The following is a 72,089-nucleotide window of genomic DNA, read 5'->3' as shown; positions in this document are numbered from 1 at the left end:
CACATCTCATAAAGTGATGGGACCCTTTCTCCACTAAATCAACATCATCTCCAATTTTGTTAAATTCTGTGCTCAGCCAAAGTCAGGGGCGGAGCCAGGGGGGCTAGGGGGGGCTAGAGCCCCCCACCCCAAATTTTGATTTTTTTTTTTTTTTTTTTTTTTTTTTTTATTTTTATTATATGTCTAAAAATGTTGTTATTATTGTTATTATATTTGTATTTTAGTAAAAAAATGTCTAAAATGTCTAAAATGTCTAAAAAAAATTTAGTAAATGTTGAACTATATTATCTATGAAAATGTTATTATTATTATTATATTTGTATTTTAGTAAAAAAATGCCTAAATGTATTGAATGCCCCCAAAAAAAATTTTAGTAAATGTTTTGAACTATATTATCTATGAAAATGTTGTTGTTATTATTATTATTATTATTATTATTATTATTATTATTATTATTATTATTATTATTATTATTATTATTATTATTATTATTATTATTATTATTATTATATTTGTATTTTAGTAAAAAATGTCTAAAATGTATTGAATGCCCCCAAAAAAAATTTTAGTAAATGTTTTGAACTATATTATCTATGAAAATGTTGTTGTTATTATTATTATTATATTTGTATTTTAGTAAAAAAATGTCTAAAATGTATTGAATGCCCCCAAAAAAAAATTTAGTAAATGTTTTGAACTATATTATCTATGAAAATGTTGTTATTATTATTATTATATTTGAATTTTAGTAAAAAAATGTCTAAAATGTATTGAATGCCCCCAAAAAAAATTTTAGTAAATGTTTTGAACTATATTATCTATGAAAATGTTGTTATTATTATTATTATATTTGTATTTTAGTAAAAAATGTCTAAAATGTATTGAATGCTCAAAAAAAAAAATTCCCGGGGGCTACCGCCCCCGAACCCCCGTAACAGTTCAGCCCCCCCCCAAAAAAAATCCTGGCTCCGCCACTGGCCAAAGTGGAATACTTTTAGCGGACAGAGGGAGTAATATTTTGCTTAATTATTTTGAAGATTCGTTATCTGTGATAGTGTAAAACACTTACAGCATCAGCAATGGGGGGCTCGTAAAAGAAAAAATCTAGTCATTGAATTTGACTCATGATGACAATTGATATGCGAATAGGAGTTGAAGCTTTCGAAGCCATGCTACGTATCTATTATAACACCTGAGATCTAATATGTCATATTTGGTGTTCCATTTTGTGTATTGTTTTTTTTTATTAAATTTTAATTTTATATGCGAATAGGAGTTGAAGCTTTCGAAGCCATGCTACGTATCTAGTATAACACTTGAGATCTAATATGTCATATTTGGTGTTCCATTTTGTGTATTGTTTTTTTTTATTAAATTTTAATTTTATATGCTTTAGTTTAATTTTATAATTATTATCTAATTTTTTTTTTCATCCAATTAGCTAGAGTATATAATTAATTCTTATAATTAATTTCACTTTGATTAGTGAATACTCCCTCCGTCCGCAATATCGTTTCCACATTTGCCATTTCGGTCCGTCCGCGATATCGTTTCCACTTCCATTTATAGAAGTAGGGTCCACAATCTTCCACTCACAACAATTGTGGGATCCAAACTCCACTCACTACATTTCCACTACTATCCACCACTTTTCTTAAAACCCGTGCCGTCCACAATGTGGAAATGATATTGCGGACGGAGGGAGTATTTATTATTAGGGTTGGCAAAAATTCAAAGTTAGGGAATATAATTTTTTTTTTCAATTTTTTGAAATAAAAGTTTAGTATAATCCATAATATTACAATCAATTATATATATATTTTTAAAATAAACAAAAGAATAATTAAACTTACGAGTTCTCAAAGAAAGATTTTGGAATTCCATATCACAAAAAAATTAAACAAAAGAATAATTAATAGAGCTTAATTAAGAATCCTATTGAGTTATATTTTGCCTTATTATTTATTCTCTCTTTAATTATGTGATAGTAAGCAGGGAATTAACTTTCAAAGACTTTGTCACTGCTGCTGTAATGCGATTTTACGTTTTACCATAAGTCGCTCAATTTCCCCAACCCGCTTTCCCCTTCGTTCCAATTTGTGTAGCCTTCAGCCTACTACACTTGTCCATTTCCGACTCAATTCTCTCTGTATCTACTTCAGAGGTCTCCACGGCAATGAGCAGAAAACTTCTTCTAATTTATTACTGCGAATGGAGTTTATACTACACTTTTCCAAACAAAGATTGAGTCATTAATGGCGACGAATAATCCAAAAAGGGATTGAATTCTTTCACCACGCTTGAACATGTTTCATCACTCTCTGTTCCATGAACTGAGTCGTGCTTTCCGAATCCAGCTGCTATATAAGGTGGAGAGAGAGGTTTATGAAATTTGGCCTCATGCATTAACCACTCCATCTATCACAAGACCAATACATGTTTGTAACAACAAAGAGAAAATTATAGAGCATTTTATTGTACAGACAGAAATCAAGAACAACTCATATTTGTACAATGACTAGTAGATAGTACATTTGTCACAACGGAACAACTTGTCGTTTTAACAAACAAATTTACAAATTGCAAGATCTCTATGTTCAAAACTGCCCCCAATTACAAAATTATATTGTGTGTAAGTGCTAATGTTTTTATCTCAAAATTTATACAAACTTGTAATCGGCTGACTGCTCCTAATTGCAGCATTGGGAAGAAAGTCCAGTTTTTATGAGGCTTAAGTCCTTACTAGCAACTTCCTTCTTCGTATTGTTGAAATTGAAATCTTTGTTCCAAACCATAAATAAACCCACTGACTTTTCCGTTCTTTCTAAATTATGAGGCCCTTTCTCCACTCACTAAATACACAAATAATTTTTTTTTTAAATTGTATCCAAAAATTGAGGAAGATGTTTCATAGAGGAAGGAAAGGGTGCAACATATAAAAACTAGTAACATTACTAAATTACCTTTCGATGCCCGAATAACACAAAGGCGCAAAAAAGATGCGTTTGTGATTTCGATTAATAGTTAAGTGAACATATATTGTTCATGTAATTGTTAAATCGTCGCGAACGGCAGTCCCAGTCATTTTTAAATAATTTTTATTAAGGGGACGTTTACTTTGCATGATTGATAAGATACATAATTGAGTATTTTTATATTTAAGGATAGGATTTCTCCAATCACACTCTTTCAATGTGATAAAAATTAACAAAAATAGCTTAAATGATAAAAATAATCAAGAACTTTGGGATATCCCAAAGTTTCAATCTATCAAAGTAAACAAGAGACTAGCCTTATTCTTTTTATGTATCAAGGTTAATCCTTCAAAGTAAACGCCCTCGAAAGATTTTTTTTTAATAATTAAAAAAACGTCCCCTAAAGGTTATCTATATATAAATTTACAGAAAAAAGTAGTTATAATTTGTATCTAACCGTAAATGTGTATATAGATTAAAATATTCCGGACGTTTACACTAAAAATAAAACATGTCTCTAATATTCACATTTGTTACATGGAGGAACATATTTGCCCCAATTTGTGAAAGTTAGAGATCTATTTGCTTCAATTTATAAACATTAAGGATATCTAATTGCACAAAACATAACATTATAAACCTATTTATTTTTCGCTATAAATATTAGGAATGTAATTACTACTTAACTCTCAATATAATATAATGACTACTTTTCATAATTGAAGATGACTTATCAATTTTGTATCCATATATATTTGCTATTCTTTCTTAATAAAGATATAAATTTGACAAAAATAACTGAGGGCCAGTAAAAAGAAATTAAAATCACACTGATATTTTTATCCTTATACATAATCTCCTAACATCTAGTACTATAAAACAGAGCCTTCAAGAAATATTGGATCCTAAATTATATATTTTCCTTGATCTCCATGTCTAATACATCAAAACACTTGATGTCAACACTTGTCATTGTGTGGCTGCTCACAATAATCTCTCGAGATTCTGCAGGTTCTTCTTTTCTTTTCTGTTCTTTTTTGTTAACGAAAATTGGCAAGCGCTATTCTGATATGTATGCAATATTCATAAATTAATGCAGTAGCTCAAGTGGGAGTCTGCTACGGACAGAATGGAAACAATTTGCCTCCTCCATCAAAAGTGGTATCTCTATACAAGGAAAACAACATCAAACGCATGCGGCTCTACGCCCCCGACCCGCCCACTCTGGACGCCCTCTGCGGCTCCGGCATCGAGCTCATGCTGGGCGTGCCCAACCAGGATCTCCCCCACCTCGCAAGCCGCCCAAGCAACGCCAAAGCTTGGGTCCAGGGCAACATAACGCGCTACCCCAACGTCCAATTCCGATACATCACAGCCGGGAACGAGATCGAGCCCAACTCCACGTTAGCGCAATACGTCTACGGCGCGATGCGGAATCTCCAAGCCGCCGTCTGCGAAGCCGGCCTCGGAGACCGGATAAGCATCTCCACGTCAATCAACTTCAATCTCATCGAAAACTCGTACCCGCCAGAAAACGGCACGTTCAAGGCAGCCGAGGTGCGGTACATAAAGCCGATCCTGGAATTCCTGGCGGAGACGCGGTCGCCGCTGCTCGCCAGCGTGTATCCTTACTTCGCCTACAGGGGCGACCCGGTGCATGTACCCCTGCAGTACGCGCTCCTGCAGCCCAACAGCGGAATTTGCATCGGCGATGTTTACTACGATAATCTCTTCTATGCGCAGGTGGACGCCGTGTACGCGGCCATCGACAAGCTCATGAAGAATGATATAGGTCTCTTTGTTTTTTGCTTTAGTTTAAGGCACTTGACCTCTTTAGTTATTCTATATATATATATATGAGATTTCTTTATGTGTCTTCTTTTTTGGTTTTATGTTAATCTTAATCAACGGATTAGGTGCTTCCCTGCATCAAAAGCTCAGAGGCATTCCGTCAAAGGAGGCGGAGCGGAACGTGCGCGTGGCGGTGTCGGAGACTGGCTTTTCGTCAAAGGAGGGAGGCAAGAAAATGAGCGTCGGCGACGACGGGAGTGGTCCGAGCACCGTGGAGAATGCGAGAATCTACAACAACAATTTGATGCGAATTGTGAAGAAGGGAACGCCGATGCGGCCGGGGCAGCCGATAGAGACCTACATATTTGCTATGTTTGATGAGAATGAGAAGCCGGGCGACGAGAGCGAGAAGCATTTCGGAATTTTTCTGCCCAGCGGGAAACCTAAATACAAACTCTGTTTTTACTAGCTATGGTGGTTTTGAATTTTGGGTGATTGTAAATCATGTGTGGTTTGGAATAAGGAGTGTTGGCTCAATGGTCGCCCTTTAATTGTTTGATCAAAGTTCTTGTCGGAAATTAATGCAGTTCGTACTAAATTTACTTGTTTGTGAGAAAATATCTTGTTTTGATAATATAGAGTTATGGAGTTTGTAGTGTAATTGTGTTGGCTGTAGCTAATTAGTTAAGTCCAAATATTTTAAATTTCTGTCCACCATTAAATCTCTAAAGTTTTTGTCTATCAAATAAAAGACTTGTTTTGATAATATATATGGAGTTTATAATTATTAACGTTACTAATTAAGATATATATAAACTAGCAACTTTACTAATATAAAAATAGAAAATAGATCTGAAAAAAATAATCACTTTGTATCAAAGATACTTATTTGCCATTCTTTTAGTGAACTAGTAGATAGAACGTAAGTTGTACGTGTTATTTGTTATTGGCCTAATTAAAATACATTATTTTTCTAGCAAAGAATGTGTGCCTTGCATACAATCCATAAATTTCATATTAATAAATTATTAGAGTTGAATAATTATATTAAATTTCACAATATATAGTAATTTTTATTAATATAAAAAATGAAATAAAATCAAAGATATATTTTAATGAATTACTAATATATTGTTATAATATTTTTGGGATTAAGTGAAGCCAAACCACAAATAGTACTCCCTCCGTCCACGAAAAAGTGCCCCATTTGGATGCCGGCACGAGTACTAAGAAAGTTGATAAAGTTGTTTTGAATGGGGTAAAAATTACAATAGGGGTAGTTCTAATGATATTGATTAGTTTGTTAATATTTTCTTGTCTTTTAGTTGTTGAGAGTTTAAACAATCCTACTCTTTATTGAATTCGATTTTAATGTTAAAGACTAGTATTTAATTTTTATGCCTATTTTAATTCTTGTGTTTTTTTTAACATATTCATTCTTGTTTTTTTTATGCCTATTTTAATGTTAAAGACTATTTAATTTAGTTATAATTAGTGAATTCACGTTTCTTATTGAATGGTTATAAATATATTTGATTTTAATAATGAAAAATTAAAATAATGATCGCATGAGATCAAGTTATAAGTGTAATATTTAATGAATTAATATATTCTTATAAATATATAATGTACTCCATCCGTCCACAATATTGTTTCCACATTATAGACAGCACGAGTTTTAAGAAAATGATGGATAATACTAGTTGATAATAGTGGGTATTGGTGTGAGTGGAGTTTGGGTCCCACTATAAATGTATGGAGGAAATTAAAATAAAGTGTTATGTGGACCATACTAAATGAAAGTAAAAATGATATTATGAACGGATCAAAATGATAAAAATGGAAACGATATCGTGGATGGAGGGAGTATAAATTACAAAGTTATCCTTGAAATAAAATATTGTGATAAGGATATAATAGACAATCTATATTTTGTGTCCAAGACATTTTTTATATTAATATAAATATAGATTCGTAAATGACATGTCGAATTTTTATTTTTTATTTTAATCTTTATGGCTATCTGTCATTTCAAAATATGAAAAATGCTACTCCCTCCGTCCGCCAAAAGTATTCCACTTTGGCTGGGCACGGAGTTTAATAAAATTGGAGATGATGTTGATGTAGTGGAGAAAGGGTCCCACCACTTTATGAGATGTGTGGTTGAAATTGAATTTTGGGTGGCTTTTTTTGTAAATAAAGAGTGTTTGTAAAGATAAAATATAAAGGTGGATGGTGGGACCATGACTTAAAAAGGAAAGTGGAATACTTTTTGCGGACGCCAAATATAGTAATTGTGGAATACTTTTGGCGGAGGGAGAGAGTATTTTATTCTCACAATCTCACTTCGCCGACAAATTTAAGATTTTTGTCGAAAAAACAGATCAATAATTATCTTGTAGCATGAATACATCACTTTTATAAGGGAAGTATTTTCTAGGCCATTTAACAGAGTTGGAAATTTTTGACATGATACCATAACCCAATACAAATACTCACGAAATTAATTAATAGGTTATTATCAAATTTTATCGGATTTGTATCCTTATTAGATTGACCCGATAAAGATACAAAATCGTGACAGACTCGTATTGGATACATGTCACCTGTTTACGTATAAACACACACATAATTATGGTATGCGAATGTATACAATCATATAGCTAAGACATAGTACAACATTAAACTGGGAAACTCGGATTAATCATGCATCGATCATCACTTATCCAGATATGCTATGTTTCTTCTTGGTTGTAACTTTGAACTTGTGCAGAGCAGCCACGACTTCCATCATGTTGATCCTTTCCTCGGGCAAAAAGGCTAAACATTTCATCGCCAAATCAAAAATAGATAATACGCATTGCTCCTTTGCATAGAAATGCGGATCTTCTGTTGATAGCAAGCCAGGCGCCACAACTTCACTTATCCTATCTTCTTGTAATGCCTTACCCACCCATTCCTTTATGCTCATTTCCGCGCCAAACATATCATTTGTTGGTCTCTTACTCGTAAATATCTCCAACAACAGTATTCCGTAGCTGTATACGTCCCCACTCGTCGATATCTTTCCTTCTGATGCTAACTCTACACATAATTGTTTCATTTCCATCAAATTAATATAATACTGCAATTAAAAAAAAATAAAAATCTGACGGAAGTTCAAATATACAGAACCTGGTGCTGCATACAGGGGCGGAGCCAGGGGGGCTAGGGGGGGCTAGAGCCCCACCCAAATTTTGAAAAAAAAAAAAAAATTTATTATATGTCTAAAAATGTTGTTATTATTGTTATTATATTTGTATTTTAGTAAAAAAATGTCTAAAATGTATTGAATGCCCCAAAAAAAAATTTAGTAAATGTTGAACTATATTATCTATGAAAATGTTATTATTATTATTATTATATTTGTATTTTAGTAAAAAATGCCTAAATGTATTGAATGCCCCCAAAAAAAATTTTAGTAAATGTTTTGAACTATATTATCTATGAAAATGTTGTTGTTGTTATTATTATTATTATTATTATTATTATTATTATTATTATTATTATTATTATTATTTTAGTAAAAAATGTCTAAAATGTATTGAATGCCCCCAAAAAAAATTTAGTAAATGTTTTGAACTATATTATCTATGAAAATGTTGTTATTAATATTATTATATTTGTATTTTAGTAAAAAAATGTCTAAAATGTATTGAATGCCCCAAAAAAAAATTTAGTAAATGTTTTGAACTATATTATCTATGAAAATGTTGTTATTAATATTATTATATTTGTATTTTAGTAAAAAAATGTCTAAAATGTATTGAATGCCCCAAAAAAAAATTTAGTAAATGTTTTGAACTATATTATCTATGAAAATGTTGTTATTATTATTATTATATTTGTATTTTAGTAAAAAAATGTCTAAAATGTATTGAATGCCCCCAAAAAAAATTTTAGTAAATGTTTTGAACTATATTATCTATGAAAATGTTGTTATTATTATTATTATTATATTTGTAATTTAGTAAAAAATGTCTAAAATGTATTGAATGCCCCCAAAAAATATTTTAGTAAATGTTTTGAACTATATTATCTATGAAAATGTTGTTATTATTATTATTATATTTGTAATTTAGTAAAAAATGTCTAAAATGTATTGAATGCCCCAAAAAAAAAAATTTCGGGGGCTACCGCCCCCGAACCCCCGTAACAGTTCAGCCCCCCCCCAAAAAAAATCCTGGCTCCGCCACTGGCTGCATAACCAATTGTTGCCATGCTTATCGTGTGAATGGCGGCCTCGCCTTCATCAAAGATCTTGGAAATGCCAAAATCGGTTACACGAGCAGTCATGTCTTCATCAAGCAACACATTGCTCGGCTTTAAATCACAGTGAACAACAACGAATGTATGATGATGATGAAGGTATTCCAAGGCTAACGCGACATCTATTGCGATGTTCAACCTCTCCACCATATCCAGAACAAATTTATCAGAATGCAGCCATTGCATCAAGCATCCATTCGGCATATACTCGAGAACCAAGGCTTTGAACTCTGTGTTGCTGCAGCAGCCGAGTATCCTCACCAAGTTTCTATGGCGGGCGCTGCTCAATATCCGACTCTCTGATTCAAAGCTCTTGGCGGCGCCTTTGACCTGCAGGTTGAACACTTTCACCGCGACGTCTGCTCCATCACTGAGCTTCGCTTTGAACACCGAGCCGAAGCCTCCCTTCCCGAGTAGGTTTATCTCACTGAAAGAACTCGTCCCCTGCGTGAGTTCTCTCTCTGAGACGATCTTCCACGAGACTCCCACAGATGAAACGTCAGCTGCTTCTGCATCTGGTGTTTCTTTCTGTTTGCGTCTCTTTATCAGGAAAACTATGATCAGCACCAAAATTACAACTGCAATGAAGGGGGGAAAAACATACTTCATTATCATGGAAACTGTTTCAGAGCTTGATCTTCCATGATTATCCTTGCAAGGCGGCACCTGAAATCTTGCTGCGCCACAGAGAGCAGAGTTGTGAGAGAAAGATTCAGCAGTGAAGTTAGCGAAACAGCCCTTGTTTGGAATCTCCCCTTCCAATTGGTTATATGACACATTGAAGTCATGAAGATCAAGAGTTTCTAAGGATTTGGGTATGACACCTGATAGATTATTCTCGGATAGATCCAAACTGCTCAAGCCTCTTATCTTCTCGAAAGATTGAGGGATTGATCCGCTAAGCATATTGTTTGAGAGAGAGAGGAACTGCAGCGATTCACAGCCGGAGATCGAGCTTGGAATATCACCAGAAAACTGGTTAAATGACAAGTTAAGCTGGTTGATAGCCTTCAACCTTCCAATCTGATACGGAAGCTGGCCTCTCAAATTGTTGGAAGACAAGTCCAGAATTATGAGATCTGCAAGATTAAACAACTCCCAAGGCAGGCTCGAATTCAGCTTAGTTGAGGCGAATGAGACTTCTCTTAGCGATTTAATTTCCCCCATGAGACTTCAGGTATTGGACCAGTAAGCATATTACTACTCAAATACAAATGCCCCAAATTACTGATTTCGCAAAGATCACGAGGGATATATCCTTGCAACTGGTTAGAATCGAGATATAACTTCACGACTTGCTTCAATTTTCCCATTGTTGTCGGGATGAATCCTGTGAATTGATTCCTAGATAAATCCAGAGTTTGTAAACTGCTTAAGTTTCCAATTTCCGAAGGAATAGCACCTCTAATGCTGCAGCTAGATGCCGCGAAAGTGATGAGAGAAGTAGATAAATTCCCAACTGAAGCAGGGAGGATACCATTCATCACTGGATTATCTGATATTTCCAAGTTCATCAAATCTCGACAGTTAGTTAAAGAAGAGAGAAATGTGAGTTCCTGATTAGGAGATTCAGCTGCTGTCAAATCATTTTCCCAAAGGCGGAGGACTTTAAGCTGCCTCAGATTGCCAAAGTCGGGGATGGAGCCAGTGAATGAGTTTCTGTTCAGTTCCAGCATAGTAAGCTGAGAAGCATTGGTGATAGAGGTTGGAATTTCTCCGGTGAGTCTGTTGAAATATAAATAAAGCTCGTGGAGATTGAGAAGCGAGCGCCCCATGCTTGGAGGAAGAGTGCCAGAAAATAAATTCTGTTGAAGAGCTAATATCTGCAGTGATGAGATATTGAAAAGGGAAGGTGGGATGGAACCGGATAAGAAATCATTGAAAGGCGCTGCAAAAACCTCAAGGCTTGATAGATTACCAAACTCTTCCGGCAACTCACCTATTATACAGTGTATATATGATTCAACTTGATTGAGTAAAGTTTGTTGAAAAGGAATTGAAAAAAGTACATAATTTGTAGGCAAAGTACTAGCAAATGTTGCATGCAATTTGCTTGTAAGACAATGACTTTAAAAAATAAACTCCAAGGAATGCATTTAACATTCATTTCATGTTTATAACAGCTAGTTGATATTACAGTATAGTCCTTAAATTAATTACTATAAATAAAGGATATATAGATAATCTTTATTTAAATTACTCATATGAAGGATAACGGTTGGACATTTATATGATGACACAAATAAGTAAAATTAAGAATATACTATGGTTTAATTAAAAGATTGTAATAAAGATATAATACACCAGTAACTATTAACTAAACATACCCGTCAGCTTGTTAGAAGCAAGGTCTAGCTCTTTTATTGAAGTAAGGTTCCCGACTTGCTTTGCTCTTTTATTGAAGTAAGGTTCCCGACTTGCTTTGGTATGGTACCTAAGAAGTAGAATGAAACAATTAACGATTGCTCCTTGATTAACCAAATGCTCAAATTAATTATATTTTTCATCTAATGAACAGGGCAAACATGTTAATCTTACCTGTCAAGATGTTGTTAGAAAGTGTTAGATACTGCAAGGAAGTGAGAGATCCAATTTCCTCTGGTATGCCTCCTGGAAATTGCGCACCAGTCAAATTAAACACTTCTGTATCTGCATCATCTGATATATATGGTACAAACAATTTGAGAGTTGAAATTAGTGTTAAACATACCAGTGAGGTTGTTGGAGTTAAGATACAACTCTTCAAGATTGGGTGAATTGTAGAAAACTGGGATACTTCCAGACAAACTGTTGTTGAAGAGGTCCACATATTCCAACACAGAACTGTTGAAGATAGAAGACGGAATATCTCCTGTTGAAACGCTTAACATTCTTAGATATATATATATATAAAAGTCCCTTGAAATAAAATTATACGCATATTATAAGCTTAGAACCGATCATACCTTGAAGGTTGTTGGATTTTAGACTCAAAGTAGTAAGCATGGTCAAGTTCCCAATCTCAGGTGGTATGTTGCCATTGAATTGATTAAAGGATAATCGCAGATCCTCCATCTCTCTGCACTTGTATACACTCGTTGGGATTTTTCCATTAATTTGATTATTACTAAGAAATAATCTCTTGAGTTTGGGAGTATTACTGCATATATCAGTGGGGAGCTCGCCTGAGAGCTTGTTAGATCTCAGATCAATCTCTTCCAATTCAGATATGTTTGTAAATATAGCTCTCGGTATTTCTCCAGTGAGGTCGTTAAATCCCGCGCTTATTTCCTTCAAACGGCGCAGTTTAGACAGCTCAGTGGGTAAGGCGCCCGTGAAATTATTGGAGCTAACGTCCAAGGACTGGAGAAACGTTAGGTTTCCGAGATGTGGGACGAGGTTTCCCCGGAGCGCGAGGCCGGAGAGACTGAGGGCTGTCACCCTCCGGTGTTTGGTGCCGCATGAGACGCCGGTCCACTCACAGACGGAGGTGTTGTTGCTGCTCAAGACACCATTTGTGTCTAAAGTGACGGAATTTTTGAAGGCGAGTAGAGCATCTTCATCAGTGGTGAAACCGAATAATGTTGCAGATGAGCTCAGGGTGAATAAAGAGATTTTTAAAATTAAAATTATGAGATGAAAAGAAAATAAGAAAGAGGTCTCCATAGAAATGGTAGTAAATAGCAATTTAGTTTTGTTAATGATGAGGTTGGTAAGCTGAAACATGCTTTGGAGAGTAATATATAGTAGTTGCTGAGAGCTAAACGAAGTGGAGATATTTTGTCACATTATTTTCTAAATTCTCTCAGAATATAATGCATAATATATGGTACAAATCCAAAAAAATTTAAAATAATGAGAAAACAGTCTAAAATCACATAATGTATTTTTGAGTTAAACTTACCTTATGATCTCCGTGCGTCTATATACATTATCATTTTTCGAGGAAAAAGAAAATGATTAGCAAGTATACTAATTAAGACGAAAATTAAATTGAGGGAGCCCAATATTCATCCGTCCATATTGTTGTTATCCTTTTTGTCATAGTTGGAAAAGAATAGACTACATGATTGTATCTCTGAAAACAAAACGAGAAAAAGAAATAAACTAAATTATTTTGTACGAGTCTGAAGACTTTGAAGTCAATGTTTTTTAAATTTTTTAAAAGGTGAAATCAATGCGTTTTCTTTTAAAAGGGATATCAATGTTTTTTACTCTGTAATTAGCTTCACGCACATTGGTGGAGCCAGCAGAGGGAGCTGCAGTGAGCTCTAACTCCCCATCGAAATTCTTTTGGTTTTTAAATTATAAAACTTACAATTTTTTTCGTAAAAAATCATTTTAGCACACTTGTAGCCGAATTTTTTAATTTTACGTTTTCCACCATGATATATTAATTCTGGCTCTATCCCTTCTCACTGATCAGTTGAAACACCAAGTACCTATGTATATGAAATAATTATACTTTGCTTAATTAAAGTTCTTCATTCGATCTTAATTAAGTGGTGTTTTAGGGTTACAATCATATTATAAGTTTAAGTATGATCTCAGACATTAAATTATATACTACGTACCCTCTAACCTTACAATCACAACATACTATTTCAATATTTGTTTTACACCCAATATTCTTTTAATCTTGTCATGAAATTATTAGTCATTTGAAGCGTTTCTTAATTAATAACGGGGTTGTGGCCAAAAAATAAACGAACTTTGAAAAAAACTGCAATTTGCACCTGAACTTTTAATTAAGTAAAAAAATATATATGAATTTATATTTTTGTTACAATTTTCACGTAAGTTTGACTTTCAACGAAATTATAGCTTAATTGACAATGAAAATTAATTAAGTCAAATATATTAATTTTTATCTTCTTAGACCTCTGAGCTTTTAAATACTCATCCCCATTATTAGAAGTTAGACCAACATCAGGTGAACTTCCAACTGCCAACTAAGCTCTAATTTCCTCGAAAGTCAAACTTATGTGAAAATTACAATAAAAAAATAAATTCAAGAATTTTTTGGCTTAATTAAAAGCTCAAGTGAAAACTACAATTTTTTTCAAAATTTGTGTATTTTTTGGCCATAGTCTTAATAACCGTAACATTCTTTCTTTTTTTGAGATAAAACCGTAATATTCGAAAACAGAACCTTCAGGAAATATACTGACTTATACGAGATAGTTGATACCTAAATTATTTTCCTTGAAGTCCATGGCTAATCTATCAAAAAACTTCATGTGACTTTTCGCTGTGTGTACGAAGCAAAGTTGTTCACATAATTAATGGAAAAATCATGTGATCGTCCTTTTCCTGCTGTGGGGCTTCACCGGATTACGATCGAAAATTTTGATCGTAAAGTAGACGGCATTAACGATCATTGTGCGACGTTCGTCTTTTTCTTTTTTTTTTTCTACGTTAACGATCAAAATTTTTCTTATTAACAATTGATTTATTTTTTATTTTTTTAGCTTATTCTACGACCGGAAACACACTCGTTATTTTAAATTTTTTTAAACTAGATCGTACAATAATGATTATTATATTTATTTTATTTAATTATTATTTGTTAACGACCGTGCGGGCGCTAAATATATATTAGCTTTATTTTAAGTTATGATCGTTCTTTGTATAAACACAACAATTAATGACCGTTTTTTAAAAGCTACGATCGTTTTTGTATAAACATAATGGTCGTTGGTCTTTATTGTTATTTTTTCTTCTTAAACATAAGCAACAATCGCAGTAACAAGAAATGCATCAAGAATATTACTCATTTTATCCACTAAAAAAGTCTCATTGTGTGCTAGACATGAGTTTTATTTTAATAAAGTTGTTAAAGTTATTGTAAATGAAATAAAGGTATAATTATTAGGGATTGTGTTAGTATGAAAAAATAGAATGGTGCCTCAAAAAAAAAAAAAATAGAATGAAGGTACATTATTAAGTAAAAATTAGAATAAAGGTACAATTTATACGTAAATATAGAAGAAAATGTAAAATGTGATATTTCGTGGATAAAAAATGTTTCAATATAGTAGATATTATATTAATATTTTTTGCTTTTATCAAATAAAATAACATTGATTAATTACGCGTATGATGCGTACGTACACTCTTTCTACTAGTAATTATAAGTGTCCTATTGGTTGTAAATTTATCATGGAAAAAAGAAAGATAAACAAAATTTCACCTTTTAAATCATTTCTTTCTTTTCCCACATTTCATACTTGATCCTTACTCATTCATCATTTACACTATAAATGATGGATAATATTATCACACCATTTTTGAAGGGATAAATTTACAACCAAAGATAACGTACTCTTAGAGTTTGATTGTATGTGTCCACATCGTACCGATGTCCGTATAGAAGACCTACTGTAAACTCAAAATTACATCCAGTGGGACTTTAGTTACACAGTCCACAATTACTATAACATATATGATGTGACGTTATGAAATGAAAGGTTTACAATGTGATTACTACAATAATGGTGCTTCTCGTTAAACAATAAGGGCTCAGAAAATAGGTTCTTTTGGAAAGAAAAGGTATATTTTAGGGTTTTCGAAAAAGATAATTTTATGAATTGGGCCAATTAAATTGTAGATTGCCGCTACTTCTTATCACTAGCTCTTTCTTCTTATCACTAGCAGAAAGAGTGTACGTGGTTGTATGCATAATTAATGTTATTTTTTTGATTAAATAAAAATATACTAATATTTATAGTATTTAACTTTTTAATTAATAATTTGATCTGATTAATTCTATTATCTTTTACAATATTTTTTTAGCAAAATTATTAATTCATTTCATAATTTATTGGATATATATATTTATTTATAAGCCTCATCAATAGCTATAGATATGTATCACATAGATTTAGCGTAATATCTAATGAATTAATATATTCTTATAAATATATAATATGCAAAGTAACCATAAAATAAAACATATAATAGTGGTAAAATAGACAATCCACATATTGTGCCTAAAGCTCTTTTTATATTAGTATAGATACATTACCGATCTTATTAAGAAAAATTGAAGTTGTACTTCAAATTCTGGAATGTAAACCCAATTAGATACTATGTACATATCTTAATGTATTAGAGAACTAGAAATTCGAATCTATATACTAACTTTTGGCTATTGCTATAAGTATTATCCATAATCAAATTCTGCTTTGCCTCTTCTTGGCTGCTGCTAATGTTACTTTGAACTTCTGTAATGCAGCTGCTACTTGCATCATGTTGATCCTTTCCTCGGGTAAAAGGGCCAAACAATTCATCGCCAAATGACAAATAGACAACACACATTGCTCTGTTGCAAAGAAATGGCGATCTTCTCTTGATAGCAAACCAGGCGCCACAACTTCACTTATCCCATTTTCTTGTAATGCTTTGCCCACCCACTCCTTTATGCCCATTTCCGCGCTGAACATATCATTTGTTGGCTTCTTACTCGTAAAAATCTCCAACAATAGTATCCCATAGCTATATACATCCCCGTTTGTGGATATTTTTCCTTCTGATCCATACTCTAATCGCACATCAAACGTGTTTATCAATTTTTCAATAGTCTCAAGATATTGAAATATTTCGAAGGTTTTGATAAAGTGACATTAACCTGATTGAAATAAAAGATTTTAGAAATTACCTGGTGCTGCATAACCGATAGTTGCCATTGTTATAGTATGAATCACAGCTTCCCTATCCTGAAAAAGCTTAGAGATGCCAAAATCGGCAACATGAGCAGTCATATCTTCATCAAGCAGCACATTGCTCGGCTTTATATCACAATGCACAATGGTGAACGTGTGATTGTGGTGAAGATATTCCAAGGCCAAAGCGACGTCTATGGCTATGTCCAACCTCCGCATCACATCCAAAACATACACGTCGGAATGCAGCCATTTCTCGAGACTCCCATTAGGCATGTAAGCAAGGATCAAGGCCTTGAACTGCGCGTTGCTGCAACACCCGAGTATCTTGATCAAGTTCCTGTGTCGAATGGTGCTCAGTATCCGACTCTCGATGTCAAAGCTCTTGAGCGCTCCTTCCAATTCCAAGTTGAACACTTTCACTGCTACGACATCAGTTTCATTAGCAAGCATTGCTTTGAACACTGAACCAAAGCTCCCTCTTCCAAGTAGGTTTATCTCACTAAACGAACTCGTCCCCTGCGTCAGTTCTCTCTCTGAGACGATCTTCCACGAGACTCCCACTGATGAAATGTCAGTGGAAGCTGGAGCACTTTTTTGTCTGCGTCTCTTTATCAAGAAAACTATGATCAGCTCTAAAATCACAGCTGCAATGAAGGGAGTCACCACATATTCTGTTTTTGATCTTGATCTTCCATGATTTCTCGGACAAGGTGGCACTTGAAATCTTGCAGCGCCGCATAGATTAGAGTTTTGAACAAAAGATTCGGCACTAAAGTTGGAGAAGCAACCCCCATCTGGAATCTTTCCTTGCAATTTGTTGTAAGAAACATTAAAAGATTCGAGAGCCAACTTTTCTAAAGAGTCGGGTATCACACCGGAGAGCTTATTGTTGGATAGATCCAGATTCCTCAAGCCTCTAACCTCGCCCAAAGATTCAGGGATGGATCCATTCAACATATTATTTGACAAATACAGGAACTCGAGTGATTCGCATCCAACAATCGTGTTCGGAATGTTTCCCAAAAATTTGTTAGAAGACAAGTCTAGATTATTGATAGCTGTCAAACTTCCGATTTGATCAGGAAGTTTACCACTGAGATAGTTTGAGGACAAGTTTAGAAGTATGAGATGTGGAAGATTCAAAAAGTTGAAAGGAAGTGTGAAGTTGAGCTTGTTTGAGGCCAAAGAGACTCTTTGAAGGGATTTAAGCCCACCCAAACATTCAGGTATTGAGCCTGTGAGCATATTACCACTCAAATCAAGCTCAACCAAATTATTGCCGAGTATTTGGCAAAGATGAAGAGGGATATATCCTTGCAGCTGGTTTTCATAAAGATGTAATATCCCAAGTTGCTTCACTTCTCCTAATGTTGTCGGGATGAATCCTGTGAATTGATTCCTAGATAAATCCAGAGTTTGTAAACTGCTTAAGTTTCCAATTTCCGAAGGAATAGCACCTCTAATGCTGCAGCTAGATGCCGCGAAAGTGACGAGAGAAGTAGATAAATTCCCAACTGAAGCAGGGAGGATACCATTCATCACTGGATTATCTGATATTTCCAAGTTCATCAAATATCGACAGTTAGTTAAAGAAGAGAGAAATGTGAGTTCCTGATTAGGATATTCAGCTGCTGTCAAATCATTTTCCCAAAGGCGAAGGACTTTAAGCTGCCTCAGATTGCCAAAGTCGGGGATGGAGCCAGTGAATGAGTTTCTGTTCAGTTCCAGCATAGTAAGCTGAGAAGCATTGGTGATAGAGGTTGGAATTTCTCCGGTGAGTCTGTTGAAATATAAATAAAGCTCTTGGAGATTGAGAAGCGAGCGCCCCATGCTTGGAGGAAGAGTGCCAGAAAATAAATTCTGTTGAAGAGCTAATATCTGCAGTGATGAGATATTGAAAAGGGAAGGTGGGATGCTACCATTTAACAAATCATTGAAGGATGCCGTTAAGGACTCCAGGTATGCTAGCTTACCAAGCTCTTCTGGCAATTCACCTACACCAAAGTATGATTCGAATTTCATGAATAAGACTCAATGTATAGCCTTAATGTATCATTATTTGGGACTAGTGTGCAATAAGATGTACTCCCTCTCCGTCTCGCGAAACATGAGTCGTTTCTTTTGGACACGGGATTTAAGAAAGTAATATTTAATGTATTAAATGTGGTAAGTGCAAAAGTGAAAATGTGAATAAAGAAAAAAAAAATTCCATATAAGAAAACGTAACAAGTTTCGTGGGACGATCTAAAAAGAAATATGACATGTTTTAGGGGACGGAAGGAAAACTATTTTATTTATCTATTAATATGTTATATTTATCTATTGCTATTGCTATTTAAGGACAATAGGGCTAGTCGTGTCGGCCCAAACCCGGTCCGGACCAAATCCGAAGTCCAGCTCAAAATTCGAACTCATACCAGTTATATATGAAAGTAATTTTTCGAATAATAATAATAATAATGACAGTATCTTCCAAATAAAAGTAGTAACAATTTTTATCATTAAAAGTGAGAACTCTTATGAATAAAAGGAACAACTATTCTACATAAAAATAATAGTGTTCTAAATAGAGGTGACAATTTATATTATAAAAAGTGAAAATTGTAAAAGTGATAGTCATTCTTAATAAAAGTAATTGTATGGATCGAATCAGGGTCAGGATGTTGGGTGGGTCGAGTCAAACCCGGCCTAGACCAGATTTGAACTGAGTCCGACCCACACGCGACTAACCCTTAGCCCTTAGGAGGTATTTGGTTTGAGTGATATTGCATGACTGATAAAATAATTCACCTTAATCAGTTGTTTGGTTTGCATAGTTGGACCCGTAATTGATAATCCGGCCCGCATCTAATAATGCAATTGAGATATATTTTATGTGTTCACCCCAAAGTTGGGTGGATTATATTTAATCACTCTCCCAATCTTATCAATTTTATTAATCATATTTGTCTCATCCACCAAACCAAACGCTCCCTTAGTTTAATCTTAATCTATAAGGGCTTTTTCTTTTTTGAGGGCAATATATGGGCTTTATATATTTGATACTTTTATTCGCTCATGAAACATCTTATTATTTTTATTTTTGGTTCGTCCACAAATTATTTCCTACTTATCTAGACATAAATTTACTAACTTTTATCCTTAAAATCTCATATATTTACACATACATATTGTCACTAATTATGCATGGGGGCCATTTTCCACTCACCAATACACATATTTCATGGACAAATGGAGTATAAGATAAGAAAATAAAAAATCGTGATCATGTAGTTTATATTCCATTTATATGTTCTAGGTTTGAAGATTTAATGAAACTAACCTAACAAGTTGTTTAACTTCTTTCTAAATTTCCAACAACAGATTGGTTGTGCTATATGCAGCATTACGTACGGTTCCAGAAATTCCTTTCCGTGCTATTTTTGAAGATTAAATAAAATTATTTACTTTTTTTTGTTGGGGTTCGAGTCATCATGGAAAAATAAGAATTATTATTAATTTTTTTTAAAGAAAAAAATAGGCTAATTGCTTTTTTATTTTCAAAAGTAAATATTTTTGAAACACACATCAAAGGTCAAGTCATAAAGTATAAGAATTATCCCAAAATACATACAAGAAATTATATACTGTAATATGTAATAAATTAAAAATGTATAAGTTGAGAAACATACCCTCCAACTTATTCAAAGCAAGATCCACCTCAACTAGTGAAGTGAGGTTTCCAATTTGCTTTGGTATGAGACCTAAATTATGAAATTGACCAAGTGATCACATATAAAAATCCATACAAACTGAATCCTGCTTGAAATTAAAGATGTCAAAATATTTAACACATATACGGTCGTATATAATTCCATGATAATACTCCATGTGTTCCTTAAGAGCGTGTATCATTTTTATAGCACATATTTTAATAAATATTAAGTGAGTGGAGAAATTGATCTGTTTTATTATATAGTCTTATGTGGTGGGATAATGTTCAAAAATGAAAAATACACTCTTATAAAATGTACCGAAATGACAAAAGGTGCACACTCTTATGGGACAGATGGAGTATTATCATGAATTGAAGTGAAAATAAGGAAAAAAAATAAGATATCCGAATTTCTTTTTTTCATTCATCGTGAAGAAAATTATTCACTATACAAAATATGTAAATAATTAAAATGGAAATTGTAAAAATATATGTTTTTTATGCTTTTCTATAAAAGAGAATGCACCCTAAATTTAATTTAGAATTTGGCTATGGAAATTAGACTAGTTAAGAAAAAAAATTATGATTATATTAGAAATATTCAAATTGAGTTAAGAAAGTGATTTTTTTTTTTTTTCATGAAAATCCGTAACTGCTACTTCATCTAAACGCATCGACTAAAAATCTACATTTATATGCAGAGTGAGTTCTATAACTATAGTGTTCCTGGGATCGAGATAATGATTAAATCACCTGTGAATTTGTTTTTAGAAAGGTATAGATAATTCAAGGATGTCACAAGATGGCACTAGTGAGCAATTAATTACACCTATATTTTGGCAACAATTTATGATCACTTGATATTTACCGTACCACATATCCTATCCCACTTTGTGTTTTATTTTAATTTTTTTAATATTCTTAGAATTTTTTTGTCCAATTTTAATTTTGTATGTTTTTAATTTAATTTTATAATTACTAATTAGGATTTATTTCATGCAATTAGAATTTATAATTATTTTTTATTTAATTTCACTTTTATTAGTTAATACTTAATAGATTGATAAATTCAAACTTATGATGTAGTATAATTTTTAAAAAAATTAATTTTTTACATAAGAATTAATTATAATTTATAATATAAATATTATTTAAATAAAAAATATAATAGTAGGATAAGGTAGCACACACAAAACTGTGGGACACTAAATTTCATTCCAATTATAAGTTTATAACTACTCTAATTTTATTATAAAATTGTGAAATAGAATAGTTATTTTAAAATAAAATTCAATTTTTAACGTGGAAACAGAAGAAAGGACGAGATAGATATAGTTGAAGTTGGTGCAGTACCTGTTAAGTTGTTGCTGTAAAGTTCCAACTCTTGTAGATCACCTACATTCTCCAAATTCGTGGGGATGCTTCCACACAGATTATTGCTGGAGAGGTACATCCATTTCAACGTGGAAATGTTGAAGATAGAAGACGGAATATTTCCTATCAGAATTTGGAAAATAATAATATCATTAAATTAATGTGAATAAAGCTCCTTTCAATATTATTATACATTGACTAATTAATTACCTTGGAGATTGTTTTGATATATAGATAAAAGCGTAAGCATGGTTAAATTCCCAATTTCAGTTGGTATCTCTCCACGGAACTGGTTCATCGACAAGCTCAGCTCCTCCAGCTCTGTGCATCGGTATATATTCCTCGGAATTTTCCCATGAATTTGATTCTGTTTGAGAAATAAGGTCTTGAGTTTGGGAGTATTACTGCATATATCAGTCGGGATCTTGCCTGATAGCTTGTTAGAATTCAGATCAATCTTTTCCAATGCGGACATGTTTGTAAAGATAGCTGTGGGTATCTCTCCGCTTAGCCTGTTAAATCCCGCGTTAATTTCCTTCAAACGGCGTAGATTAGACAGCTGAGAGGGTAAGACGCCCGTGAAATTGTTGGAGCTGACGTCCAAGGAACGCAGAAACGTTAGGTTTCCGAGATGTGGGACGAGGTTTCCCCGGAGCGCGAGGCCGGAGAGATTGAGGGCTGTGACCCTGCGGTGTTTGGTGCCGCACGAGACGCCGGTCCACTCACAGACGGAGGTGTTGGCGAGCCAGCTGCTGCTCAAGACACCATTTGTGTCTAAAGTGATGGAATTTTTGAAGGCGAGTAGAGCGTCTTCATCGAATAATGTTGCAGATGAGGTGAGGGTTAAAATTAAAAGCAGGAGAGAGAAAGAAAATAAGAAAGAGGTCTCCATAGAAATGCTATTTAGTTTTGTTAATGATGAGGTTGGTAAGTTGAAACAAGCCGTGATATATAGTAGTTGCTAGCTGAGAGCTAAATGAAGTGGAGATATTAAGTCTTCTCAAGAATATGAGTCTTCATTTTCAAGTTGAAGTCTACCAAAATCTCCTTGTTCAACTTAATTACGGGAAGTGTTCACACATCAAGATTTGTGGAAGTCTTGATAAGTTGAGCATACAATCAAGATTTCCTTGTTCAACTTAATTAAGGGAGTGGTGACAATAAGGCATTTCAAGTATGGTTTGGGAGATGTGGAGGACGGATGCATGATCGAGCTAGGGTTGTGAGCCTTAGAGTTTGGTGTTGGATGCTGCAAATCATACACCCAAACAAAAAACAACATTAATCATGAATTGAGTAAACAAAGGAGGAGAAGAAAACGGACCAAATCCACTTTCATGATGCAAATTTGATTCCTTCCATTATACTATCTACTTCTGGTACGATCCCGACCTTTAAAACTAGCATCATTTCTAGCTTTTCGCTTATTTACAATTGCCAAAAAATTTATGTGTATCCATCGTAATTAATTAAATCCAATTAAAATTTAATTATTAATTCTCATTTAGGTTTATTGATATGCAATTGCAATTTATTGATCTCAATTTGAGTTCCAATTAAATTGGATGCAGAGTTTCGGATGTACCGAAGTTTGCTCATTAGCTAGATCTTGCATGCAATTTATTACTCTAAATTCATTCGGATGTACCGAAGTTTGCTCATTAGATTTTGGTCATAATTAGACAAAATTCAAATGGTAAATAAGTTTGACAAAGAAGCCCACAAAATCAGACCACTTTAAGATTTAATATAATATTATAACTAATATTTCAAATTACATTATTTTTTAAATTCTCTCAGAATATATAAAACAAACACATAAGATATACGGTACACATTCAATTCAAAATTATTAAAATTAATGAGAAAACAGTCTAAAATCGCATATATAATGTATTTTTGAGTTGAACTCACCTTATGATCTCTCCGCCTATATCATTTTTCTAGAAAAACGAAATGATTAACTAGTACACTAATTTTTTTGAGGAGATTAACTAGTACCCTAATTAAGTGGGCGTTTACTTTACATTATTGATAAGATGCATGATTGAGTATTTTTATCCTCAAAAGTATGATTTCTTCAATCCACTCGCTTTCAATTGGATATGAATCAAGTAAAACTAGCTCAAATAATATAAATAATCAAGGGTCTTGGGATATTACAAAGTTTCATCCATAAAATAAACAAAGGATTAACCTTACTATTTTTATCTATCAAGACTAATCTTCGAAAGTAAACGTCCCCTTTATAAGGAGCTCAATATTGATCCATCCATATTATTATACCCCTCTTGTCTCATTATAAGTGACACAAAATTTTTGGGCATTCAAATTAAGGAAAAAATGTAAAATGTAAATTGATTAAAAGTGATAGAGGTCTATATTTTTTCAATGGTTAATTTTTATCATTTATAAAACTGATTATTTGTAACGAGACAATCCAAAATAAAATGCAAGGCACTTTTAATAATACGGAAGAAGTATTTTTTTGGTCATAATTGGAAAAGTTAAATCTCAAAATAGACTACATTATTGTCTCTCTAAAAAACGAAAAAAAAAAGAAAAAGAAATAGACTAAATTATATTTGTACGAGTCTGAAGACTTTGAAGTCAATATTTTTAAAAAAAAATTAAAAAGGTGAAATGAATTAAGCAAAAAAAAAAAAATCCACAAATTTTGTGGGCTGCAAAGTTTAGACAAAGTCTTAATTTTCAAGTTGAAATCATCTATTTATCAAAATCCCCTTATTCATGATTTAGGGAATCAGCCAATTAGGCTTTGCTACAGTGGCAAAGCTGAGGCACCCAAAGATTCTTCTTTGTGAGAGGTCTTGGATTGAATACCACCTGCGTACGATGATGTTTTCCCACTTTGGGGTGATGTTGTATTCCTGTCTACGTGCGGTGTAGTTTTCTCACCATTGTGTGGTGTTGAGGTCTTGTCTACGTGTACCTTTTATAATTTTAATTAAAAAAAAAAAAAAGGGAATCAAGATATGTGGAAGTCTAGCTTTCCGATTAAGTTGACCAATATCCATATCAATCAAGATTTCCTTGTTCAACTTATTTAGGGAGTGGTGACAGTCTAGAATTTATCATGTTGTATAAAGCTTTTAAGTCCCCGTGGATTTACTTGTTACATGATTTAATTTACCGATGCCATATATTCAAATTCTTTATTATCTTCTAGCGTAACATCTTATATTACATTAGTGGACGATTGATATATAGTAATAAAAAGATTTGGAATTCAGTGTTACTTTAATATTGGACAATTTTAAATCTTTAGATTTATAACATGTCCTTCATTTATTTATACAACATATAATATCACTCAAATTGGTAATAAAAGATGTTAAATGCTTAATGCTATATCTTGTGATAAGCTATGTAGATTAGTATTACAGCAAAATTGGTTACATATATAGGTGCAAGCTACTAGATAGTCACGACTTACATTGAAAGAAAGAGAAGAAAAACTCAAAAAAGAAAATTCAAATGGTGATAGCACGCGAGCCCCACGGCCATCCCATCACGCGTGCCTTGGATTAATGAGTCGAGCAGTTGGATTCACTAGACCTACTAGTACCTAGCCACAAACCTATGTGTTTTTTTTTTTTTTTGTACGTGTTTGTGTTGTGTATTAGTGTATAGATCAAAGTAGTATTATTGGCTGGCCAAAAACCGCAGGTTTAACTACTCCATAGAGGCCTGTAACCATCCCTTCTCGGTTATCGGGGACGCCGGTTTAAATTAATAATTACTCTATTTCTATGCCAACACACGTGTATTCTTAGTAAATGTATTTTTAATAGATAAAGGGTTCCACCACCTATAAAATGAATAATTGAGGTTGAATAAAGGCATTTGGAAGAATAAAGTATAAAGGTAGATGATCGGGCCATGTTAAAAAGAAAAGTTTTATACTTTGGCCGAATGTCAAAAATGACAAAAATATTATACTTTTAACATACGAAGAGAATATATAATTGTAATTTCGTTCTTCCAAAATTGCTCCACCTATAAGGCTTGTGTTTCCCAAATTCCTCCTTATGTACAATTTATCTCCAATATTTGAATACATATTCACATGAAATTTAATGTAGATTGAGTATACATCCAATTCATATTCCATATTTCAATTTGAAATCAATTTCAAATAGATTTGAAAATTGTATGAAAATTTTGTAATTATAAAAAAAATTGAAGATTTTATTTGTAAACTATATTTTTTTTCTTTTTATTTTTTCTCTTTAACTTCTTATTTTTGTTTTATTTATTTCCAGAATTGTTAAATTTGATTAATTATAAATCATATTAAATTAAAGATCACGATGAAAGAGCTTTAATTTGATATTTTATGTAAATATTTGGTTTAAAATGTAACAATTATATTTGTTTAAATATTGAAATTATAAAAATTTCTCTCTCATCTCTCATCTTTTCGAATAAATCTATTTTCTAATTAATTTTTTATTATTTTTGTATTTTTTAACTTTTGATAATATCCAATTTTATAATTATCAATACTTCTTTATTTTTGTATTTTTGATTATTCAATTCAAATATATTCAATTAAAATTAATCTTTTTGTATTATATTTATAAATATGATAATTGAATTAGTATTAATTTTATATAACTATAAAAATCTAAAAATACAAACAGATCAACATCACAAAATGTGGCTCTACGACCCCGACCCGCAGCCGCTAACACTCGAAGCCCTTGGCGGCTCCGGCATCGAGCTCATGGTCGGAATCCGGCAAGCCGACCTCCTCGACCTAGCTCAATGCCAGTGCCACACAAACGACTGGGTTCACACCAACATAGCCAGGTACCTGGACGTCCAATTCCAATACGTCGTCGTTGGGAACGAGGTCAACGTGGCAAACTAATAAAAGTTATTAACCAAATATAATTATAATTAGTTATTTATGTGTGGCTAATAAATTTTAATAATTATTCATTCTTGACACATAATAAATGTGAGGAAATATATTTTGCCACATTTATATTTTGATCTTCTTTAATTATTTTTTAAAATCTTAATTGAAGTTTTATACACACATAATCACCAACACATATTTTCAAAAATGTATACGTGAATCATTTAGAAGTTTCAATATTGACATTTAAAATGTGGAGAGAAATTTTTTTAGTAACATTTATTATTTGACGGTATTTTTTTTAAGTTTGGTTTATTTTTAACCAAACTAATAAAAAAAATATTAACCACGCATAATTATCAATTATATATGTGCGGGTAATGAATTTTTATAGTTTTTTTTGGCAAATTAAAGCAAATAATTTTTTTTTGATAAAAAAGCAAATAAAATTAAAAACCTTTTTTTAACACAAATTAAATAATTTAATGCTTATATTGCACATTCATTTTCACTTATATTAACCGTATATGTCTATATGAATACAACCCTATTAGCGTGTGTACAATACACCTAAGATTATTCTCTCTGCACCAGGCTGCGTCACACCCAGTCACCACCCACCCACTGATACGCAGTCAGAGCGGCGAAAGGCTGAGAGGAGAGAGCCTGAGATTCCATTCATCGCGCCGCCGCGGCTCTGAGCCTCGCCACCCCGCCACCGGACTCCCGTTACTCCTCATCCTCCGAGAAGCAGCAGGTATTTTTGAATTAAGAATTTCCTGAGTTAACTCAAAATATAAGTGATGGAATATTCTTGACATTGTAATGAAGAGTTGAATATCTGTAAAAAAAAATCTTGTCTATATATAATGTGGGCCGCGTAGGTAGGGGTGAGCATAGGTTCGGTTTGCAAAATCGAACCAAAAATTTAAAACCGAAAATCGAACCGATGATTAAAATTGGACTCGAAAACCGTACCAATTGGGGATGCCAAACCGAACGGAAACCGATCGAACCGGTAAAATCGTGCAATTTTTTTCTTTCGAAAAAATTAATTAAAATCTGTAAAATAATGTAAAAAAACACAAATTTCAAATGTCAAATCCCTACAACATAATAATACTTAGTCTACAAGAGTACTAGTTTCAAGGATTTAAAACATCACAAAAACACAAATTCAAGTTTAAAAGTTTAATAAATAGCAACATAACAAGTCAAGAACATATAATAAAATATTAGAAAATATAGAAAGATAAATTAATTAATATTATAAATTAGAAAATTAATTATATATTATAAAATATAAATATATAATAAAATATTAATATTACCAAAAACTAAAAACTGAAATCGAACCGAAACTTATCGGTTTTTAATTTTCGGAACCAAATCGAAAATCGAACCAGTGAAATCGGGACCGAACCGCACCGAAACGGTTCGATTCAGTTCGATTTTTGCTCACCCCCACGCGTAGGTACTATGCAGTGTAGCATCATGATGGATGATCGAATTCATGACAAATCTTTCATTGGAATTTTGTGAGTCTGAATTTTATTGATCTTGGTGGTTTATTAGTTTAGTTTATGTATTGAGTAAATTTACATTTCTCCACAATAGATTGCAAATTATACATAAAGATTCAATCACATATTTAAAAATCAGTGTACGTGGAATCACTCGCGGTATATAGGTGCACGAAAGGCAATGAGAAATGCCAAAGATAGATTGGGGTCGAATTTAATTTTAGTGTAAGGGACCTAATAAGCAATAGTGCAGAATCTTTCAACAATGAAATTTACTACATTGTTCGTACTAATTGCAGTTTGCGGTACAAGGATTGGAGGTATATACCACCAAATGTGGGAGACACTTCGTGAGAAACTTCTTGTAAGTATTTTTATTTTATATTGATTTTGATGAAAAAAATATTATGATGTGGGTATTAATTAAAGGTTTATCTGTTTTATTTAAATTTGTAGAAAGTGTTTGATATAGACATTGCGGATGAGAATGTCTAAGATGTCATTGATTTGCAAATGAGAATTGCATGGAGAGGCTATAAGTATAGAATTCTGCATAAAATATTCAAAAACATTGCGGGAAATAAAGTCTTAGCTAAAGCAAAGAGTAGTTGCCTCGTTGATGTTAAGAAAGAGGATTGGGAGTATTTGTGTGATCTTTGGGGCTGATAATAAATACAAGGTAATTTTCTATTATAGTTAACTAATAATGATTATATTTCTTACGATAATAACATATCATATTAACTATTCTTTGTTTAGTTTAAGGAATGAGCAAAGCAAAATGTCGAAGATAGGATTAATCAAAAATGGGAATCCAGAAATGGATCGAAGAGTATCGCGCGCCACCATGTTGTTCGTGGAGTTCAGTTGGATGCTCCTACGGGACAAATAGAGACATGGAAAATCCGACATTGGAAGTGCGAAAGGGGATGGCCATCACCGGAGTTGGAGGCTAAATATGTAAGTATATATGATTTTTAATTAGTTTATTAATTGATTTTGTGAATTATGTATGTTATTAATTATTCGGTGAGTGTTTACAAATTATGTTGAATTGGAGTAATTATATACTATATTATTATATTTCTAAATGGATAAAATATATCTGCCGAAAGAAGTGATTCAACTTAGATGGGAAAATCCAGTAGAGAGTATGACCGACAAAATGATATTGGAGAAGGTCTTAATTAGGATGACAATCAAATAGTTTGTTTGGTTGGGGACGGTCACCTAGTAAATCTCGACGAACCTGCAACGGAAGCTTAAGCCATCCCACGTATGATGAAGCTTCTGTTGCAGGTTCGTCGAGATTTACTCGGTGACTGTCCCCAACAGAACAAATGATTTGATTGTCGTCCTAAAACATTCTCCAATATCATTTTTTCAGTTATACCCTCTGCTGAATTTTCTCATCTCGGTTGCATCATTTTGTCATGCAGATATGTTTTACCATTTAGAAACATAATAATATACTAGTATATAGTTACTCAATTCAACATAATTTATACACACTCACTGAATAATTAATGGCATACATAATCATAAAACCAATTAACAAACTAATTAACAATCATATATACTTACATATTTAGCCTCCAACTCCGTGATGGCCATCCTTTTTAGGACTTCCAATATCGGATTCTCTATGTCTCTATCTGTCCCCGTAGGAGCATCCAACTGAACTCCACGAACAACATGGTGGCGCGTGGTACTCTTCGATCCATTTTTGGATTCCCATTTTTGATTACTCCTAGCTTCGACATTTTATGTTTCCCGTTTCCTTAAGGTAAATAGTGAATAATTAACATGATATGTTATTATGGTATGAAATATAACCATTATTAGTTAAATATAATAGAAAATTACCTTGTAGTTATTATCAGCCTAAAGATCACACAGATACTCCTAATCCTCTTTCTTAACATCAGTGGGGCAACTACTATTTGCTTTAGCCAAGTCTTCATTTCCCGCAATGCTTTTGAATAATTTATGCAGTCTATACTTATAACCTTTTCATTCATCTCCTATTTGCAAATCAATGACATCCTTGACATTCTCATCCACAATGTCTGTATCAAACATTTTCTACAAATTTAAATAAAAAAGATAAACCTTTAATTAATACCCACATCATAATATTTTTCATCAAAATCAATTTAAAATAAAAATACTTACAAGAAGTTTCTCACGAAGTGGCTCCCTAACATTTGGTGATACATATCTCCAATCCTTATACTGCAAGCTGCAATTAGTACGAACAATGTAGCCAATTTCATTGTTGAAGAATTCTACACTATTGCATATTTGGATCCCTTACACTAAAATCAAATTCGGCCCAATCTATCTTTGGAATTTCTCATTGCCTTTCATGCACCTATATAGTGAGTAATTCCATGAGCTTTAGACTTTACTCTTATTTTTTTATTTGTTGTCGAACAATTAAAAATCATTGGGACCATGAATCGCTGATAATTCATTAGGTATAAAACTTAAACAACTCATGTAACTACTCAAAGTAGTGTGTTAAAGTAATCACGTGTGATTTACTAACTGCTATTCGAGAGGAATGTACAGAAGAAATACGGAAACTTTAGACAAAACAATATAAAAATATAAATCATATAATAATGAAGATAATAATTATTAACTTCTACTATCCAATTTGTGGCTCTGGTGCAGATGATTCTTTAGATTAAAGAAAAAATAAGTTAGATAATTAATGTGCTTATAAACGTAAAAAAAAAAATTAAACAAACTTGTAATAGTATGTTACATTTGCATAGGTCTTACCAGAATTTAATGCAGTACTAGGAGCAATACGTTTGATTTCATGTCGGCTATGCACACTTCTTCTTCCTCCCCACGTAGACATCTAGGAACTATATAATTGAAATATGGCAAGGTACACTGATTTTTCAATATGTTATTGAATCTTAATGTATAATTTGCAATCTATTGTGGAGAAATCTACATTTACTCAATACACAAACTAAACAAATAAACCACCAAGATCAATAAAATTCAGACTCACAAAATTCAATGAAAAATTTGTCATGAATTAGACCACCCATCATGATGCTACACTGCATAATACCTACACGCCCCACATTACATAAGAATTTTTTGACAGATATTCAACTCTTCATTACAATGTCAGCAATATTCCATCACTTATATTTGGAGTCGACTCAAGAAATTCTAAATTCAAAAATACCTGCTGCTGCTCGGAGGAAGAGGAGCAACGGGAGTCCGGTGCGGGGGTGGCGAGGCTCAAAGCTGCGGCGACGCAGCCGGCCGGTACAGAGAGAATAATCTTAGATGTATTGTACACACACTAATCTTGGTCGCATACGTCCGCATTAAAAAACAAATAAGAGTAAGTACCAAATCGATGTATATGTTCATTGTCAAGTGCATGAGTATGCTAAACCTCTGCCATGAAATGGCACAAAAATAATCATAATTAAATTATCCGATAATATACATACTTCGAATATATAGTTTTCTTCATAAACATATAATTTTAGATGATTTCAGTTAGATTAACTTCTAGTTTCCATATTCTCAAATGTAATTAACAAATTAGTTAACAAGAAATTATATATATCATCTAGAATTTATTTAAACATGACAATTAATCGACCAAAAGGATATCAATAGAGAAGACTCTTTAATTTGCAATGACAATTTGAAAACATGAAATCTTACCTCTGATAGTGACGCAACGATATATATGTCCACAATCGGTCTTATACTCCTTTTTTTTTCAAGCTTGTTCTCGTATGCTGTTTACTTCGATGTAGAAGACGAGAGAAAATTAGTTTGGGAAGAAAAATATCAACGAGAATTATTTGTTCTTCAGAACGAAAACAAAGAGTCATTGTAAAGAGATATATAGCAGTAGAAATATTTAAGGGATCGGTGCAATCCTAAATCTTGTAACAGACTAACAGATATTTTTTGAATTTTTTATAGTTCTTTTTATCCCTTTTTATTTCTTGTCACGCAAGATGGATTTGCAATAAATTTTTATTTGGTATTTTTTTAATAAATTTTTAATTCTTTTCACGGATTAACTTAAAAATTAGTGTGGATATGCTTATTATATAAATACTGATATACTTATACAATCCATACAAATTAATCCAATATTTTATTCCGTATAAAACTAGTGCGGATATGCTTATATTAAAATTAGATAAATTTAGATCATATAATTAGAACTTGTGCGGATATGCTTCTATAAAATTAGATAAATTAAAAACTAGTGCGGATATGCTTCTATTTTTATGGATATATACTAATTATTTATTTTCAAATTTATATTAAAATTAATACAAATTTCAATTTTTTCGGTCAATCCCTTTTGAATTCGGTCGATCTTGTTGGAATATCAATATTATAATATGATTGTATTAATAAAGACATAGACGATTAATATAAGTGAAAAGGAATATGCAACATGAGCTTTAAATTTAATCGTGTTAAAGAAAAGGTTTTAAATTGAATTAACTTTAATTTGCCAAAAACACAACTATAAAAATTCGATATTCACACGTATATAATTGATAATTATGTGTGATTAAAATTCTTTTTTATTAGTTTACCACAAGTGCACAACAAATTTAAAATAAATAAAACTTAAAAAAAAATACCGTCAAATAATAAATATTACTAAACAAAATTCTCTACACATTTTAAATGTCAATAAATAATTGAAACTTCTAATTGATTCAGCTACACATTTTTCAAAGTATGTGTTAGTGATTATGTGTGGGTAAAACTTGTGTGGGTAAAACTTCAATTAAGATTTTAAAAAATTAATTAATTAAAGTCAAAATATAAATGTGACAAAATATCACTATAAAAAAACGCAAAATTACCGGCCAGATTTACCGGCGACGGTGGCGCCGCCAGTAATTACCGACGACCCACCGACGACGGAGAAGACGACCCGTTCTTTTAAAATACCATCGAGAACGCCGCCGGTGATCACCGACGGCAATGCCGCCGGTAAGTATAATATTAATTAAATTATTTACGTAAATAAATTATAGGTGGGCTGCCACGCCGCCAGTAATTACCGACGGGGTGCCACACCGCCAGTATATTGAAAGCGGGTCGCCGGAACCCCCCACCCCCAGTCGCGTACCCGCCGCAAACCAGCCCCCTACCCCCAGCCTCCCCCCCACCCCAGTTGCCGGAACTGCCGCGCCACCGCCAGCCGTCGCCAGTCACCACCGTCGGCTAGTCACCATACATTTTCGTCGATTTTATTTATTTATTTGTAATTTTATTTATTTATTTATGTAGTGATTTATGATTATTATCTCTTATATAAGTTAGATTTGTGCAGCTGCTACATATATAAGTTAGTTTTAAGTATTCTTCATAACTTTAAAATTAATTTTGGAATAAAAAATCTTAAGTAGAATATCTACTAATCACTCTTGAATTGTGGAATCTAAACAAGATTCTTCACTAATCTAGATTAGAATTAAGAATCTTAAGTAGAATCTCTACTAATCACTCTTGAATTGTGGAATCTAAACAAGATTCTTCACTAATCTAGTTTGGAATCAAGAATTTTAAGTAGAATATTTACTAATCACTCTTGAATTGTTGAATATAAACAAGATTCTTCACTAATCTAGTACGGAATCAAGAATCTTAAGTAGAATATCTACTAATCACTCTTGAATTGTGGAATCCAAAGAAGATTCTTCACTAATCTAGTTTAGAATCAAGAATCTTAAGTAGAATATCTACTAATCACTCTTGAATTGTGGAATCTAAACAAGATTTTTCACTAATCTAGGTTGGAGTCAAGAATCTTAAGTACTCTTGAATTGTAGAATCTAAACAAGATTCTTCACTAATCTAGATTGGAATCAAGAATCTTAAGTAGAATATCTACTAATCACTCTTGAATTGTGGAATCTAAACAAGATTCTTCACTAATCTAGATTGGAATCAAGAATCTTACGTAGAATATCTACTAATTAATCACTCTTAACAAGATTCTTCACTAATCTAGTTTGGATTCAAGAATCTTAAGTAGAATATCTACTAATCACTCTTGAATTGTGGAATCTAAACAAGATTTTTCACTAATCTAGGTTGGAGTCAAGAATCTTAAGTACTCTTGAATTGTGGAATCTAAACAAGATTCTTCACTAATCTAGTTTGGAATCAAGAATCTTAGGTACTCTTGAATTGTGGAATCAAAATAAGATTCTTCGCTAATCTAGTTTGGAATCAAGAATCTTAAGTAGAATATCTACTAATCACTCTTGAATTGTGGAATCTAAACAAGATTCTTCACTAATCTAGATTGGAATCAAGAATCTTAAGTAGAATATCTACTAATCACTCTTGAATTTTGGAACTTAAACAAGATTATTCACTTAATCTAGATTGTTTTCTTGAACTATTTATTTCATGTTTTGCAACAACATTGCACTTACCTTGTTCTCCATCCCCTATTTATTGTGATTGTGTAATTAAGTCGAAAAATATATATACTTAAAAAAAGGTAACCTAGATTGAATTCAACGTATGCAATTGAATTAAAAATACATTACAAATATCAAGTTAAAATACTTATGGTGTATAAACTAGATTGATGATGATGATGATGATGATAATAATAATAATAATAATAATAATAATAATAATAATAATAATAATAATAATAATAATAATAATAATAATAATAATAATAATAATAATAATAATAATAATAATAATAAATAAATAAATAAATAAATATTTTTTCGGCATAAAAATACTGACGAAAATGTGACCAATCTATGATTAACACGACATCTCTTGGATATTATCTCGACATATTCTAAGGTTATGAATGTATGATATTGTATATTGAAATAGAGTTTAAATTAATTAATATGTACTAGATATATCAATAATACGAGTGTTCTGTACTGGTGATCATTCGAAAGAAACTTCAAGATTAAGCGTGTTTGACTTAGAGCACAACTAAGATGGGTGACCGACTGGAAAGTTCGTCTAACATATGCAATACTGTACAAATACGAAAATACTTGTGGGATATAAATAAATAAATAAATAAATAAAATAAATAAAAAGATAATTACCGGCGGTGTGGTGTCGCCGCTAATCACCGGCGGCGGCCACCGGCGGTGACGTCTGGCAATAGCGTCACCGTCGTCCGCTCAACATTACCGGCGGCGGGATCCCTGCCGCTAATCACTGGCGGCCGACGCTGCCGGTAAATCTCCGGCAAAGGATCGCCGTTCTTGTAGCGTATCTTGCCCATATTTCGTGCTTATAGTTGCTGCGATTGTGTGTGTAGTAAAATATGATCGTGTGCTACTATAATGTCCAGAAGAACTCAACATAAAAATGATCGATTTCGCGAGGTTGAAATTTAGTTGCATACTGACAAACATGGTTTTCGTACCTCAATTCCACATGATTTGTTGTCATTTCCCTTCATGTTTTGCTTGTGAAAGCTTGTTTGTGCCCTAATGTTTAGTTTTGTGAAGATTTGATGCCTTGGTGTAGTTTTGGAATGATTTCAGGGAAAATCAAGGATCAATTGGAGGATTTTCAAGATATGATGTTAGGTCCGGGGGGTCTCGAATAGGTGTATGGGGGGGGGGGGAAGAATACACCTATAGGCTATTTTTTTTACTATCTACTGACCTCAATCAGAGGGATCTCAGTCAGAGATTAAAACGAAACTTTACACGCAAACAAAGACTCCTGTTTTACTGAAATCAGTTTTGACCAACAGGGTTGACGACTGATACTGAAAGCTCTTCAGTAATGAGTTATCAGTTAAGTTACTGGAACTTAACTGATTCAAATAAGGGCTTCAGTTGTGTTTGCAAAGATAGAGATGATATCGCTCTTCCTTACTATCAGAGGATAGTTCAGTCAGATTGATATCATATGCATCGGAAAATAAACTTAGTTTCGCAATAGCCTCGGTGGAGCAAGTTGTTGGATTAAGGTTTCTCTTTGTTGTTAGTCAGTGTTCAGTTTTATCAATTGAAATAGCACAAGTATGAATGTAAAACTGAAAACTATAAATAACACAGAGACTTTTACGTGGTTCGGAAAAACCCTTTCCTACATCCACGGCTGGTTGATCAGACCAACAATCCACTCCGCAAGTGCTTGCCTGGTGCACTGCAAACCGTACCCGTGTGCTTGCCTGGTGCACACAACCATAAACTGAAGATAACCCCTCTTCAGCACCCACACACCTCGCGTAGGATTTCCCTGCTAAGCACACCTCGTGCTCAGACTTTTCACTCAGAGTTCAGAGTACCTTCCTGAACTCCGAACCACTCAAACACTCTTATGGGGGAGAGGTTTAAACGAGTGCCAACTATACTTACAAAGAACAAGTTCTTTGAAGCAAGTTTGACCTTTGGCTTCTGGGTAAACAGATATATGCCTAGGGTCTAAGAGAATGTATGTAATCAGCAGTGACTGATTTTGGCTTTGGAATTCTCTTCTTCGATTCAAGCTTTGGGCGGTTAAGCTTTAGGCTGAGTAGCAATTTCGGCAGAGCTTCAGCTGATGTCGTTGAATCGGTGAAGATTGAAGTGATCCTCGAGCGCTATTTGTAGGAGAACTCTTGAATAGATCCGTTGGCGTAAATCGTCCTCAAGATTTCTTCCGTTGGAGAGCAATTCGAATTTGGGCTGAGGCTTCAATCTTCGAGGTTCCTTGTCTGTGTGGAAACGGCTCTCTTTGATGGACAGGAGATGTGACATCTCTGAAATGTAACCACCAGATAGGAATGACCTCTGCAGAGATAAGATATTGAGATCTCTGCATTTAATGCGGCTGTACTTGTGCGTACGTGGATTCCTATGAACGTTGGAAGATCAGTCCTAGGAGGAATGTTCAACTGATACTTGACTTTAGTATCAGTCCATTGCGCGCATTAAATAATCAGTCTTCAACTGATTCTTCAACTGATACTTCAGTTGGTATCTGCAGTCTTCAGTCTTCAGTCTTCAGTCTTCGACACCGCAACTAAACTAGAAACGAACTCTAACACTTGAGTTCAAAACGATTCTAGTCTATTACAAATAAGTCCTATGAATTTTGGTATCATCAAAACAAGGGTTAGGATATTCCACAAGGTTCCCAACAATTTCCCCCTTTTTGATGATGCCAAAACCACACAGCAGTTCTAGACAACAAAAATACTGAACTCACAGTACAAGTTCTAAACAAGGGGTGAAAACAGTTCCCCCTTAACAATAGAACCTAAACAACTTGTACTTAGAGCAAGAACGAAAACAGTTCTAAAAACAGAACTAAAAAGAAGACAGAAAAACCATAATCAGAGCCTGGACAAAGAGTCATTGTCTTCAGGTTGAGATAAAAAAGAAGTAGTTCTTTTTATTGAGGAAAGACTGATAAAACATCAGCCTGAATTACAACTTGAAAGCATAAAAAGAACATTACAGAGGACATTCAACAGACTCAGGGTTTCTGATTGTAGAGTTTGAAGACTGCTTCCCATACCTTTCTGGCATTATCGGAGTATGGATGAAAGTTCCAAATCCTACAAACAGTTCTGACTTCTTTCTTGATCTTTTCTCTGTCGACTCCATTCCTGAACCTTGGTGGAGTCACTACTTTCTTCTGAGGGTCAGGTATGCCTTGTCCATAATCCTTCTGAGCTTTCAACATTTGACGAACAGGCTCTCGTTCTTGCAAATGCATTAGGAAGTACTTCCAGGCTTCATACCTGCGCTCCTTGTCACCTTGGATACTTGCAAACACCATCCATTTGGTGTAGCGTTCCTTGATTTGTTCCCACCAATCATTCAACTCTGACGGTATCCATTTATCTGGTCGCTCAAACTTTTCCAGATAAGATACAATCAATCCACTCTTGAGATAATGTTCAAGCTTTTGACTTTCTTTTAGAGTTGAAATGAAGTCGACAGTTTTCTTCTTCTTCAGTTCTTATTCACTTGAAGAGCTTTCTCTGCTTCTCTTTCTGCTAACTTCAACTGAGGCGAAAGTGGGGGCAACTCTTGCAGTGATTTCTTCAGCCCTGTTTTCCACCCTGTTGAAAACAGAGGGGAGCATTTCCGCTTCTCTTTGCATACGCCTCAATATATCCTCTTCCCCCTTTTTGGCATCAGCTGGAGGAAGTCGGCTTTGTAACTCTTGAAGATCAGTAAGCATCTTCTGAACGAGAGCGGAGTCAGGAGATTCTTTGGTTTGTTGGAGTTGCCTTTCCACCTGTGCCAGTCGGTCCATGATAGGCTGTACAGTCGTTGCAATGAGTTCCTTGACCTCGGTTCTCGGCATGAACGTCTTTAGGAACTCAAGTTCCATTTTCTGGAGCTTTGTAGTTAGACTAACGTATTGCGTCTTCCTTTCAATCTCTGATTCGAGAAAGAGGGTGTGCAGTTCCGTGTGATCCTTCCGAATTTTGGTGATACCAGTCTTTGGATCAAGCATTTCAATCTTATATTCGATCAGAGCCTTTTTCTGTGCCTTTATCCGCTGTTTGAGTCCATTAATCAAGCCGGCATGATAGACCATGTCTGCTGTTGCCTGTTTCTCGACTTCTTTGAGCTTCTTCACGAACTTTTTACCATAGATTTGCTGTAGTTCGAGCTCGTGCTTAAGTGAGTCGATTTCAAACCTTTGATCAGCAAGCTGGTTCAGCAGTACATCCATTGGTCTTTCTTCATTTTCAGAGATTCGTAGTAGATGTCTGCGCGGCCGATTATGTTTCCAGACGGTGAGGCGCTCATCAGTTTCCGCATCCGAATCAAATAGAACAGGTCCTTCTGCGTGAGGAAGCTCGACGTGTTCTATTGGAACATCTGATTCGTAGGATAATTCTGCTCTTGCTGACGCTCTTCATTAGTTTTGGATGTGGAGGCCTCTGCTTGACTGGTTGGATCAGGGCGATTTGTTCTTTCTTCGACAGATTGTGGAATTTCTTGCTCTTGACTGACATCAGTGTTCAAGAGTGTTGATGAAGTCGGAGGAGACTTGAGGATGTCGTCAACTCGTTCTTCAGAAATTGGACGATCAGCATTGTCTGCTGATCTCTCTTCTTCTACTGAAGGAGGAGCATCAACTACAGTGATGCTAGCCTGGTCTGCTTCAGCAGGAAATGTTTGATGAGAAGATGGTAGTTCCGGTTGACTGGTTGAATCAGTCATTGGTTGAGCATCGGGGGCAGGGTCAGCATTAGCTTCCGCCGGTTGTGGAGTGTCATCAATAGGAGAGATGTGAGCTGCAGTAACTTCCTCTATGATGAGAGGTTCGTCCAACACCTTTGATGTCTCGGCATCGTCGTTTAGTGACAAGAGGCGTCTGAATTGTTTGGATGAGTTCAGGTAATTCATGGCAAAACTGTCAAAGTCATGAATTACGTCCCAAACATGTTCAATTTGGAAGAGGCTGATCAGGGAAGCCTCTTCCATTTCAAACGAGTCTTCAGCTTCAGGGCTGTGAAGACTGTTGATTCTTGGGCATGGCGCTGTCTTCAGAAGAGTATACGTGAGGAGTCTATGAAGGTCCCGGTAGACTCCTAACGACGTATCAACATCACCAATTATGCGTCGGAGACGATTGGTGGCAATTTGTTGAGCTTCAGACTGAAGTTCAATAGCTTCTTGAGTACCTTTGAAAATAAAGGAGGAGGCTGGCTCTGGTACAGTTTCCACAACTGCTTTGCCTTTGGATCTTGGAGAGAGTTTCCAAGGCATCTTAGTTGGTACAGATGGTTTCTTGGGGAGGGTGGTACGAACACGTCGTGGCACATTCGTGCGAGGATTTGAAAGGGGTGAATCAGGGGCTTCAGAATCAGATGATGGAGGAGAAGAGATGTCAATTACCTTCGCCTTCGAGGAAGGTTTGGGATCTCTTCTGGCCAGTTTGAAGAGACGCAGGCTGTCTGTGAATTCGATCATCTTAGGCCATTGCACAAATTTGTGCTTCTTTGTCCCCTCGATGATGATCTGGGATACCTTGTTCCCTTGTCGGACCATCCTCGCCGGCCTTGTGTTGTGAGCTTCATTGTAAAGAAGCTTCAGGTAAGCTTCTTCCCAGTTGAAGCATTCTTTCTTCATAAGAGCAGCCATGACATTCTTCTGCGGTTGAGAGGCTTTGTCGGGAGTCCCTGTAGCACCTATCCAGCACTTCTGGATAATTTTGCCCAACATTGCAAACTCTGGATGGAGATGAGAAAGAGTGACTTGACTCTTCGTTGATTCCGAATTATCCTTCAGTGCAGTCTTGAGAGTTTCATTTGCTTCATCATCAGTCAATGAGGAGAGGAGATATCCGTTGTTTGGGAGATTGAACAATTCCCTGACAATTTTAGAGACGTTGAGAGTCTCTTTTCTGCAGTTTGCTCCGTTGATGATACTGACTTTAGAGATTAATTCTTCAGAATCGTTGAACTTGAGATTCCTGTAGAATTCTCTGACAGCGTCGTCGAGTAGATACTTCGGTTCACTGGTGATAAATTTTATCCAACCGTTCTGGTGAAGAATTCCTGATACCTTTGAGTATTCCGGCTTCTCTTCAAAGGATTCTGTGTGCACCGTCTGCTCATATCTGACATCTTTCTCTCTTGGAGCTTCCTTCTCGTTGTCAGTTTTCTTCATGGTAGTTTTAGCCATTTCGAATGAGAAATCTGTTGAAGAGAAATTTGCAGAGAGAGATCTCACAGAAGAGTGCTGTGGATTTGAATGTTAGAGAGAGAGTGCAAAAGTGATGGAGAATGAGGAAAGACAGTAATGGAGAAAGTGTGATCGTGGGAGATGAACAATTTCCTAGGGCATTTGAAAAGACGTGGGCGGTTTGAAATCTGCGCGCCAAATTAATTATAATAATTTTTTACGCCCGTAATAAATGCTCGTCAGATAAATGCCTAGAAAGATGAGATATGAACTGATATAGAATATTTGTCATAATCTCTTGCCGTACATAGGCGGCGTATAGTGCATGCAATGATTTGAAAAGATATGCATAAAAAAAATTTTGGAAATTGAAAGACTAAAGTAGAATGCAATTTCATCAGTTAATCATAATCACACCTAGGCCCTATTTTCATTTGGTCCAAGTAGAAGATACGAACAAGTTCCCAATCAATCAGTAAGGACAACAGTCAAGTACTGAAAAAGCTTAAACAGTGTTCCCCCTAAATAAGATAACCCATAATCATCAAGTGTAAATAGGCAAAAGGAACAAAGACTGGATAAACATGAATTTCCATGAACTCAGTAAAGAACAAAATAAACCAAAGGTGCGGAAGAGCTAAATAAGACAATCTAAGAACATCATATACAAAATAATGAGTTTCTGTTTAGATGACATTCCTTGTTCTTTCTTAGTCCTTAGTTGATGCAGAGTTGTTTGCTTGGCTTCCTTGGAGGACTTCCTTTTGGTTCTTCAGTCAGCTTCCCTTTTCCTTTTCTGTCCTCTTCTCGTTTGTCCTTGTCATCAGACTTAGGGACCTCACTGAATTTATTCTGGATTTCCAGTTGCTGTTGAAGGTGAGTGACTGTTGATTCAAGAATTGCAATCTTGACTCTCAGCTCATATGAAACTTCTTCTTGAATGAGCAGCCTCTCTTCCAACATCTGAACTCTTTCATCAGTGGTAGTTTCAGTAGGCTCTGGTTCTTCAGCTGGCGTCCCTTCTTCTGTTGCTTTGGCTGGAGCAGTCTTGTGCGGTGGAGATTCATGGTGGACTTCGAAGTCCTCAGCATTATCGTCTTTGAGAAGACCTCTGGAAGTGAGGTACAGTCTGAAGTTGGGTGCCCAGTCGTGGATGTCATCCCAAACATTTGTGACTCTGAACTTCTCAAAGATGCTATTCTCCAAGGCTTCCATCTCTCTTTCAGTGAGAACTTCATCAATCTCCTTGTATTGGGATTTGGGTAGGGTTTTGACGAAGAGAAAGAAGAAATAGCTGACAAGAGCTTGGAACTCTTCAGGATTCAAGGAGGCTAATACAGTGGGAAAAAGGGTTGTGACACAGTGTTCGGACAGTTGTGTCACGAAGTTTTTGAGAAGGACAGTTTGATTGACAAAGGTTGAGGATAAGGATGCGGCATTGACGTTAGTAGCTTCATCAAACTTTGCCTTCTTTTTGAACCCTTCAAGACAGTAATGGAAGAAACCTCTGAGAGGAAGTTCTTCAGATTCCGTTTCTCTGTCATAGGTTGCTTGTGTCTCCTCTGTCGGTTGGTTTCCTTCATCTGCTGGAGGGATAGATGGAGTCTGTTGTTGAGGAGTTCCCGTGCTTGGCATTGGAACTTCTTCAGGAGATTTTGGTGCATCCTCTTCATGTTCCTCATTGTGAGATTTCTGAGGGGTGTCCAGCGAGATCTTGACTGGAGACGACACGCTTTCGAACTTTCTTTTGGTTGAGCCTCGAGTCTTGTATCGTGGCTCAGAAGTGAGGAGAGAAATTTCAGTCGAGATACTGATATTCCCTCTGAGTGAACTTTTCTGTTTTTCAAACAGATGGATGGTGGAAGACACTTGAGTAGTGTTCTTCCAGAAGCAAGGTGTCTCCTTAGCACTATGAAGAATGAGTGCTGAGACTCTTGTTCCTTGACGCAGATGTTTTGTGGAGTGGGATTCCTTCTTTTCTTCAGTGAGAATCTGAATGTAGGCCTTCTCCCAGTTGAATGGGCCTTTCTGCATCAGGGCGATCAACACAAGTTTGTGTGGTCTTGAGAGATGACCAGGGGATCCAAGAGTGCCAAACCAGCATTTCTTGATCATCTTGGCAATGGGTCTGAGATGAAGCTGAATTCTTGATATGCTCAGAACATTGGTGATGACGCGATCGGTAGGTGCATTGCTTGTCAGTGCTTCTTTCATGTGCTCTGTGGCTTCTTCATCGGTGAAGAATGGAGCTGGTCCATCATTTGGAAGGTTGAACATTTCTCTCACCGCTTTAGAAATGTTGATGGACATCTTGGTTGATTCTGAGAAGCCTTCATTTGTGAAAACAGAAATCTCTGTTTTGAGTTCACCAGTTGATTCTTCTGTTTTGATGTTGTCGTAGAATTCTCGGATGATCGACTCGTCAAGAAGAAACTCAGGTGAGCATTGGACGAACTTCATCCATTCATGTTGTTCTAAGATCTCACTGATCTTGGTGAAATCAGCAAACTGTTGGAGTGACTTCAGTGTGACAACAGATTCGTAACACACTACTTGTAGTGATGCTGATTTTCCCATTTAGATCTTTGAGAGGTTTTCTGCAAAAGTCTGAAGATTGATTCTCACAGAGATAGAACTGTGGATTCTTACTGTTAGTCTTGCAGAAAAATGCACACTCAAGAAATTTTGCACACTAAGATTTCTCTGAGATTGAGTAAATCTTTTAGTCGAAGATGAAACGTTTTTGAAGAGAGTGTGAAAGATCGTGCAAAAGGTGGTTTCAATAATCGTTTGAAATCCGTGCAAATAGAGTCGTGACACGTGGATCACTCCGCTTGTTAGTAAAAAGGGCGGGTTCGTGTGATCGTGTGACAACCGTTTTAAAATAAATGTGCACGTGTCTATTTCATAAAATGAAGAGTGTAATTAATTAGACACGTCAGACTAAGCACTATACAGCCGAAAGATAATTAAGAACAGCAGTCATAGATACAAGTGAATTGTTGGGAGAAACTTACACAGTGTTTAACACTAGTTACATCATTGTTTGAAGTGTAAGTTCCCCCTGAGTTTTATGACTGATTCTCCTTTGATTTCGAGTCCGTTGGCTGTTGCTGCACGCTCCTTTCACGTTCCATCTTTCTTCTGTGTTGGAGTGATTCCTCACGAATCACTCTATCAAAAACTTCTGATATCATTTTGAATTCTGTCTCTGTTTCCTTGAGACGTTGTAGAAGTTCTTGTTTCTGAGACTTAAGAAGTTTCAGTCTGTTGATCAGTCTGCGCTCCTGTACATCTCTTTTGTCTGCTTCGTCTTCATCTGAAATGAAGTGGCGCATGACGATCCTTCGAGCATCTTGCACAAGATCAGTCTCTTTGATGATCTGTTTGTGCTCCCTAGGGAGATTTTCAAATCTCGTACTTAGGTGTTGATACTCTAGTCGTGTCTGATCATATCTGCTCGTTTCTTCTGATTGTGAGTGGGTTGGACTCATGTTTTCTTCTGGAAAGATAAATCTTTCTTCTTCATCAGAATCCAATGATCCCAACTCAAGTCCGCTGATTTCTCGAAAATAGGTATGAATATAATCGCTGGAGGAATCTTTCTTGTTCCTGTACATTGTTAGAGAAAGTAGGGAGAAGCACACAGGAAACAGGAAACGAACACAGAGCAAGCAATCTCAAGAGTAGTCATGAGAAAAGATTTTTGATCAAAGACAGCGATTCCCCAAAAAGGATCTAGTTCAATTAGAAACTAGTCAGATACAGATAGTTCTTGCGAACAACCTGCTCTGATACCAATTGTTAGGTCCGGGGGGTCTCGAATAGGTGTATGGGGGGGGGAATACACCTATAGGCTATTTTTTTGACTATCTACTGACCTCAATCAGAGGGATCTCAGTCAGAGATTAAAACGAAACTTTACACGCAAACAAAGACTCTTGTTTTACTGAAATCAGTTTTGACCAACAGGGTTGACGACTGATACTGAAAGCTCTTCAGTAATGAGTTATCAGTTAAGTTACTGGAACTTAACTGATTCAAATAAGGGCTTCAGTCGTGTTTGCAAAGATAGAGATGATATCGCTCTTCCTTACTATCAGAGGATAGTTCAGTCAGATTGATATCATACGCAGCGGAAAATAAACTTAGTTTCGCAATAGCCTCGGTGGAGCAAGTTGTTGGATTAAGGTTTCTCTTTGCTGTTAGTCAGTGTTTAGTTTTATCAATTGAAATAGCACAAGTATGAATGTAAAACTGAAAACTGTAAATAACACAGAGACTTTTACGTGGTTCGGAAAAACCCTTTCCTACATCCACGGCTGGTTGATCAGACCAACAATCCACTCCGCAAGTGCTTGCCTGGTGCACTGCAAACCGTACCCGTGTGCTTGCCTGGTGCACACAACCATAAACTGAAGATAACCCCTCTTCAGCACCCACACACCTCGCGTAGGATTTCCCTGCTAAGCACACCTCGTGCTCAGACTTTTCACTCAGAGTTCAGAGTACCTTCCTGAACTCCGAACCACTCAAACACTCTTATGGGGGAGAGGTTTAAACGAGTGCCAACTATACTTACAAAGAACAAGTTCTTTGAAGCAAGTTTGACCTTTGGCTTCTGGGTAAACAGATATATGCCTAGGGTCTAAGAGAATGTATGTAATCAGCAGTGACTGATTTTGGCTTTGGAATTCTCTTCTTCAATTCAAGCTTTGGGCGGTTAAGCTTTAGGCTGAGTAGCAATTTCGGCAGAGCTTCAACTTATGTCGTTGAATCGGTGAAGATTGAAGTGATCCTCGAGCGCTATTTGTAGGAGAACTCTTGAATAGATCCGTTGGCGTAAATCGTCCTCAAGATTTCTTCCGTTGGAGAGCAATTCGAATTTGGGCTGAGGCTTCAATCTTCGAGGTTCCTTGTCTGTGTGGAAACGGCTCTCTTTGATGGACAGGAGATGTGACATCTCTGAAAAGTAACCACCAGATAGGAATGACCTCTGCAGAGATAAGATATTGAGATCTCTGCATTTAATGCGGTTGTACTTGTGCGTACGTGGATTCCTCTGAACGTTGGAAGATCAGTCCTAGGAGGAATGTTCAACTAATACTTGACTTTAGTATCAGTCCATTGCGCGCATTAAATAATCAGTCTTCAACTGATACTTCAGTTGGTATCTGCAGTCTTCAGTCTTCAGTCTTCGTTCTTCAGTCTTCAGTCTTCAGTCTTCGACACCGCAACTAAACTAGAAACGAACTCTAACACTTGAGTTCAAAACGATTCTAGTCTATTACAAATAAGTCCTATGAATTTTGGTATCATCAAAATAAGGGTTAGGATATTCCACAAGGTTCCCAACAAATGAGATTGAAGTACATCTCGAGAGGAATCCGTGAGTGCAAACGACAACCAAATCGGAGTTCGGACGAGAGAGAACGGAGCTGAACGAGCGGACTGCGCATGAAGCCCAGTACCCCGCGGTCACAGGACCCTGCTCCAAAAGCACAAGAACGCGCCCACGGTCCGGGCCGCGGCCGCGGGCCCCTCCAACAGCTTCCCCACGGTCCTATACCGCGGTCACGGCCGTGACCGCGGCGAAAATGGCGGAATTGCTCATTTTGTGGGCCTTAGACAGGATTTTCAGCCCATATACCTTTTCAACCTTCAATTTGGGGGGATTCATCACATTCTCTACCATTCTTCATCTCTTCAAACCTTAGCCTCCAATTTTCTTCTCCAACCCATCATTTTCTTTTACCATTTTCTCTCTTCCACACACTAGAACAATACTAAAATCAAAGAAAGAATGGGAAGACTTGGAAATGAGCTCATCAAGACTACATGATTGAAGATCAAGATTATAAGATTTGTCTATGAATCTCTATCTCTCTATATCTTTATTCATGTTTTCTTATGAATTGAGATTTGCTTTTATTATGAATATGCTTGGCTAAAATCTCTTATCTTAGGGATTAGATTAGATAGATTTGTAATGGATTGATTTCTTTGTTCAATTTATATCTTGACTGTGCTTATTGTTATCTTTTCAAGCCCTAGATTTATCTCTTGTGTGATTGGTTGGCCACCTTTTGTGCATTTCTAATTTGTGATTTGAATCAGGGGAGGATAATTACAATAGATTAGGAGTTTGAAACATATCATCTCAATAAACCGGGAGGTTGAGAGTTGGGTGAGGGCTTGTTGATCTTTTGTGCTATTGGGAGTTATAGGTTAGAAATTGACCGGGGACGTCAATTATGACCCGTAATCTACTGTTTTAGTCGTCCGGGAGGGGGCTAAAACTAGTGGGGAGATCGCCCTAGATAAGTAGGCCATATCAAGATTAATATTGCTTTAGATTGAAATTCATTACTATCCATCGAAATCTAGTCCCTAGGATAACTTTCCTTCGAATCATTCCCCAATTTATTAATTTTTTCATATGTTATTGTTATTTAGTTTGCTTGCTTTAATTTAGCTTTGATTTAGATTTCAATATCTCTTCACCTTTGGTTGTTTAAATAGATTGAAAACAACTTATTAATAGTATTTAGAAGTTTGAATTCATCAATTCTTGTGGGATACGACTTTGCTTCCACTTATTGCAACTACACCGTATACTTGCGGCGTGGTGAAAATAAATAGCGAACACATATCATTAGTTTATTTTCAAACATTTTTATTTAATTTTTTGATTTATTTAGAAGAAATGACCCAAAAGATATTAAAAAAGATAAAAAGTAAATAAATCAACATCAATAATTTTTTAAAGGGTACTTTAGTCATTTTAACTAAAATGGTACCAAGAACTTACTCTTTTATGATGATGATATATAACTTGTTAACTTTATGGTTTGATATTTAAAAATTGATTCTTACTAAGTATTTGACGAAAATACTTACTAAGCGTTGAGCATTAAGTATTAACTCAATCAATAATTATTGATAGTAAATTTACATGACAATATCTCAGTCGTCGACGTGCCCCGCGCGCCACAAGGTAGTCCGTTCTCTTATTTTCTTTGTATCTTTGTTCTTTATATCAAATTTAGAGTTTATATAATTATACTCCCTAAGAAATAAGAAGCAATTAGCAGAAACAAAAAAAAAATATCGTTTAAAGTTTCTGCATCAATAAAGACTTAAATGTTTTTGCATGACAAATATGTGGCCGTGTGTGCTGTTACATTGCGGAAAATTAACTATTCAATCTAATTATAAAATATTATTATGTTGAAAAATTATGACAATAAGGGTGTGTTTGCTTTGAGGAATAAAGGAGGAATAAGCTACGTACATATATATACTACCTTATACTTCGTTTGTTTTGATGTATAAAAAAATTCGGACATGTTGTATAATTTTTTGGGCAGCCCCATATCCCTTGGAAAAGAGATAATTTTATACCTAAGAGAGGGTAATATAATTTTATACAACCTTATAAGGAGTGGATAAATATATTATCCTTCAAACCAAATAAGATATAACAAATGTGGTCCCCACTTTAAGTGATAATTTTATACCTCATTATATTATCCTTCCATTTAGAGGGATGAAAAGCAAACACACCCTAAGTGTTTATAGTTTAATGGATGTTTGAAATTACAATCCAAAATAGCGGCTTCGACTCCTATCGGGCTCGATTTTTTATCGGTGTCTTGCTTACCTATACAATCGAACCGTATAACATTATACATAAATGTCCTACATTCGAGTATGGGAACCCAAATTTCGAGTAGAGAAGGTCTCTTGTACAATCGGTTGTATGATACAACCCAATACCAATATTCTTACTCATCTGGAGGTTTTGGACTATCTAAACCCAAATACATATAGTAAGTAGTTGAATCTGAACAGGATAACAACTGGTTGTATGATATAATCCATTGTACATGAGATTTTGTGTTTCGGGTATGGGTCAAATAATAATATTGTTCGAATTTGAGTATAGGTAACAGAAATGCCCTACATTCGAATATGGGAACCCGAATTTTGGGTACAGTTAACTGGTACTAGTCCCATTCATCACCTTAATTTATCCTTACTTCTAACGATTGTGTTCTCAATTCTTAATTATTGGATCAATTAGTATTTAATATTTTTTCCAACAATTAATATTATATCATTCGGAGGCACATAAGTTCTTTCCAACAATTTCCCTCTCTCCAACCCATAAATTTGGGTCATAAGTGCAACTATTCAGCGATTGAGTCGAACCTGTGATATAATTAATGCCCAAATTTGGGATTTAACTGTTGGAATATAAAAATAAACTTGATTTTTTGAGTGAAGATATTTTAAAAGAAAAATATAGAGAATTCTAGAAAAAGTAAGTGAAGATATTTGTATTAGAAATATCTAGAATCAAGATATTTTAAGTAGAAAAATCTAGATAGAAAAAATCAAGAGAATTCTAGAATTCTCACTTGACTACTATATATATGTGGAGGTTGTATCAATTGTTTAGAATGAAGTGAATTGAAGAAAGATTGTGTTAGCAAACTACAATCCTCCCATTCAAATTCCTAAGCACACACGTCCACAACCAATTTCTCCAAATTTCCTTCTACCAATTAAATAAATCCTCCATTATATATACTTATATTCCAACAAAGTGGTATCCGAGCCATAAAATCCTACCTGTGGAATGGCCAACCTACAATCGTTTCAAGTCCCCATGCTCAACAAGAGCAACTTCGACAATTGGAGCATCAAGATGAAGGCACTATTGGGAGCCCACGACGTTTGGGAGATCGTGGAGAATGGCTACGAGGAGCCGCAGGACGAGGCCGCACTATCCCAACAACAAAAGGATAGATTGCGAGACGCGAGAAAGAGAGACAAGAAGGCTCTCTGTCTCATTTATCAAGCGCTAGGGGACGATGATTTCGAGAAAATCTCGAACGCGAGCACCGCCAAGGAAGCGTGGGAGAAGCTCCAGAACGCGTGCAAAGGAGCGGAGCAAGTAAAAAAGGTACGACTTCAAACTTTAAGAGGAGAGTTTGAGTCTTTGCATATGAAAGAGTCCGAGTCAATTTCGGATTATTTTTCAAGAGTCTTGGCGGTGTCTAATCAAATGAAAAGAAATGGTGAAAAGTTGGAGGATGTTAGAATTATGGAGAAAATATTACGCTCACTAACTCCAAGATTTGAGCATATAGTAATCACAATTGAAGAAACTAAAAATTTGGAGGAGATGACAATCGATCTCTTGTTGGGGTCGCTGCAAGCATATGAGGAAAAGCAAAAGAAGAAGCAAGAAATTTCAGAGCAACTTTTAAAGTTGCACGTAAGCCCGAAAGATAAAGAAGAAGATCCGAGCAATGGCTATGGACAGTCCGGGAGAGGACGTGGCAAAGGGCAAGATCGAGGCAGAGGCCGAGCACGTGGACGTGGTCGAGGACGAGGAGGTTTCGTCAACAATGGTGAAAGAAATGAGTTTACAAGTGGTCGGGGGAGGAGCAACCCGCAGTCGAGGTACGATAAATCTTCAATAAAGTGTTATAATTGCCATAAATTTGGGCACTATGCTTCCGAGTGCAGAAGTGAAAAAGTAAGGATTGAAGAAAGGGCCAATTATGCCGAGAACACGAGCGAAGTAAATGGTAGTGTGCTTCTGGCATATAAAGGAGAAGCTGGAAGAGATGGCACGTGGTACCTCGACACCGGTGCAAGCAACCACATGTGCGGGAAGAGAAGCATGTTCGTGGAGCTCGATGAGTCGGTAAGTGGCAACGTCTCCTTTGGTGATGAATCTAAAATTCCAGTTAAAGGAAAAGGGAAAATTTTAATTCGCTTGAAGAATAGAAATCATGAATTTATTTCCAACGTTTATTACGTGCCCAATATGAAGAATAATATATTGAGTTTGGGACAACTCTTAGAGAAAGGTTATGATATTCACATGAGAGATTATAACCTTTCAATAAGAGACGGCAAAAATAATCTTATTGCCAAGGTGCCAATGTCTAAAAATAGAATGTTCTTATTGAATATTCGAAATGACATGGCAAAATGCCTGAAAGCGTGTTACCAAGATAAGTCTTGGTTGTGGCACCTACGGTTTGGGCACTTAAATTTTGGCGGCTTGGAGTTGCTATCAAAGAAAGAGATGGTGAGAGGCTTACCATCCATCAAACATCCCGATCAACTCTGCGAAGGTTGTCTACTCGGGAAGCATTTCAGAAAGCCATTCCCAAAGGAGTCAAGCTCAAGAGCTCAAAAGCCACTGGAGTTGATTCATGCTGACGTGTGTGGGCCGATAAATCCAAGCTCCCTCGGTAAAAATAATTATTTTCTGCTATTCATTGATGATTTTTCTAGAAAAACGTGGGTATATTTCTTGAAGCAGAAGTCAGAAGTATTTGATGCATTCAAGAAGTTCAAAGCTGTCGTCGAGAAGGAGAGTGGACGACAAATCAAGGCCATGAGGTCTGATCGAGGGGGAGAATTCACATCAAGGGAGTTTCTAGAATTTTGCGAAGCAAATGGAATTCGACGGCCCCTGACAGTTCCGAGATCCCCCCAACAGAAAGGTGTGGCGGAAAGAAAGAACGGAACAATTATGGAGATGGCGAGGAGCATGCTAAAGACGAAGAATCTGCCTAAAGAGTTTTGGGCCGAAGCAGTGGCGTGCGCGGTGTACCTATCCAACCGATCGCCGACAAGGAGCGTGTGGGGAATGACTCCACAAGAAGCCTGGAGCGGGAGAAAGCCAGGAATTTCTCACCTAAAGGTATTTGGGAGCAAAGCCTACGTGCATGTACCAGATGAGAGAAGGAAGAAGCTCGACGATAAAAGTGAAGCATTCATCTTTATCGGGTACGACTCTAACTCTAAAGGCTATAAGTTATATAATCCAAATACCAAGAAAACAGTGATAAGTCGAGATGTGGAGTTCGACGAAGAAGGAGTGTGGGATTTTAATCCCAGTGGTGACTTCACCTTCATCCCACAATTCGATGATGAAAGGACAGTCGAGCAAGTTGGAGAAGTCCAACAAGAGGTAGTGACTCCGCCAGCTTCACCTATACAAGTTACTGAAGACTCGCCACCATCTTTCTTAAATGAAAGAGCCACACCACGAGCAAGGAATTTGGATGAGATATATGAAGACACTGAAAGGTTAGAAGATCTCACCTTGTTTTGCCTATCTGCTGATTATGAACCTAAAGCAGCAAATAGTGAAAATTGGCGAGTTGCAATGGACGAAGAGATCAAAGCTATAAACAAGAATGATACGTGTGAGCTCGTGACACTACCGGAAAGGCACAAGGCCATTGGAGTCAAGTGGGTGCATAAGGTTAAGAAGAATTCCAAAGGTGAAGTTGAAAGATATAAAGCAAGGCACGTCGTGAAAGGATTTCGCCAAATTCAGAAGTTTGCTCGGAATGAAAAATCAAGTTTAAGGGGGAGTGTTGGAATATAAAAATAAACTTGATTTTTTGAGTGAAGATATTTTAAAAGAAAAATATAGAGAATTCTAGAAAAAGTAAGTGAAGATATTTGTATTAGAAATATCTAGAATCAAGATATTTTAAGTAGAAAAATCTAGATAGAAAAAATCAAGAGAATTCTAGAATTCTCACTTGACTACTATATATATGTGGAGGTTGTATCAATTGTTTAGAATGAAGTGAATTGAAGAAAGATTGTGTTAGCAAACTACAATCCTCCCATTCAAATTCCTAAGCACACACGTCCACAACCAATTTCTCCAAATTTCCTTCTACCAATTAAATAAATCCTCCATTATATATACTTATATTCCAACATTAACTAGCAACTATCTCTTTCAAACATGTGAATCGTGATACCCGTCATGTCAATTTTCAGCCGTTGAAAATTTTCTTCTATCAAATGTATATATATGTGGTTTATCATATATTGCATTTGCTGATCAATTTGGTATAAAAAGCTTTAAAAGGCTAGTACCTATCAGAAGCTAAAAATTACAATCATCTTTTCTCCATTATTTGATCTCCAAACCTCTATAAATTAATTAGTACATACATGGCTAATTTATTTCTCCTCTCCATGGCTACTTCACAAAAAAACTTAAATGTCTATACAATTCTCATGTTGGGGCTGCTCATGATCATGTCACTCCACTCCACAGGTTCATTTTCTTTCCATCAAATTTTAGTTACAAATAAACATATACAGATAGATACATCGAGAAGCAGACTAGACTCATTTAAATCATTGTGATACATATCCGAATTTAAGTCTAACAATGGATTCATCTTTCGTCGTTAAAACAATTAGCGACAGAAATTTTAAATTCAGAAAATTTCCGTTGTTATTGAGTAGCTCGCTGGGTTTAATGACATAATTTATTGGTTTAGCGACCAAATTTCAGATTCGGAACATTTTTCATCTTACTAGCAGGGTTTAACAACATAATTTACGATGGAAAAATCCGTCGCTAGCTAGTCTGCTGTTCTTCAGTCCTATCATTCTTTTTTATTTTATATATTTACTTTGATTCCATATTTTGTTAATTTAATTAACGAATTACACAAAAAATCCAAACTTAATTTATCATTACAATTTATTTATTTAATTGAAGTTAAAGTGAAATTAACATGATTTGTGCAGTTGGTGAGGTAGGTGTCTGCTACGGACGGCTGGGCAAGAAATTGCCATGTCCAAAAAAAGTAGTATCTCTATACAAGAAGAACAACATAAAAAAAATGCGTCTCTACGACCCTCACCAGCCCACTCTCCGAGCTCTCGGCGGCGCCGACATCGAGCTCATGGTCGGAATCCCGGAAACCGATCTCCAACATCTAGCTCAGTGCCAATGCCACGCAAACGCTTGGGTCGCCGGCAACATAAGCGCCTACCCCGACGTCAAATTCCGATGCATCGCTGTGGGAAACGAGATAAACCCTTCATCGTCTCCGTACTCCTCCTTCGTCTTCCCAGCAATGCAAAACATTTACAGAGCAATCTGTAATGCGGGCCTCGGAAACCAGATCACGGTCTCCACCTCCATCAAAACAGACGTTCTCGAAAAATCATCTCCCCCAAAAGATGGGGAGTTTCGATCCAACGTGACTGGGTATATGAAGCCCATCGTCGAATTTTTGAGGGACACAAATGCCCCTCTGCTTGTGAACGTGTATCCTTACTTTGCGTATATGAATGATATGAAGAACATTAGCCTCTCCTTCGCACTTCTGCAGCGGAACAGCGGCGTCGTTTTGGGCGGCGTCTATTACGACAACCTTTTCTATGCCATTCTGGATGCTGTGTATGCAGCCATGGAGAGGATACTTGATCCGTCGTCATTGTCGGTGTCGCAAGTCTCGGTTCCGACACCGAGCGTGACGGTGTCGGAGACGGGGCATTCGTCGCGTGGGGGCGGTAAACCGGAGAGCGATGGCGAGGGAGATGGAGATGCCAGCACGGTTGAAAATGCGAGAATTTATAACAATAATTTGATGCGGATTGTGAAGAAAGGAACACCCAAACGGCCCGACAGTCTTATAGAGACGTACATATTTGCTATGTTTGATGAAAATGAGAAGCCCGGCCCTGAATATGAGAAGCATTTTGGGATCTTTTTGCCAAACGGAAAACGGAAATACCGGCTTCGTTTTTACTAGGGTGTTATCGGAATAATCAACTGGGAGAGTTGGCTCATGGTCGCCAGCCTCTATCTGTTTTAACAAACTTGTTGTTTATGTGGATGCACACTCCAGTCTACTAAGATTGCAAATACCGCCAAGTAAAAGAAAAAAAAGCAAATAAAGTTGTTATTTGTAATTCAATGTTATTGGTATAATTAGGACTCATGTGTGAATGTTTATTTGTAGTATTTATATTAAGTTAGTATTTGAGCAAGATCTTGTTTTGAGAATCTGGATCGCGAAATAATTGCCATTATTGATAGATTGGTATGAATTTGATAGTACATGATTCTGGATACAACAAGATTCTACTTTATATAAAAGACAAATAAGAAAAATTAAATGTATACTTCCATATTGAAGCGGCACTCTATATATAGTAGTCCATGACATAAAATATTAATATTTCTAGGCCGGAAAATGGAGCCGAGATATTATCAATACAAAATTGATAATTTGAGGTTTAAATAAATATTTTCATACTTCAGGACATTTTTTATTAAGCGAGCGATATTTGTTTATTTAACTTATTATTTTTATTGAAAGCTTATAAATGATATTACCAATTTAACTCTCTCCCACCGTGGATAGTATTTTGAAGCATGGTCAATGCGCGTCCTTTTCTTAGTTTCTGTTGGAGGACCGCCAGCCAGCACCACTCTAGTCGATGTTGAGAGAATCTATTTATAGAATAGTGGAGGGAATATCTAAGTTGAAGACTTTCTTTATATGGTGGAGAACTGTATATAACTATCATTCAAAAAAAAAAAAAAAAAAACAAGATTTAATATGACTAACGCCTTGTGGTTCCTTCTAAAAGGGTGGCTCTGATTTTCTTGAGAGCTGCTGCTGCTTCAACCATGTTGATTCTTTTATCTGGTGAAACGATTAAACATTTCATTGCTAAATGAAAAATAGACGACACACATCGTTCCTTTTCAACGAAATGCCTATCTTCTCTAGCTAGCAAGCCATGATCTGCAACTTCACTTGCTGCATTTTCTTGCAGTGCTTCGCCAATCCACTCTTTCAAGCTCATTTCTCCACTCAACATATCATCTGTCGGCTTCTTCCCCGTCATTATCTCTAACACCATTATACCATAACTATACACATCCCCATTTGTGGATATCTTTCCTTCTGATCCGTACTCTAATTATACAACGTTTTCCATCACCGATTAGCTAGTATGCATAATTCGTTATTCACAACATAAGAAAAAATAAAAATTATTATCAAATTATGAATTATGACATTAACTTTAACAAGTTTTGCAAAAACATAAAAATAAAAGACCAAAAAAATCCCGTGTTTTCAACATTTTTATAGAAATGACACTGGATAAAAAAAAACACACTAACGGACTCAGGAGCCAATGGGGCTTCAGCCCCCATCAAACAAAAGTTTTTTTTTTTTTTTTTCTTATAATTATTTCAAAATCGTCGAATTATCGATATTTTGTGTGAATCATTATACAATAGCCCCATCGTCAAATAAAATAGTAATAAGACTATTTTTAATTTCGAATCACAAACTCAACATGTAGAAAATATAGCCCTCAAGCCGCCCCTGGTCCTACACAACTGTGTCAAAATCTTATTCTGGAATTTTGATCTAGTGACATTGCTGGAAAAAATGTTGAAAAGTTAGTTGTTTTCGTTTTTTTTTTTGGGTCAAAACATTTGCGCAAAGCACGTCAAAGTTGAAGGTCACGAGTTGATAAGAACCCAAAAAAGGAAATCTCACCTGGTGCTGCATATCCAATCGTTGCCAATGTTTTAGTGAGAACCACAGTCTCCCCTTGATCAAAAAGCTTTGAAACACCAAAATCAGCAACACGAGCAGTCATATCTCCGTCTAGTAAAACATTGCTCGGCTTTATATCGCAATGAACAACAGGGAATGTATAGCCATGATGCAGATACTCCAACGCCAACGCCACATCTATTGCTATATCCAGCCTCTGCATCAGATCCAGCCAACAATTTTCAGAATGCAGCCATTTCTCCAAACTCCCATTAGGCATGTACTCAAGAATCAAGGCTTTGAACTCCACGTTACTACAACAACCAATTATCCGAACCAAGTTCCGGTGTCGAATGCCACTCAGTATCTGACTCTCAGTCTCAAAACTCCTCATACCTCCTTCTGATTGCAGATCAAACACCTTCACTGCAACATCCAAATCATCAGAAAGTGTTCCTTTGAATACTGAACCGAAGCTTCCTCTCCCAAGTAGACTCGTCTCACTGAAAGAATCAGTTCCTCGCACCAGCTCTATGTATGAAACTCTTCTCCAAGAAAGACCTACTGAGATATCAGCTGCAGGTGGTGCTTTCAGCAGTTTGCGCCGCCTTATTAGCACAACTGCAAAAATTACTAGAATCATAGCTGAAACTACAGGGGGCAAAATATACTTCATCAACACAACATTACTCTTTGATCTTGATTTTGCATGATATTTCACACAAGTTGGTACCCCAAATCTTGAAGCACCACAAAGAGCAGAGTTTTTGGCGAAAGATTCAGCCGTGAAGTTGTCGAAACAACCTCCATCTGGGATCTCCCCTTCCAACTCATTATATGATACGTCGAAATACTCAAGATCAAGCTTAGCCAATTTCTTAGGTATCAAACCAGAAAGATTATTATGAGATAGATCCAATGTGTTCAATGATCTCATATTCTCGAAAGACGGAGGTATAGAGCCACCAAATGTATTATTCGACAGAGCTAGGAACTCCAACGAAGTGCACTCTGCAATCGTGCTGGGAATCTCACCCGAGAATAGGTTGCAAGACAAGTCCAGCTCATTGATCGCCTTCAAGCTCCCAACTCGAGATGAAAGCTCGCCATTCAAATAGTTTGATGACAAGTTCAGACTCACAAGATCTGTGAGATTCCATAACTCGGAAGGTATGGTGGAATTGAGCTTGTTTGAGGCAAATGAGACTTCTCTTAGGGATTTGATTTCTCCCAAACATTCAGGGACTGAACCACTAAGCATATTACCAGTTAAATACAGATAAACCAAATTACTGATTTCACAAAGATCACGAGGGATATATCCTTGCAACTGGTTATCAGAAAAGTCCAACAATCCTAGTTGCTTCAATTTTCTTATTGTTGCTGGGATGAATCCTGCGAGTTGATTGTTAGATAAAGCCAGACCTTGCAAACTGCTTAAATTTCCAATTACAGAAGGAATGGCACCTCGAATGCTGCAGTTTGATGCTGCAAAACTGACGAGAGAAGTAGATAAATTCCCAATGGAAGCTGGGAGGATGCCGTTCATCTGTGGATTGTTTGATATTTCCAAGTACTTCAAATACCGACAGTTAGTTAATGAAGTGAGAAATTTAATTTCCTGAACAGGAGATTCAGCTCCTGTCAAGTTATTTTCCCAGAGCCGAAGCGCTTGCAGCTGTCTCAGATTACCAAAGTCGGGGATGGAGCCGGTGAATGAGTTTCTGTTCAATTCCAATATAGTAAGCTTTGAAGCATTGGTGATGGAGCTCGGGATTTCGCCGCTGAGTCTGTTCAGATATAAGTAAAGCTGTTGGAGATTCGAGAGTGAGAGCCCCATGTATGGAGGAAGGCTGCCTGAGAAATTGTTCTGTTGGAGAGCTAATAAGTTCAATGTTGATATATTGAATATGGATGATGGTATGGGGCCAGATAAGAAGTCATTGAAGGGAGCTGCAAACATCTCAAGGTTTACAATATTACCAAGCTCTTCTGGTAATTCACCTGCCATAGAGGACAATTCAAACTTCAATATAAATAGATAGAGGTTAATCCATTGTTTATAAAGATGGGAAGACTTTTGATAATTCTTATCATTTGAGCTAATTTGGATTATAGAATTTCTACTAATCTATACATATTATAAAATAGTCTTATTTTAACAAACTAGTACAACCATTCATGCGATGCACGATGAACATCGAAATTAAACGATATATTTTAATAAATATAAATATTAAACATAATCAAATATAAAATTTCAACTTTGTGTAACGCATAATGATGATTATTTTTATTAAATAAATTTAAAAATTGTATGATAATGAAAATTAGCATTACATATTTTTATTATAGAGTATTACACATCATAATAATTAAATAATTAAATAAATAAATATTTTCATATGCAAATATAAATAAAAAAGTTGTAAAATTTTAATGAAAAAGAGAAAGTAAAATATTTTAAAATTTTCATAATTTATACATTTTTAATGATTTTTATACTATATTAAATTTAAGATGTATATTGAATATTTTTTCATGAATCAAATTTGATAATGTATAAAATAAATAAAATATAAAAAACAAAAAGAAAAAATAGTTGAAAAATTGGTTAAAGAAGAGAAAAAAAAAATGAAGGGAAAAAACTCCTCTTTTATATATTATATAGATTAGTATATTTTGTGTGTAACTAAAAGTAAAATAATTATTTAAATTTCATATTAAAATTTAACATGTATTGAAGAATTTGAAAAATTAAAAATAAATAAAAGTAAACCATATTCAAAGTTTCATTTTAATCTATAAATATCAAATATGTTTATATAAATAAATAAATCATTCGTACAAAAACACTACCACAAATTAAATAAATTTAAATCATATAAGAAATTTTATTTTTTGATATATAACTAATTATTCATCTAAAAAATCACATTAAAATTAATACAAATTTGTAGATGAAAATTCATTCTAAATTTATTATTTATAATTGTTATACCAAGTTAAAGATCTTGACATGGCTTCTAATTTAAGATGCATATTAAATATTTTTTTTTTCATAAATTAAATTTAAAGATTTTTAGAAAATAATCAAAATAGAGTGAGAGAGAGAGAGAGAGAAATTTATGGGAAAAAGTTATCGTTAGAATAATATTTTTATAATATATATATATATATATATATATATATATATATATTATATTATATAGGGTTAGGTTCAATGAAAAAGGCCTAAATATAAGAAAGAATAGAGAAGTAATCTCATCTGTTGATCTTATCTAATCTAACGGACATGATTTGTTCACGCCATGTTCAACGGATTTTTTCATTGAACATTCATGAACATATACAATATTTTTGGGGGTTCTGGGTTTCGACCCCCCATATGTTCAACGAAAAAATCCGTTGAACATGGCGTGAACAAATCATGTCCGTTAGATTAGATAAGATCAACGGATGAGATTACTTCTCTCTTCTTTCTTACATTTAGGCTTTCTTCATTGAACCTAGGGTGCGGTTATAGTGAGAACCACACTTATCGTGAGAACATAAGAACCATTAAAACCAATGCATCTACTATATAAATTAATGCATTCGCTATTAAATTTAATGCATCCGAAAATAATAAATTTTTTGCTCCCTTCAGGATTCGAACCCAGGATCTGCATTCATCCACCAAGATGATGCATCCACCGTAGATCTTGATGATCGAATGGTTTAAAATGGTTCTCTGTTATAATTTTATTTAGTGGTTCTTATTTGAACATCTCCCTATATATATATAGGGGTGGGCTAGGATGAAAACACTCTTAAGTGTATTAAACGTTTCTTAATGTACGAATTTTATGTAGAACACGTATGAATTTATCCAACAGAGTTACGAATTGCGAAAAATAAATTTTTGTTATCTTTGGGATTCGAACTCAGGACCACGAATTCATCCAACAGGGTTATGAATCAACCGTAGATCTTGATGATCTAAGAGTGGAAAATCATTTATATTTTATACACTTAAGAGTGTTTTTTTCTAGCCCTCCCATATATATATATATATATATAGGAATGAGATCATATAGATCCCAATGCTTATAATAGATCCCTAGATCCAAATCTTGACCACACATTTATGACATGTGGCGCATCAAGATGGTGACACGTGGCAAGGATTCCAAGGCAAAATCTGGAGGGGTAAAATTGGAATGTAATTTTCGGATTTAATAATTAAAAAAATATATATTTTTTTTAGATTTTCTCAAAATAGATATATTTTAGATGCATATAGTTTCACACAAAGATGCATAAAGTTTTCACATGAAATGCATAACTTTGAACAGAAAAATGCATTTAATTTTTCCAGTTTTGGTATTTTCACCACCCCACCCCATACCACCCCCCAATCCAGCCCACACCACCCCCAACCCTCCCCATTACCACCCCCCAAAAATAGGCATGTTTCACATGCATATAAAATCAAACAAAAATGCATAAAGTTTTCACATAAAATGCATTAAATTATACAAAAAATGCATTTCATTTTAATAAATCTGGTAGTTTCGCCACCCCACCCCTGCCCCTGCCCCCTGCCCCCCACCCCCACCCCCCACCGACCCCCCCCACCCCCCACCCCCCCCCCAAAAAAAAATTTTTATTTTTTATTTTTTTAAAAACTGATTTTCAAAAAGAAAAAATTTTGGGGGGTGGGTGGGTGGGTGGGTGGGGGGGTCAGTGGTCAGAAAATCAGTTTTTGAGAAAATAAAAAAATAAAAAAATAAAAATTTTTGGTGGGGGGTGGGTGGGTGGGTGGGTGGGTGGGTGGGGGGTGGGTGGGGGGGTGGGGGTAGGGGTGAGTCAGTGGTCAGAAAATCAGTTTTTAAAAAAATAATTTTTTTTTTTTTGGGGGGGGGTGGGGGGTGGGTGGGGGGTATGGGGGTGGGTGGGGGTGGGGTTCTGGGGTGGGGTGGGGTTCTGGGGTGTGGGGGGTGGGGTTGGGGTGGGGTGAAATCTTATGCATATTTATATGAAACTTTATGCATTTTTATATGAAAGTTCATGCATTCTCGTATGAAACTTTATGCATCTAAAATATACCTATTTTGAGAAAATATAATTTTTTTTTTTTTTTGAATTTCGAAAATTACATTCCAATTTTACCCCTCTCCAGATTTTGCCTTGAAATGCCTTGCCACGTGTCACCATCTTGATGCGCCACATGTCATAAATGTGTGGTCTAGATTTGGATCTACGGATCTATTATAAGCATAGGGATCCACCGGAACCCAACCCTATATATATATATATATATATATATATATATATATATATATCATGTAGATCCACCCCCTTATAATAGTATATAGTTCCTAGTGCTTCTCCACACACTTTGGGAGGCTGTTGCCATGTGTCGCGACACATGGCAGCAGCCTTCCAGACCACAAACGCGGGGGGTAAAATGGTCATTTCAATTTTTTTTTAATTTTTTTAATACCAAAAATCCATTTTTTTTTTGTGCCGTCGTCAAAATTATGCATATAATTGAACACCAATATGCATAAAGGTAAACACAAATATGCATGAAGCTGGATAGAAATATATGCATGAGAAAATATCAGTGTGTGACCCGTCAAGTTACCAACGGCAAGAGCTACCTGACGGTGTCGCATAATATTATGCATATAGTTCAACACGAATATGCATAAAGAAAAATATAAATATGCATAACATTACACACAAATATGCATAGCATTTTTCGACAGCGTGAGACACCAGATGATTTGCATACTGATACTTTCTCATGCATACTTCTATCCAGCGTCATGCATATCTGGGTTTATCTTTATGCATATTGGTGTACAATCATATGCATAATTTTGACGACGGTCGCGGGAAAAAATGGATTTTCGGTAATAAAAAAAATCGAAATGACCATTTTACCCCTCCGTGTTTTTGGCCTGGAAGGCTTTGGAAGCCCTTGGGAGGCTACTGCCATGTGGCGCGCTCCTAGCGCGCCACGTGTCCCCATTGTGTGGTCCAGAATTTGTCCGCCACGGCGGCGGTGCCACTGTCACGGCGCCGCTGCTGCTGTGTTGTTGACAGACGAAGTAGCGACAGGCGATGTCCTCACCGAAGGAGAAGGGGCGGCGACGATGATGCTAGATCTAGAAAATGGAGGCGGCGGCTGGGCGAAGCTGGGGTCGACGCAGGGATGTTCGTTGCTGCCGCCGGTCGAAGGAGAGAGGGGTGGAGGTACTGGCGGCGTATCTCCGGAGCAGAGGCATCGGTGCCCTCGACGCTCCTCGCCGATGGCCGTGTGGGAGAGAGAGAGAGAGTGTCGTCACCGGAGGAGCAGGGGCGGCGACGGCGATGCTAGATCTAAAAAAGGGAGGCGGCGGCTGGGTGAAGCTGCGGTCGACGCAGGGATGTTCGCTGCTGCTGCTAGTCGAATGAGAGAGGGGTGGATGTACTGGCAGCGTATCGGCGGAGCAGAGGAGACGGCGCCCTCGACGCTCCTCGCGGATGGCCGTGTGGGAGAGAGAGAGCATGAGTTGGGAGATAGAGAGAGAGAGAATGAGTTGGGAGAAGAAAATACAAAATGACAAACCTAACCTTTATTATATAAAATAAATGAAATAAAATCATAAGGTTAAATTATCATCCTTAGATTAAGCAAGATCGACGCATAGGATTTGGTCTTTATTCTTTATCTAAGGGAGTTGTCTTAACTGAACTCTCCCCTATATATATATATATATATATATATATATATATATATATTGATGTTAGATTTATTTTTATACAACAAACTCACGTAACATTAATTAAAATATGTATCACCAAAAGTGATGCACACTTTTAAAGGACAGAGGGTGTATATATCAAACTAAAGCATGTATCATGATTTTTAATTTGATATACATATTGAATATTTTATCATAATAAAGTTATACTATTTTTGGAGAAAGAAAAGAAAAACGAATAAATAAATAGAAAAGAAATAGATTAAAAAACCATAAGATTGAGGAAATATAAGCTTTCTTAGAGGGTTAAAAGAAGGGGAAAAAAAACTATTTGTGGTAGCTAGGAATAAGTAAAAATATATGTATTAACTGTATTATTGAAGTTGAAAGAAAAAATTAATCCAGATATTTTGAGATATTGCAAGAGAAATGAAATGAGGCACACATGATTTTGGTTTTCTTTTTCTTTTAGAAAACATGATTTGCATATTAAAAGACCCACGTAATTTTTAACTAAAATTTAAAAGAAACTGTCAAAACCATGTTCTAATAGAAATACATAAATTTTTAATTAGCCATTTTTTTCATATTTACAAAATTACCATTCAAATTAATTTCAAATTGATTTGAAATCAATTTCAAATTGAGAATTCCCTTTTTAATATAACTAGTATTTGCATACCGTGCAATGCACGAGAAATGATTTTATATTTTTATTTTTATACAAAATTGATACCAATCCAATTATTATATTTATAAATATAATCTAAAATAATTTTAATTGTATATATTTGAGCTTAATATTGGAAAAAAAAGAAGAATTCACAATAATAAAATATGATATTATGAAAATGCAAAAAAAAGAGTAAAAATAAAAATAACAGAAATCATTTACGACCTCAAGTTATTAAGCATTTCTTCAACATCTTATTTGCAATAAGTTCGTAATTCTAGCTCAACCAATTCATCAATTGATATATCTAGCATTTGCATCCCGTGCAATGTACGGGAAATGATTTTATATTTTTCTATTTATATAAAATTGATTCCTACTCAATTATTATATTTATAAATATAATAGAAAATTAATTATACTTGAATATATTTGAGCTAAATATTGAAAAATATACAAGAATAAAGAAAAATTCACAATAATAAAAATTGATATTATGAAAAGCCAAAAAAGTAAGTAAAAAATTAGAAGTAAAAATAAAAAAGAAGTGAAAAATTATTCAAATAAAAGATAAGTGAGGAGAGAGATTTTTTTTTAAATTTTAATCATTAAATAAATATAAATTTTATATTTTAAATTAAATATTTACATAAAATATATAAAATTAAAGCTCTTATCATGATCTTTAATTTGACATGAATATTAAATATTTTATAAACAGTCAAATTTCACAACTTTAGAAAGAAAGAAAATAAATAAAAAATAAGAAGATAAAGAAAAGGGAAAAAAAAAGAAAAAAAAATATAGTTTATAAATAAACCTTAAAGTTTATTATAACTAAAAAATTACCACTCTATTTTAAAATCAATTTCAAATAAAAATTTTAACTTTTTAAAGTATAGATTAAAGAAAGTAAATTAAAAATCAATTTTTTTGCTGCACAAATCTATTTGCTTTTTTTTTTTTTTTTTTTTTTGAGACGCATGCTTTCTTAAATTCATATGCAGTTTCTCAATGCATTGCACGTAAAAAAAATGCAGTTTTTAGTGCATGCTCCATTTTTTTAGATGTGGGATTTGTAAGTTGTAATTTAATTTAAGTTAGTTTAATCCATTTTTTGTGTATATATAATATGACATTATTTTTTGAAGGAATCACAAAATCGCCATTCAAATCAATTTGAAATTGATTGAAAACTCCCTTTTTAATATAGTATAGATATAGATTTGATTTCTCTATTTCATTTTTTATCTAACTAACAGTAAGAACGTGCGATTCATGTTGAACACGCTACAAAAAAATGGGGTTTACCGCCGCAAAAATTGGGGCAATCATAGATATACCACCGGAAAAACGGTTATCGCGGATGGCAGTGGATCTTGGACCCGACCCACATCCGTGGATCCAGATCTATTTTTAAGGGTCTGAATCTCAATTTTTTGGACGTGACAGATCGGGATTCGGATCTGGATCTCAATTTTTAAAACGGATCTGGATTCGAATCTCAAAATTTTAGATCCGGATCCGACCCAAATCCAACTCGTGGATCTATTTTATTTGATATTAATATATTTTATATTTATTTTATTAATAATATTAAATATATTAAAAATTAAAAACACTACACTACGTAGACTTTTTTTCTTAGGAAATGTAATTTGGAAGACTTGTTATTATTGACTTGAGTATTGAGATTTGTTTATTTTGAATTTTTAGTGACTTATTAGTCTATGTTGAGACTTTGTATTGCATGAATATGTTTTTTTTTTACCGGCGGCCGTTGCCATGGTAACTTACCGGCGGCCGCTCGCTGTCGGTATATCACTCGTCGGTGACTCCTATACCGCTACAAAAGGCGGCCTTCGGTAAATAACGGCGGCGGCGCCGCCGCCGTTGAAAGTCGTCGCCGAGCGGTGATCTTTTGCCGGAGATATACTGGCAGCATCGTCCGTCGGTGATTAGCGGCGGCGCTCCCGCCGCCGGTAATGTTGACCGGACGGCGGTGGCGCTATTGTCGGACGTCACCGACGGAAGCCGCCGTCGGTGATTAGCGGCGCTGTCGGTAATTTTTTTTTTTTTTTAATTTTTATTTATTTATTTTATCTATTTATTTATACCCTACAATTATTTTTGTATTTATACAGTATTGTATACGTTAGACCGTGTAGTAACTGTTCTAGTGTGGTTATTGTTTTGGTTTTTGTGGTGAACTCATGGCGACGGCGTATAACCGGCCGTGGGTTTCTTATGGAGCGCTTGCGGTGACGGCATATAACCGGCCGTGTAGCTTTCCTTGTTTTGTTTGCGCTTACGGCGACGGCATCTCACCGGCCGTGTAGCTTTTCGTGTGGTTTTGGTGTTGGGTTTTATGGAGAACTCATGGCGACGGCATATAATCGGCCGTGTAGTTTTCATTTTCTTTTGTTTTTGTTTGAGCTTACGGCGACGGCGTCTAACCGGCCGTGTTGCTTGCTTTGTTGGGGTAGAGCCGGGATTGTTTGGGGACGATGGTTAGGCCGGAGTTCTGGAAACTTTCCATCCCGCTCTTTCCCCCTTTTATCTTCCTTCGTTTTAGACGAGTACTCTTTTTTCTTTTCACGGTTTTTCCCCCTGGGTTTTCCGTGAAAAGGTTTTAACGAGGCTCGGCCCTTAGTCTGCTTCTCCTGTGCTTTCAAGGGTTTTTAGGTTTTCTTTTCTTTTCTTTTCTAATAAAATCGCATTTAATAATAATAAGTATACGTTAGACGAACTTTCCAGTCGGTCACCCATCTTATTTGTGCTCTAAGTCAAGCACGCTTAATCTTGAAGTTTCTTTCAAGTAGTCACCAATACAGAACACTCATATTATTGATATATCTAGTACTTATTAATTCATTTAAACTCTATTTCAATATACAATATCATATATTCATAACATTAGAATATGTCGAAATAATATCCAAGAGATGCCGTTAATTACGGATCGGTCTCGTTTTTGTCCATATTTTTATGTGGAAAAATATTTATTTATTAATTTATTATTATTATTTTATCAATATAGTTTATACACCATAAGTATTTTAATTTGATGTTTCAATGTATTTTTAATTCAATTGCATACGTTGAATTCAATCTAGGTTACCTTTTTTCAAGTACATATGTTTTTCGACTTAATTATACAATCACAATAAATAGGGGATGGAAAACGAGGTAAGTGCAATATCGTTCCAAAACATGAAATAAATAGTTCAAGAAAACAATCTAGATTAGTGATGAATCTTGTTTAGATTCCACAATTCAAGAGTGATTAGTAGATATTCTACTTAAGATTCTTGATTCCAAACTTGATTAGTGAAGAATCTTGTTTAGATTCCACAATTCAAGAGTGATTAGTAGATATTCTACTTAAGATTCTTAATTCCAAACTAGATTAGTGAAGAATCATGTTTAGATTCCACAATTCACGAGTGATTAGTAGATATTATACTTAAGATTTTTTATTCCAAACTATATTAGTGAAGAATCTTGTTTAGATTTCATAATTCTTGATTGACGAAAACATACGGTGACTGGCCGACGGCGGTGACTGGCAGCGGTGGGGCGCGGCAGTTCCAGCGACTGGGGGTGGGGGTGGGGGTGGGGGGTATGCTGGGGGAGAGGGGCTGGTTTGCGGCGGGTTGCTGAATGAGGGAAGAAACCCCTATTTTAATTCACAATTTACCGGCGACCTACTTCCAATTTGACTATAATTAAAATTTTAAAAAAGTAATCAATAAAACTATTAATGAATAAATTTAAAATGTAAGAAAGTAATATTCATAATATACGTCTAAATAAAAATGCAAAAAGATCTATGAAAACATCTTAAATTATCTAAGTACGAAGCAAGACTAATTTTAAATCTTCTCTTGTTTGATTTTGACGATTGAGGATCTTTTTCTTCTTATTTTTGATTTGCGACAAAATATTGTTCAGCGGCAGATCGTCGTCACTTGTAATTTAATTGTAGTCATCAAACTTTTTTTTTTACTATTCTTTTTGTCTTTTGCGGTTCTGTAGGCTGCAACTCTATTGTAGATTTTAATTTTCTTTATAGACACTATTGTTCTTTTTTTTTTTTTTTTGCCCTCGGGTGATTGTTTCTTTTATTTCTCTTGAGTTTGCTCTTCTTCAATTTCTCCAACATTGATGCTTTCTATTGGTTGCATCTTTTGGATTGTGTTTGCTACAATATTGAGATTTCCTTGTTGATCGAATTTTATAGAGCATCATCATAAAGCGCTTTTTTGTGTACGCTTGTGTGCTTAATCCTCTATAGTATATGCAGTTTGTTTCACCCTGTGAAAATATATACATATATTACGTAATATTGAATTTTGTAATATAAATTATTTAAATTATAGTAAGTGTTTAAGTAATTAATCATAATTTACCTCTTTGATGAAGAAAGATATTCGAGCCCTTAAAGTATAAGAAAAGTATATAAAATTCTCTTTTTATATGATAATAGCTATAGTATATTGTAGGTCATAATATGTGCTTCTAATATCACTTGATTATATTAATTATATTATACTCCCTCCGTCCCTGAAATAAGTTCATTTTTTTCCTTTTTGGGACGTCCCCCAAATAAGTTCATCTTTCTTTCTTTCCATTTTTAGACAACTACCCCACCACTAATAATACTTTATTTATTCTTACTTTTCACTTTTTCACCACTCCAATACTAAGTATAACACTTTTTTACCTTTTCACCACTCCCGATACAAATTATAACATATTTTTCTTCACTATCAATACACTTTACCATTTTTCCTTAAAACCCGTGCCGTCCCCAAAGAGGAACTTATTTTGGGGACGGAGAGAGTAATAGATTATCAATATCGCTATCATATAATTTTGAGGATTAATTAAATACATAAAACTACATAGAAGATTTAGTTTTAGTTACATAAAACTATATTATTAATCAGTTGTGCTAAATAAGAGGTTAGACATGCAACGATCTTAAAAATATTTAATCATGTATCAATCATAAAAAATAAACACCCCTAAATGTACCCATCAGTCTGTTATAAGCAAGATCCAGCCATTTCATGGAAGTTGAGTTTCCAAATTCCTTTGGTACAGCACCTGAATTTCCCATAAGATGAAACAATTATTACATACTTGTTGAAGTTGTTATCTCTAAACAATGTTAAATAAAAAATGAATGTGTTAAATATACCTGTCAAGTGGTTCGATAAAAGATACAATTCTTCAATCTGAGGTAGATTGTAAAAACTGACTGTTGGTATAGCTCCAGACAAACTGTTGTTGGAGAGATCCATCAGTTTCAAAGACGAAAAGTTGAACATAGAATTTGGAATATTTCCCGTTAGAGAGGCACTTGGAATGTACAATCTCTCTAAATCCGAGAGTTTCCCTATTTCTGCTGGTATTTCTCCTGAAATTATAATCAAAACAATAAGTAAATTTAAATCTAACTTCAACCACCATAAAATATTGGAACTCTTTTGGGTTAGTTATAGTTAACCGGTCCTACAATCTTCTACCCCCTTCATTGGGACATTTTCACAAACACCTAAGCGCATGAGTATTTTACATCGCGAATCCAAATTTTCACACATAATTCAAAACCATTCAAATAGATAATTGCTAATTTCACAAAGGCTTAGACATTTATTTCAAAAGTGTTGAAATAGAACCTATAGTTAACCTGATGCATGAAAATTTACATCGTGAACCCCAAGCTTTTTATGCATAATTCAAAACGATGCAAATAAGTCACCAGAAAGAGATGGCACCTTCAAAATCGTTCCGGCCAAGAGATAAAATCCTAAGCAGGCTCAAATTCCCAATCTCACTTGGTATTCCGCCACTGAATTTGTTGCTAGGCAAGCGCAAGTCTTGTAGCCCTCTGCACTTGTATATGTTTGCCGGAATCCGCCCATCAAGCTGATTCCCAGAGAGATACAGCGCTTCGAGTTTCGGGGTATTGCTACATATATCATTTGGGAGCTCGCCCGAGAGCAGATTGAATCTCATATTAATCTCAATCAGAGAGGAAGCGTTGAACAGAGAAGCAGGCAGCTCGCCCGAGAAGGTGTTGTTGCTCAGCCGCACGTATCGTAGCTCGGGTAAGGCTCCGAACCACGACGGTATTTCTCCGGTCAAGTCGTTGAAGCCCGCGTTTATATGTTCTAGACGGCGCAACTTAGACAGCTCGGAGGGTAAGACGCCAATGAAATTGTTGGAGCTGATGTCTAGAGATCGAAGAAACGTTAGGTTTCCGAGATGCGGAGCGATGGTTCCTCGGAGGCCGAGGCCGGTGAGATTTAGGGCTGTGACGCGGCGGTGTCTGGCGCCGCAGGAGACGCCGGTCCAGTTGCATATGGGTGTGTTGGTGGGCCAGCTCGTGGCGAAGATGCCGTTGGGATCTGATGAAGAGATAGTGTTTTTGAAAGCGAGTAGTGCATTTTGATCAGTGGTGAGATTGAGAAATTTGGTGGAGGAGGTGTGTGTGAGGGTGATTAATGTTGAAAGAGTAAGAGCATAACAAATTAGGAAACTAGACTGCATTATTATATGTGTTATGAAGCATATGCTCAAATGAAGATTGTGAGATATTGAGGTTTTTTCTTGTAATGGAATTTTCGTGTTAATTTAGATTAATTGAGTGAGGAAGTGGAAGGTGGGGAGCCGCCCTCTTTGGAAGTGGGAAAGTTGGACTAATATCGTGATGATTTTTTTTTCTTTTGAGAAATCATGATGATTTTTTCTTTGCAGTGGATTAGGTAATTTGCCTACCAAACTGGAAAGTGGAAACTAGAAACGCCACAAACTACAGAAGTTTCAAGCCATTAAGACCGTGCTATGAATACTCGTGAAAGACCACTATTTCCGTTCCAATATAATATTTTATTTATTTTTAATAATATATTCTCTCTATACCTAATATTTAAATAATTTTCATCAATTCACTTTATTTACTAATTACATATTTCTTAATTTCTGTGCTCAAAAGTAATGAAACATTTATAACGAGACGGATGAAGTATTTGCTACGAATTAGAGTACACTACAAGAAAAGGAGAGCTATTTGCTATGAAATTTAATGACTTTGAAAATGTCATCCTTAAGTTTTTGGGCTTAACGACGAACTGTCGATGTCATTTTATCTTGTGTTTTTTTTTTTAATCATTATGAGCCATTTTAAGATTTGGAAATTATCAAATATATCCAATTTTCACAAAATTAGAAATCATTTAGCCCTAGTTCATAATATATAAGTTATATACTCATTTTTAAGATTAAAAGACATAAACATCCTTAATATTGACTATTTTCTTTTTAGGTATATATAAATAAGGATCGTTCTAATAAGATCCCTTATACATAGTGAAATATATAGATTGATTTGTAGATGTTCATTTAATATATCATATGATTGATATTTGTCTGGAGGTGGAAAATTTTTACCTGGCTTCAAATGCTGGAGGGAGCGAAAATTTTATTAATTTTTTAAAATATCGTTATTCAACACTATATACTATATACTGACTTATTCATTATTCTTACTTCTCACGAAAAATAGTATTCTCACAAGAACTTAATCCTATATAAACATATTCTCTGTCTCTCTCTCACCAGTAAGCTTTCTTCCTCTATTAACGAGCAACAAATTAATGGCAGCAAGCACCATTAATGGAGAAAAAATTAATTTGATCATGTTATGAATCGAAGACAGGGCAAAACATCAATGAAATCAAGTTTTAGACAAAAATGAGAAAAACCGATTACCGGACTAAAAATTAAAATAAAAATGAAAGGATATGTATTCCGAGGAGAAAAAAAAATTTCAATGCAATTCTCGAATTCTTGAAAATATTTGAATTTATGGGTAATTAACCCTTTTTCTCTTAGTCGTCTAGTGTGTCGGATCAAAATTAGGAAAAAAAAATGAAAGGTTATGTATCCTGATGGAGGAAAAAAAAAACTTAAGTGCAATTCTCAAATTCCTGGAAACATTTTGGATTTACATACAATAAATCTTACTACTATTTTATTACTTAACTAGTACGCCCATCCATGTGATGCACGACAAAATCGAAATTAAACATCATTTTAAATAAATAAATATAAATATTAAACATAATCAAAATATAAATAAATGCAAAATATGGTGTAAAAATAAAATATCAATTATTGAATAAAATTTTGAATTTAAATTATTTGATAATGAAAATTAACATACAATTATTATTATAGAGTATTGCACATATAAATAAATAAATATTTCATACACTGACATAAATAAAAAAGAGTTAATACATGAGAGTACCCACTTCTTTATAATAAAATTAAAATTTACCCACTCAAATAAAAAATTTAAAAAACACCCAATTTATGTAAAAAATAACCCACTTTTTGTCTTAAATGACTAAACTACC

The 72,089-nt window shown here is 35.1% G+C and overlaps 4 protein-coding genes and 1 pseudogene across 4 annotated transcripts; 2 read left to right on the top strand and 3 right to left on the bottom strand.

The window, feature by feature from the left end:
* The first annotated feature begins 3,830 nt into the window (after positions 1-3,830).
* On the top strand, positions 3,831-5,384 carry LOC131002682 (glucan endo-1,3-beta-glucosidase, acidic-like). Its single transcript, XM_057929153.1, has 3 exons — positions 3,831-3,986; positions 4,075-4,767; positions 4,892-5,384. Exons 1-3 carry the CDS (start codon positions 3,908-3,910, stop codon positions 5,233-5,235), a joined length of 1,116 nt encoding a protein of 371 aa, XP_057785136.1. The 5' UTR covers positions 3,831-3,907; the 3' UTR covers positions 5,236-5,384.
* A 2,104-nt stretch (positions 5,385-7,488) lies between these two features.
* On the bottom strand, positions 7,489-12,874 carry LOC131002674 (probable LRR receptor-like serine/threonine-protein kinase At3g47570; annotated as a pseudogene).
* A 3,214-nt stretch (positions 12,875-16,088) lies between these two features.
* LOC131002673 (receptor kinase-like protein Xa21) lies at positions 16,089-22,702 on the bottom strand. The gene is made up of 5 exons (XM_057929143.1): positions 21,999-22,702; positions 21,768-21,911; positions 20,392-20,463; positions 16,714-18,714; positions 16,089-16,596 (listed from the first exon to the last, which is right to left on the bottom strand). The coding sequence occupies exons 1-5, from the start codon at positions 22,678-22,680 to the stop codon at positions 16,229-16,231; spliced, it is 3,267 nt and encodes a 1,088-aa protein (XP_057785126.1). The 5' UTR covers positions 22,681-22,702; the 3' UTR covers positions 16,089-16,228.
* A 30,169-nt stretch (positions 22,703-52,871) lies between these two features.
* On the top strand, positions 52,872-54,655 carry LOC131002681 (glucan endo-1,3-beta-glucosidase, acidic-like). Its single transcript, XM_057929152.1, has 2 exons — positions 52,872-52,982; positions 53,465-54,655. The coding sequence occupies exons 1-2, from the start codon at positions 52,877-52,879 to the stop codon at positions 54,475-54,477; spliced, it is 1,119 nt and encodes a 372-aa protein (XP_057785135.1). The 5' UTR covers positions 52,872-52,876; the 3' UTR covers positions 54,478-54,655.
* A 554-nt stretch (positions 54,656-55,209) lies between these two features.
* LOC131002680 (LRR receptor-like serine/threonine-protein kinase EFR) lies at positions 55,210-70,443 on the bottom strand. The gene is made up of 5 exons (XM_057929151.1): positions 69,444-70,443; positions 68,864-69,082; positions 68,698-68,769; positions 56,248-58,251; positions 55,210-55,653 (listed from the first exon to the last, which is right to left on the bottom strand). Exons 1-5 carry the CDS (start codon positions 70,216-70,218, stop codon positions 55,295-55,297), a joined length of 3,429 nt encoding a protein of 1,142 aa, XP_057785134.1. The 5' UTR covers positions 70,219-70,443; the 3' UTR covers positions 55,210-55,294.
* Positions 70,444-72,089: the final 1,646 nt, after the last annotated feature.

The sequence above is a fragment of the Salvia miltiorrhiza genome, unplaced genomic scaffold (assembly GCF_028751815.1).
Source record: "Salvia miltiorrhiza cultivar Shanhuang (shh) unplaced genomic scaffold, IMPLAD_Smil_shh fragScaff_scaffold_173, whole genome shotgun sequence".
NCBI classification, from domain to species: domain Eukaryota; kingdom Viridiplantae; phylum Streptophyta; class Magnoliopsida; order Lamiales; family Lamiaceae; genus Salvia; species Salvia miltiorrhiza.
Note: the sequence above shows the minus strand (reverse complement) of the source record. Positions and strands in the feature narration are given on the sequence as shown.

Excerpts from the sequence above, each read along its gene's own strand:
- LOC131002682 (XM_057929153.1), top strand. The coding sequence starts at position 3,908 with ATGTCTAATACATCAAAACACTTGATGTCAACACTTGTCATTGTGTGG. Across the intron at positions 3,987-4,074 it reads AATCTCTCGAGATTCTGCAG|TAGCTCAAGTGGGAGTCTGC; the intron begins GTTCTTCTTTTC and ends AAATTAATGCAG. Across the intron at positions 4,768-4,891 it reads GCTCATGAAGAATGATATAG|GTGCTTCCCTGCATCAAAAG; the intron begins GTCTCTTTGTTT and ends TCAACGGATTAG.
- LOC131002673 (XM_057929143.1), bottom strand. The coding sequence starts at position 22,680 with ATGGAGACCTCTTTCTTATTTTCTTTCTCTCTCCTGCTTTTAATTTTA. Across the intron at positions 20,464-21,767 it reads TTACAGCAACAACTTAACAG|GTCTCATACCAAAGCAAATT; the intron begins GTACTGCACCAA and ends TTCATAATTTAG. Across the intron at positions 18,715-20,391 it reads TGCTTTGAATAAGTTGGAGG|GTGAATTGCCAGAAGAGCTT; the intron begins GTATGTTTCTCA and ends ACTTTGGTGTAG.
- LOC131002681 (XM_057929152.1), top strand. The coding sequence starts at position 52,877 with ATGGCTAATTTATTTCTCCTCTCCATGGCTACTTCACAAAAAAACTTA. Across the intron at positions 52,983-53,464 it reads CATGTCACTCCACTCCACAG|TTGGTGAGGTAGGTGTCTGC; the intron begins GTTCATTTTCTT and ends TGATTTGTGCAG.
- LOC131002680 (XM_057929151.1), bottom strand. The coding sequence starts at position 70,218 with ATGCAGTCTAGTTTCCTAATTTGTTATGCTCTTACTCTTTCAACATTA. Across the intron at positions 69,083-69,443 it reads TGGCCGGAACGATTTTGAAG|GAGAAATACCAGCAGAAATA; the intron begins GTGCCATCTCTT and ends TTATAATTTCAG. Across the intron at positions 68,770-68,863 it reads TTTATCGAACCACTTGACAG|GTGCTGTACCAAAGGAATTT; the intron begins GTATATTTAACA and ends TGGGAAATTCAG.